This window comes from Parasteatoda tepidariorum, chromosome 1 (assembly GCF_043381705.1).
Source record: "Parasteatoda tepidariorum isolate YZ-2023 chromosome 1, CAS_Ptep_4.0, whole genome shotgun sequence".
In the NCBI taxonomy this organism is placed as follows: Eukaryota; Metazoa; Arthropoda; class Arachnida; order Araneae; family Theridiidae; genus Parasteatoda; species Parasteatoda tepidariorum.
In genome coordinates, this window is record NC_092204.1 from 15,419,351 (window position 1) to 15,491,439 (window position 72,089).

At 29.5% G+C, this 72,089-nt stretch overlaps 1 long non-coding RNA gene across 1 annotated transcript; it reads left to right on the forward strand.

Moving 5' to 3' along the window:
* The first annotated feature begins 16,527 nt into the window (after window positions 1-16,527).
* LOC139424941 (uncharacterized) lies at window positions 16,528-56,417 on the forward strand. The gene is made up of 4 exons (XR_011636083.1): window positions 16,528-16,795; window positions 24,565-24,662; window positions 26,528-26,616; window positions 54,580-56,417. It is a non-coding gene; the product is annotated as an uncharacterized lncRNA (long non-coding RNA).
* Window positions 56,418-72,089: the final 15,672 nt, after the last annotated feature.

Consider the following 72,089-nt stretch of genomic DNA (forward strand, 5'->3'; position numbering starts at 1 on the left):
TCAACTTAAGCATGGTTTAAAAGCTCTGACAAGCTCCTTAACTATCTTGACAAACCTCTTAAGAGGACGATATACCAAGGTAGAAACTTTTTATCGCAAATTCTCTTCAAACCTCATAACTAGTTTAAAAATTAAAAGAAAAAAAAGTTAGTTTTGGCAAACCTAGACTAAGCCATGAATTTTCAATCACTGAAAAAAAATTCAAAAAGTAAACAAATTTCAGGAAGAGAATTTCTCCTAATGCGTAATTCTAAGTGTCATACTTTATTTTCATTTTAATAATTAAAAAATTTCTTTTTAATATTTGAAACTTTACTCTACATTTGTCTGAACCCCCTTTCTCTATACTTTAAATTTAAAATTAGTAATGAAGATGAAAGAGAATTTGTGACAAAAAGTTTGTCCCGTGGAATGACATCCTCTTAACCAATCAACAGGAAAAGACTATGCTACCCCATGCTGTTTGGTTTTCAATAGTTTCAGTTATTGCACCAGAAATCATATTATGGATATTAGCTAACTTTTCTTCTCTGAAGTTGACTGAGAAGTTGACCCATCTTATATCATACTTTTGTGAATGATTTATTAAAATAAAGATAATAACGCATGTATTCTTTTTAAAGTGGTAGAAATCTATGCATTTTAATTCGAATTGTTATTAATATTCAGTTAATTGTTATCATCAACAAAAATCGTGATGAATTTCAACAGATGATTTTTATTTGCATTTTCAAAAAGAAAGAAAACTACTATAGCAACTAACCTAATCTGTACCTTGGTAAATATTAATGAAAATTATTACAATATAATGTATATTCTTTATATCATCATTCACACAGACAATTTTAATAGATTTCAAAACATTATTTTTTGGAACATTGATAAAATCCTAAACCAAACAATAGGTGGACTTAATCATCTCGTTTATTGTCAGCGTTTTGCTGGTTCAGGAACGCATCAGTGTTCCACAAATCACATTTTGAATACTGGCTAAGTTCTCTCCAGTGACAAAATTGTACAGTTTACTTTTGTATAAGCTATGAGGTAAATAATAAAATAATAAATTCAGCAAAAACAATATTGTGCATTATTTATATTCATTTCAATGATTATGGTCATTAATATTTTATAGTATAAATTTAAAATTTATATACCACAATAATTATGTTTAATTTGCACGATGTGTGTTTAGTTTTATACAAAATATGCTCAAAGCACTCAGATAATATGGGAGGAATGTACTTTTTCAGTAATCCCTCAAAAAAATTAGTTAACACAGTTAAACCATATTATGGTGCTGATTTGGGGCAACTTCTCTGAGAAAAAAATTATGGTATTAACTACCAGTGTTTCTGACTTTATTGAAACTCATCGAGGTTAATTAATAAAATTAACTATCTTATTAATAGTTAATTAATACAATTATTATAGTTAATTAATAAAACTAACTATAAAATATGGTTTTATAAAGTTTTGTAAGATGCGATACATTTTGGTAAATGTGGTAAAATTTTGAAATTTTATTATGGTACTTTAGGGCATGGCATAAAAAACCTTTATTGGGTGAAATTTATTTTTTACTTTTGTATTTTTGAGTGGTAATAAGAACTATAATTTTGAGGTGTTAATCTGAACCACGCCTTGGGCTTTCAAGTTGAACTATAGAATCATTTCACTAAGTTTAAAAATTTTTCGTAATTCAAACTCCGTTGTAATCAATTTTAACTGTATTCTATTGGTGTAGGTATAGATGTTGTGTTGAAAGCGATTAAATGTTAAATATAATTCTAATTCCAAACCAATTAAAAATTTCCTTTCTTAATGTGGGTATAAAATTTTTGTTTTTTAAAAAAATAATAGTTTGAATTGAGATTCTTATAACTAGTTATTTGAGAGCAAATTTTATTAGTTTTCATTTAAATCCAGATGCCTCTCTTTAATTTAATTTTAATTGCGAAACCCAGTCTGTCACCTGTTTTGAATTCGTGCAAGTTGCATATCATCATCATCATCAACCACAATTTTCATAAAAATGACAAATTCTGGGCGTCCTTGATGACGAAATTAGGCCGAAACGCTTCGCTGTCCAATGAGATTGACGGGAGTTTGTCAGACAATAGACGCACAAGCGACATCTTCCACGCACAACAGAGTTATTAGCGGTGGCTAAAGAACGTAATGCTTTTTTAATTGCTCTTCCTACTTAAGTACCTTAAATACCTGAACTGACGTGCGGTTGCAGTTAATTGCCGAATAGCCTGCATGCGTTTTACACTACCTTTCGTAATCGGATTCCGAGATGAGTTGTTTTTGAGCTTAGATACTGCGTATTGTTGCGATTGCGCATTACTTGTAACATATAAATTAGAACACGACAAATCTAATTGAGATGAATTTGCCTGGCCGGATACCAATTGTTAATAGTTAATGGAATAAAGATAAACTTGAAAGTTGTCTGCAATTTGGAATAGTTGCCTTTTTATTATTATTAGTTGTAATAAACTTAATTAAATACAAACTCAGTGATAAATAAAGTTTACAATTTGCAATCTAAACTATCTAAAATTTCTAATTTTTCATAAATTAACTATAATTATACAATTTATACTATTTTAGAAAAGATAAGCGATTTTAAGGTTCAACGTGTTGTAAGGTTTCTAAAAAGTGTAATTTAATAATGATAAACTGAGTAATGACTTCGATTTTACTTATATAAAAAACATGAAAACCAAATTATAACTTAATAAATATAATTTTTAAATATTTGTTACCATAATATTCAATTAAATCTACTTTGGAGATATTTGAAAAGGCACACCCTCAGAAAAATTGCATTTCCCTTGAACCACAATATCGATATCTTGAAACTGATTATCATGAAAATTTATTACTACCTAGACAAATAAGTTGCACTTAATAATGCTTCGGTTCAAATTGAACCATTACAGTATAGAGTATCATTTTTAAAATGCATAATAATATGGTTTCAACTTGCCACTATATTAATATTGCAGTCATTTTCAATGTTAATGTGGTTCAGCCTGCTCTAGTTATGAAATTTCAAAAATATTTTCTTTCTTCTAAAAATTAAATAAACATAATTTAGTTTGAAACATTTGTAGGATTGTTATAAGAAACTGGAACATCATCAAAATGTTTTGCTTACGTAAATTATAAAATTAAATCATTTTAATTTTAAAATTGAAATGATCATTTTCCTACACATTCAGAAAAATTGGTTCATGATTGAATCAGAATAAACATATGGTTCACAACTATATAGCAACACGGCGAAAAAAAATTTGATAAAATTACCGTACTGTATGGTTATGATTCTGGTTAACAAAACCAATTTTTTCTGTTTTTAAGCCATTCATTTAATAATATTTCCATTCATAGTGAAACGGTTTACTAGAAAATTCGGTTTTCAAATTTTTAATCGTTTTTTTTTTAAATGTATAGTATTTTTCACTAAATTTTTCCATATATATAGTAAGAAATACAAAACTGAAAAGTAAATTCGACCGAATAACTGGTTTTTATGCCAAGCTCTAAGGTGTCATGATAAAATCACCAAACTATACCATATTTACCAAATTTTATGGCATATCGTCAAACTATGATTTATTATTAATTTGACCAAAATAATTATCAAAGAGATGATGTGAAAATTTCCGAACTTTTTGGTACTTTTTTAATACTTTCGAACATACCTTTTTTTTAATCATCACATAATAAACAATAATAATAAGTTTTAAATGTAATACAGTACGTATCTGATGCAATATTAATAAATTATTACATTTCATTTATTATAACATAATTAGGTATCACGTAATCATGTTTAAAACATATAATATTACGGTTCAACTAAGTACCTATTAGGGTTTCAACAAATTAAAATGTTATTATGGATCAGAGATGTTCTAAGACTGAAATATCTACAGATAATTACTACCATGAGAAAACTGAATTATTTAATCATTTAGACGTACTAATATATGATCTCTAGGGAATTGAAACGCATAGTCAAAATTTTAAAAAACTTTTTTTTAACAAAACAGTAAACATAATATTTTTGTAAATTTGCAAATCAAAAATATTAATATATTTACTTTAAAAACATTTAAAACTTTAAACTGTTCAAGCTGAAATTCATAAACAAACAGCTATTTTACTTGGAATAAACAATCCTTTATTTGTATAACGTAATTAAAACAACTGAAATTTAAAATAAATAGTTCGAATATGTACTTACCTCGTACTAACGAGGACATAGCTGCTACGGAAGAATACGAATTCCATCGGCCTGTTGCGCAAAAAATAAAAAAAAACTGAGTGATTTTTTCTAACTGTGTTTACTTTTCTAAATGCATTTAAATAACTTTCTTCACTAGAAGAAAAATATTTTATTTTCAAATGATAATATTATATATATATAATAACAAACAAGTTTTTTTTTGTTTCCTTTTCGCAATTTGTTAGAGTCTAATATTATTTCATCGCACATTTCATTTATTTAACGGAGGATAATCCTTAGAGATTGATTGAGTTATTCAATAGATATTTTTTTATTACGGCTTGAATACAAATTGAATAAACTTCAATCGAAAACATCTCATGATATTTGTAATTTGCATTTTTTTTTTTGCATAAGCTATATAAAATTTTTAAAAAATAGATTAAATTTAATTAGAACTGATCACCTAAATTATATCGAATTAATTAAGATAAACTCGGAACCATGTATATATATATATATATATATATATGAAAAGTGATTANAACTAATAAAATTTGCTCTCAAATTTTTCAAACAGCTTAAATTTTAGACAAGTTAATATTTTTAGGGTTAAAATAAAAACTGCAAATGATTGGTGATAGGAATCCAGTAATTCAGTAAGTTTAATTTACTATGACTTGAATACAAATTGAAACAATTGAGAACATCTAACAATATTGATATTTGTTTTATTGCACCAAAAATAAGCAACCTTTGATTTGCCATGCTATATCTTTTTTTTAATAGTAGATCATAGTACACTTTGTCTCGCAAATTTCTTAAATAGCTTGATTCTTAAGTCAAATAAATGTTTATAAACGTAAAGTATTTTTGTTTTTTAAGTGCGAATTATAAGCGATAGAAATTCATTTATTCAACAAATATAATTTTAATCTGGCTTGAATACAAATTATATAAACTTCATATGAAAACATCTCCTATTTGCATTTGTTTTACTGCGTGAGCAAGCTTTTTTTACCAATTGCAATATGTTTCCCTTTTTTTTGAAACATAGAATTGTGTACTTTTAATCACAAATTTCTAAAATAGCTCTAATTTTTAATCAAATTAATGTTTTTACCCTAAAATCGAGAATTAGTTTTTGAAAACTGTTTGTTTTCTCGAGATGATTATAATTTTTGCATGAACGCATGTACACTTTATTACTTTCATATGAAAATTTTTCCTAAGAGATGTTTTTTAAAATGTGTTCTAACTATTTTATCCTCTTTGATCCAATTTTTAATTTTCATTTTCCTGATGTTTTTTTCTTGACAAACTTTTGATGATAGAGTATAATTCGGCAAGAGAAAACTAAAATAAATAAAGGTGGAAAATAATGGTACAGCTTTATTAGATTAGAAGAAATAAGGCTTGATAACTTTTAGAGCTCCCATTTTTTTCCTCAAAATATAAAGCAATAAAATTAGTTAAAAATGAAGCAAATAAATATTTAATTAGCAATAAAACAAAAAAGATTAAATTTTAAAAATTTACTTTTATTATCGCTAAAATGAATAAAACCGATTTGATTAATACTTAAAAATTATCTTAGCTTGAATTAAAGATTATATAATAACCTATATAATTTGGCAATATTTATTGGAATATAAAAGTTAAAATCTGTCTTGCGTAATTATAATAAGTTTTTGTAAATAGAGTATCCTATTATAGTGTGCCAGGAAAAGTTATGTGAAAAATGAATCATAACAATGGGCCATTCATTTTTAAATTATAGCAATCATTTAAATTATATACACTGTAAAAAAAATGGACCAGATTACTGTAAAAAGTACCGGCATAGAAGGTGCCGGTGAAAACTTAAAACGAACTTTAGAATATTTTTTCAATATTATCCCATTTTTCAAATTTTAAATTTATTTGAACTGTAACACACGTATAATCAGCTATCGCTTCCAAAACATTAAAAGAAAGAAAAAGAGAGGGATTTTTTTCTTTTTGTGAAAATATTTGGAAGGTTCTTTTTGACGAATTCTCACTAGAAAAGAAGAAGAAGAAAAAATGATGCACTAAGTGCAATTTCAAGAAATAATACAAATCCAGAAAAAAGAAATTATAGCTGATGTTGTCAGCTTAATGCAGTTATGGTTATGATTAATGATTTCCTGAAGACAACTATGCTGTTGTCCCTGTTGGAGGGGGAAAATATCCGGCTAAATGTAGCTTAAAACTCTAAGATATTTCTTTTTTTTCTCCATCCATCCGTTTATTTATCGAGATTATTTATTATGATTTTCTCACCATCTCTCTTCTTAATGTGTAAATGTGATCGTCTGCGAAATATTAGAATTATCATTGTTGCCACTCAGCGTAAGAGAAATGCCGCAGACGAAAATTGTTATTTGCTTATAACTTGATGCTTCGACCATCGATCTCCGGAATGCATTTTTATGAACGTTTTTTATTTAAACGGGATTAAATTGAAGTAACTAAATTTAATATGAAAATAAATAATATTCCACAGCATAACTTCAATATTCATAACTGTAGCAGTTATTTATTTTAAGTTTTCATATTTATAAAGAATAAACAAACCTGAGTTTGTTTGTTTTTTTAAAAATGGATTATATATAATATATAAAGTAAAACTTTGAGAAGACATTTTGGAAAATTATATAAGTTTAAGCTACATTGTTAAAACGATACTACATAAAAACGATAATTACACTGTTACATATGATAAGGGAACCTCAATATTATTAAAATATTTTGCAAATATTATAAAAATTCCAAGCTGAAACACATTATTATGCAAATAAAACAATCTTAATTTTAGTATAATAAATATTTATACTGTGTTATATCATTATAATTCATTTTGGAAAATTTTTATCTATAACAAAGCTCAAATTTTTATATATTTCTAAGTTAAATAATATTTTCGTTTTTCTTAAACTTGATTACACAATAGGGTTCAAATTGATCTGAAAAATGGTTTAATTTAGCACCTTAATAAGATAGCAGCAAATTTGCACCTTAAAATGATTCGAGATATCAATATTATGGTTCAAGTTTAATCGATTTTTCTGAGAGTATACAATTGGTTATGCAATGTTGAGTACTATTTCAGTTGAATGAATGTATTAAGAAACATCATCTTAGGTGCTATTGAAAATAAAATTGTACATTATAGAAGCAAATCAAAGCATCATTTTAGGTAGTTACAAAAGGCGAAATTTAAACAAAAAGCCGTAGAAAGTTTAAATTTTCACTAAATACAAGTAAATAAACACGAAAGTAAGAGCTTTAAAAACTTTTACCAGTTTGAATGAAAATAATACACCTTAGAAGTGACAAAATATTTGAATGGTACAAAGCGATGTGTAACATAACAATATGTATTTATTAAATTAAAAAATTTCCAACAAAAGCTTAAAATAAAACATAAATTTCAATCTCTATGCATCGTCAAATGTATCGCATCCACTATACCGATGGAAAAAAAAGGGCGCTGACAATTAAACAATCGATTAATCGTCTGCGAGTTGTCAAGGGAATCCATAATGTTGCCAAATCACGTTTATTAAAAAACACCCTGAGGTTGAAGATCTGTCTTAAAAAGAGTTTCGTCTAAAAATCTGTTTTCTTGTCACTACAAATGCGGCCTATGAGCTTGGCCTTTTTTCCCAAGTAACAAAAGTGGTTCAAGTCACGTGGGATCGGTATATACATGATAAGAATACTAATTGTTCGAATTTGTGTTATGTTTCTTGTATTCCAAGAGTAGGCCATTAAGTGGGCTTTCTTACATGTTGATTTAGTTTTCTTTTTCTTTCCTTTTTATTTTATTTATTTAATTCAAAAACTGTCATGTGATTCATTAAATCTTTTTTTCAATGGCTAATAAGTGGAAGTTTTATTTTCTAAAGAGGTTATAGAGAGCGAAAACTGATTGTTGTTAACAGTTTACGTTTATTGTTCTAAGATATAATGTGTTGTAATTCGCCATACTATATTACTTGCAGATATTTTCAGTTTCTAAAAATTATGGTATGTTATTTTTAAAGTCATTCTTTATTTTTATTGTCAATGTTTGTTTTTATATTTTAAATTATGTTATGCAGTTGAAAAATGGTAAGTATTATTTTTTCTTCATAGTATGCCTTTTTGTTTTTTTAAAATTTTTCTCTTAATATTTTATTAAAAATCATAATTTCAAGAAGACGTTAAGTATGAAAAACTAGTTTATTTAAGTAACCAATAACTAAATTAAATTAGTGTTTAAAAACAAGCTACATAAATATTTAAAGAACTAATTAAAATACTAAGATTTAAAAAAATATATTATTTATCTAAATGAAAAAGGAATGGATTAAATAAAATTGCAGCGAATGACCATGAATAAATTAAAATAAAATAAAATTAATAATAATAGAATTTTACTTATAATAAATGAACTATACCATCAAGGTATAAATAAAGTAAGTTATGGGATGTCTTAACAGGTTACTAAATGTCTAAAATTAGTTACTAAATGAACTATAAACAAGATAATTAGAAAAAAAAAACAGTTGAACATAAATTAAAAAATGCACGAACATACAGTCTTTGGACAAATTATTAGACGCACTATAAGATTCTATGTAAAATCTTAATTATCAGCTGATACTATACAGCTTTATTGTTTTTATGTGACTGAAACCGGTTTGCGCTTGTTTACGTTAGTGTATCAGTTGGTTAAATTAGACGATATATAATATAAATTTGACGATAGGATAAATTAGACGATGTATTATATAAATATAGAATATTTATTGTATCAGGCATTATATTAGTATATTATGAAAATTAGATCAAATTATTAGACACTTTGTAGTTTTTTAATAATTACATGATTTGAGCGAGTTAATATGAAATACTTTTATATTTAAACATACATGTAATAGGTTTTAAATCAGGAGATTTTTTATATACTTCCAATTCGTATTTATTTTTAACGTATTGAATTACAATGCTAACCAATTGATACAGGAGCGTAAGCAAGTGCAAACCGGTTTCGTCCGAGTGAAAACAATACAGCTGTATAGTATCACCTGATAATTAATTAATATTAATTAATAATATATTATAATTAATTAATATTTGTACATAGAATCTTATAGCGCGTCTAATAATAAGGGCCGGGAACTGTAAATATAAACAATGAATGATTACAAAAAACACTGCATGAACTGAACGAAAAATGAATAAACTAATATAATATCGATTTAAAAACTTAGGGAATGTATTACATTTAGGCAATCTAATCATGATCGAAATTTAAGAGTTAAAAATTACAAAAAACTAAAGTGTAAAATGAAAATTATTTAGTCAGCATAGTACTACAGTTTGCTTGTATTTAATAAAACTAAATCAAGAAAGGATGAATATTTTTTTCATGCATAAATGCATGCACCGAAAAACTAATAATAATAATATTAGCACCATTAATAAAAAGAAAGAAAAAAAAGCACAACAAATATAAACTACACCCAACTTGGTTTACGAAAAGAAAAATTTTCATTTCATTTTCATCTTTCCTAATAAATAGGGCACTTTACAAGATTACTATACACCCACTTAAAAAACTCGGAGAAAATTATTATTCGCCAAAATATTTTTTTTTACTTCATGTTGGAAGCACACATCTTGAAATAGCTTCCCTGCTATCGTAAATTAAAACTCTGTACTTTTTTTTAAAGAAAAAGAAGATGAAGAACTAGAACAAGTTTTCCTCGTCTAGTTGAAAACTGTAAATTAAAGAGTACAACGCGCGCAAGAAACACGCGCTTTCTTGCCAGGGAAAAAGAAAATGAATCAGAAGCAATCTTGTGGTTGAAGGAGCGTTCGAAAACTTCGCTCTTCACCCCTCCCTTCCTCCACCCCACCCCTGGTAAGAAGATCAGCCATCTTAAAAATATTCAATTCCATTTCTTAAACCTCTCCTTCCTTCTTCAAGAGAGATCTCCAACTGTACCTGAATTCCAAAACATTATTATTTACATTACTCTGAACTTAGTCTTCTCTTCACTTTACTTCCTTTTTCCAATTCTCGTCTGCAAAATCCATTTTCCATCACAATCCAATAGGATCTCTTCGTATGTTCTTCTCATCTTCTCAGGTTTTCGGGCACCCCTCAATGAGATGCCGAGAATATTTATAGATTTCCGTGTATAATAATAATAATAAAGATAATAATAATAATAATGCGAAAAGATAGATTTACAAGGCGCTAATCTTTTCCGCGAGTGGAGATATGAATTTTCTTCGCCGAGAAGTTTCGGAGGGGGTAGATGAGTAGGAGAGAGAGAAAAAAGGGTTGGGGAGTAGTTGGAGAATCGAATATTATTCAGATTTTCGGTTGAGGATTTAGAAATCGCTTGGAAAATGAGAAATTTCTGGAAAATCGCTCGGCTCTGCTCTTATCACTTTTCTGTATTCGATAGGCTGGAGTTAGATGGAGTTTTAAATCCTCTTTCTGCGCATTTATTCGCTCCAAGGGAGATCGTCTGACAAGAAAATGAAGAAAAGCACTGACCCTTTTGTTGCTATACTTCTTTTCTCTTTAAAAAGTAGGCTTTAAAAAGTGCAAGCGAACGTATATTTTGCCCATTTTACATTTATTACTATTTTTTTAAAAAAGTATTACGTTGTCATTTATTATTACCTAAAAATAAACAAAAAATTGTTTTTGTCTTATTTAATTTTATGGAACAACAGTAATGAATGATTGTGTCCTCACATTACTAATACTATGTTAGAGGCCTTTTATTAATTCCAGAACATAATTTGAGAAAAAACTGTTTAAATTAATATTCCTATATCAATATTTACTATTATACTTATGTAAAAATTGAAAGCAAAAAAAGGAAAAAATATGCGATAGGGTCAGGAAAAAAAAAAGAAAATTTTTCTAATAGGGTTTTTTCTTATCGCCAGGAAACTAAACCTCTTCATTTAATTTTGATTTATTATACATTTTATGTTTCAAAATGACACTATCTATTTAAGAGATAAAATTACTCTTAAAAGTTAAAATAATAGTTATGAAAAACTCAACTTAGTGAACCAAATTTCAATTTGACTGAAACTAAAATCCATAATAAAATAACTAAATAATAAACTAAACAATGACTAAACTAAATTATAATTACTCAGAGTAAGAAGTTCAGAAAGTGTTACAGTACAGAAACGGCTTTTCTGACTAAAAAAACAGCAATATAATTCTGGTAAATAAAACTGAAACATATGATATATAAAACATTCATGCGATAGTTTGTCTGTTCATATAGTAATGGTTTACCGGAAATTCCTATTTTCATAATTATAGGCCTAAACACCACACATTTAGTAAAAAGTACAAAACTGGAAAGTAAATTTAACCTAAGAAATGGTTTTTTAAGCCATGCTCTAAGATCTTATAAAATCAAAAAAATTTATCACATTTACTAAGTTATATCACACATTATGAAACCATATTTAATTATTTATTTAACCAAAGCGGTTCCATAAAAATTGCCAATCTGTTTGGTGTTCCCATAGAGGACGATAAATTTTACCATGACACACGATAAATTTTACCATGTAGTTTTGACCATACATTTTTTCTCAAAATACTTAATTAAATACAGACAATTACTTACTAGACTGGATTAACAACTATACTAAAACCTTGAAGATATATTTCTAATAAATTTCGATAATTTAACCATTACAGTAGATAAATTATGATAGATAAGCAAGCTATCAAAGTTTTGAGCCTCAAAAATTTCTCGAATTGAATTTGGAAAATAATAAATCTAAGTTAAGCAAGAGACGAAGACGAAAAAGAATTATGTTTCAGAATTCGATCTGCGATACGCCATTTTATTTAATTAACTTCACGTTAATTAGCATTGCAAATTATGTGGTAAAACTTAGCTAAACTTTAACACGCTATTTTGCATATAAACGATCAGCTGACACCGGCGTCATAGGTCACATGTGTGGGTATCCATGATTTTCTTCTTCTTGAAGTGCAAGTGTCAATTACGTGATGATATTATATCATGCTTACGACAAGTTACTATCTACAAGCAAACATCAGCAAGTTGATTCCACAATACTTTGAAATGAACTAATGAACCAATGAGTGAAATGAATAAATGAACTGTAATGAGCAGAATTTACAGAACTATGAATGAAAAGAATTGCCTTCAAGAGCTATATTTACAAAAAACATCGAACATTTTCTGTGTAAAGGACTAATGCTGTTTCATGAACATAGTGAAGCAAGTAAGTTATTTCCTTGAAAATTTATATTTCTTGACTAAAATCGTGCATTTTATCTTTCGTTAAAAATGCTATTAAAAAATAAAGATATTAAAAATATTTCATATATTAGTAAGATTAGAAAAATTCATAAAATACTGATGTAACTTGGTTACATTTAAAATAAAAAGATATAATACACTTAAAGATATATACAATACATATCTTTACATAGACTAGCAATAATATTAGATTTGACAATGATTTAAGATTTAAAAAAATTAAATTTTGTGCTATGATATCTGCATTTTCAAATTTTCTTTTATTTAATTAAAGAAATAAAGATAAAAGTAATAAAATCACTTAACTATAAATTTTAATTTTTTCATGCGTACTTAATATTGCTTCATTTTAAATTTTCTTTAAATGATTCATGTGGAAATTGAATTTTAGAATGTTAAACAAAACGTGATTTAATTAACATAAACAAAATGCGAAGCATGAATTAACGTCACGATTTATTTCTTACTAATATATGATTTCAGTGTTCTTAAAAAAGTCCCATAAAATATTTATAGAAAATTTGGAAATGATTTTGTAAAAATCCTACTTTCTTGTTATATGTTAAACCTCACAAAATTTGTTTATTTCGCCATAAATTAAATTATAATGTAACATTAAATAGTTGTGATTCAAAATTTAAACATCATACAATATCATATTTTGCTTTATGATACATTAAATATGTGTTTACATGATTGCTTCACATTTTATCTTTCAGAATTAAAAATAATAATAATAAAAAAATATAAACTCAAGTAAACCATTTGAATCATGCAATAACAACAACATCCGTTTTAGAAATTTTAAAGTATGCATTTAATTTCTAAGCCTAATTTTAAAATATAGAAATTAATTAAAAATATAATTTTAAATGTTTTTTGGATTTCTTAACCGTTTTTAAAAGATAAAATTTACTTGCAAATCAAATTTTTAATTTGTATTTGATTTTCGATTACTATTAAAAATTATATAAATAAGTAAATTACTTTTGAAAATATAAAAGAGCTCAATTTCTTAATGCATATGTTACTACAGAGGATCATTATTATAATATTAAAAGCTTTTGGCTGTTAATTTTTTTTTTTAATTTTATGGTTTAAAAATCAGTATGGATTATAAATTGTTATTAAATTTGCTTCTATTTCAAATTAATACGTTACAATAATACTTCGAAATCACAAGTAATAAAATTTTCTAGTACTTAACATTTTGCGTTCATTGTAAACTATACATGCTTTTAATTTCAGGAATGTAAATAAATAAACAAATAAATACTAACCAAAAAATAAAACAAATTTTAAGTTGAAAAATCTGAGAGAAGAAAAATCGAGAATTGAAAAAGAAAAAAAAAATTTTTTTTTCAAATTAAAATGTTGCTAAAAAGCTGAATTATTCGCAAAAGTAAATTTTCAATAACCAAAATAAAAAGAGTTATTGTTATTTCTCATAACGTAATTCTTTTGCACAATAGATCTACTCGTTGTGCGCAATAGTGAATGACCTTTAGAATTTAAAAAAAAAAAAAAAAAGAAGAACCAACTAGATTTTGCAGACGATTTCAAACTACTGCTACTTGTTGCCACTTAAAAATAACAAATTAAGCAGTGTGATGACTCTAAACTGCAATCAAAACTGCTGACAATTCAATCTGAGCAAAAACAATCTGTGTGCTTCTCAGACAATTTAATTAGACATTTAAACGTTAAAATGTCAATACCAAAATAATTCTCCTAAGCCTAACTTAATTCACCATAGTTCAAGGATGAAGAAATAAAGTGATAAAAACAAAAATAAAAAGAAATTATAGATAACGTAGATAGAAACGCAGATAAGAATTTGTTGAGGGGAGCTGAAATTTCCGTCATAAGTAAGATTTGTTAATTACAGATGTTTAGAAACAGATTGATTTAGGTATGGACCAATTTTAACTGTCAAATGGCGCATTTGTGCATCAAGTTGGCGACGGTGGAAAATTTTTCCTTGTTATTCTCGTCGAAATGTGGGTAAATATTCACCAAGCTTGTCAAAAACTCTTATTTTTCTGAGAAGTGTATTTTGGAAAGAGGAAAATTTTTTATCACCTGTCAGTAGATATTTTTTTTTTTTGAACCGTTATACGAAAAATATAAAACGTAAGAATAATGCGTTAAATAAAGTAGCAGTATAGAAATGTGGAAATGTCATAGGAAATTGTGAGCGTAAAATTATAAAATGTAATGATAAAGAAAGATGTTGTTGTTTTTTAAAAAAATTCGTTTCTACTGTTTTTATTTTTAGAAAACTGAAATAAAAACACTGCCTGGAAATGCTATTGAGATTAATTAATTAGTTCATTACCAGATTTTCTAATACAGTACGAATTTAATTTACCCTTTAGCTTAATCAAATTAGGAAAAAAATAATAGTTTTTGTAAGAAAAGCATCAAAATATATATTTTAATTTTATAAGAAATTTGAGCCTAATTCTGTGTCGTTATTAATTGATTGAGTTTTTCAGCAAAAAGCGTCACGCAATTCGGTTTCTTTTTTGTTCAAAAAATAAAAAAAAAAATTATGTTCCTTTCGTAATCTTATATTTTTAAACATGCAAAACTTAAAATAAAATTTAGAATTTGTTAGGCAATTTTTGTACTATTTGTTATTTTAACTAAGGTCTTTTATTAATATTTGGTCAAAAATTTGATAATGTTTTTAATTAAATTACAATTCGAAATTGTTTCGAAGTTCTAACTCTTTTTTTAACAAGTGAATTTTTTTTCAATGACGAAATTCGATGTCAATATTCTGTATTACAATTTGGCCCTATATTTCCCCTTAATATTGACCCATAAACTGGTTGATTCATTGTTAAAGTGATTGCAATATTTTTTAACAGTTAAAATTGAATTTCAATTCATTTGTAATAATTTTAGATAAATATTATATATAAAAATATATACATAAAATAAAAACCATGGTTAGTTTAATTAACACAAGCCAAAATTTAAGTAGCAACCAGATAATTTTTACTTTAAGGGAAATAAAATTTTTTTCGCGAACCTAATACTAACTACAACCTGAAATGCAGGACTCTTTCATAACTATATAAGAATATTTAAAATAATAGTAATATTTATTTTATTCTTTATTAAGATTATCTCAAGATTCCTGGTTAGAAAATAATTTTTTTTTTAAATTTGAATTTTATTATAAAATCATATATAATTAATGGACATTTTAAAAGCTTCTTTACAGAATAGATCTAGCCTGGAAAATGTCACAATGGAGGATATCCTGTTTTACAGGACAGTTTGGAAAATTTTGAAGGAAAGGCTCTTGTTGGAATGTGTAGGATCAAGCCAACAATCAGGTAAGATTTTGCGTTATCGGAATGTACTGCATTTTTTGCTTTCGAAATTTGACGAACATTTATCGAGGAAGGCGGAATTAAAAATTTCAGAGCTTATTTGATTGAGATGCGTCTGAAAAATACGAGTTTAAAGGTTATTAGATTTCATTCAGCAATTAAACATATTTTGATATTTTTCATCCTGTCTTCTTAAATAGTAATTCGTCAGATTTTGATGACTTTTTTCTGTCTTAAATATTAATTTGTGATTCCTAATGTGTATTTTTTTGACAGGAATTCTGAAAACATTACGTATTTTTTTATTAAAATATATTTTTCATTAAAAAGAAAAAAAATTGCCGTCAAGAATTATTTTCCAACAAAAGACAAAAAATAATCTTAATAAAGAATATATATATATATTAGCCAAGTTTATCTTAAGCATTCATTCATAAAATAAATGCATAATATATGCATATAAGTGTAATAAACTTAAATTTGCATTAAAAAATATAAATGTTTTATCTTTTTATGAATATGAATTAATTATTTAATAACAAGACGGTGTTAANTTTTGTTAGTTAAAAATAGTTAAGTAAAAAATGTTACAATTGACCCCACTCTCCCCTAATATTTAATTTACTCTTTATTAGGATTATCTGAAGATTCCTGGTTAGAAAAGATTTTTTTTTTTTAAATTTGAATTTTATTATAAAATCATCATTATTTAATGGGCATTTTAAAAGCTTCTTTACAGAATAGATCTAGACTGGAAAATGTCACAGTGGAGGATATCCTGTTTCTTAGAACAGTTTGGAAAATTAAGAATAGAAGACTCTTGTTGGAATGCACAGGATCAAGCAACCTATCTGGTAAGGTTTTGCATGATCAGAGTGTACTGTAATTTTTGCTTTCGAAATCTGACGAACGTTTATGGAGGAAGGCAGAATTAAAAATTTCAGAACTTATTTGATTGAGATGCGCCTGAAAAAGATGAGTTTAAAGGTTATTAGATTTCATCCAGCAATTAAACATGTTTTGATGTTTTTCATCCTGTCTTCTTAAATAGTAATTCGTCAGATTTTGATTACTTTTTTCTGTCTTAAATATTAATTTGTGATTCCTAATCTGTATTTTTTTGACAGGAATTCTGAAAACATTACGTATTTTTTTATTAAAATATATTTAAAAAAATTGCTGTCAAGAATTATTTTCCAACAAAAGACAAAAAATAATCTTAATAAAGAATATGTATATATATATATATATTAGCCAAATTTATCTTAAGTATTCATTCATAAAATAAATGCATAATATATGCATATAAGTGTAATAAACTTAAATTTGCATTAAAAAATATAAATGTTTTATCTTTTTATGAATATGAATTAATTATTTAATAACAAGACGGTGTTAATTAAATTCTTAAATAATATGAAAACTTTTAATTGCTTAAAAAATACAGCAATTAATTTTCTTTCAATAGGAGAAAAAAAATGGTTTTATTCAAATAAAAAAGAGAAATACTTGATTTCTTTTCGCTCAACTATGAAGACTGTTTTCTTCATTATCATTTATTTAATTTTTTTCCCAACTTTAAAGCGGTACATCTGAAAACTTGTTAAACATTACATCATGACGTTTTAAATGTATTTCAATTATTTCAATTCAACTTAACTTCAAACATTTATTGAACACTTATAAATTTTATTTTATACAGTTTTTAAGAGTGATCAATGCACTGTAAGAAATTCCGGATCAAATTACGTCGAAAAGTACTGGCACTCAGGGTCCCAATACTTTATACCGTAAAACCCATTTTTACAGTACAATTTTATGGGACGATAAAATCACAGAAACACTGCATGTAAATAAATATCATAATAAAAATTACTGTATAAAATTTTTCAGCGAAAAGGGATTTTACTATATAATAGATTTCACTGCACATAGTTTGCCTGTTCTTTTGTACTTTGCCTGTACTGTATATGATCCGGAATTTTTTACAGTCTAGGTAATTTCAAATTTAAAAATTTCATCTACTTGAAAGCGAAATTTTATATCAAGCAATGAAGTAAAATCAAAATGTGAATGTTCTCCTTCAAAGCAAACCAAAACATTTTACTATCGAAGAATTATATTTTCAATCTAATCAAAAATGTACTGAAAATTTCTTTTAAAAAATTTAAAAATTTTAAACAATTTTAAATATTTCGAAGAAGATTTATGAAGAAATTTATTTCCATACTAAAGATTACACTGTAGAAAATTTTACTGCATCTCTTCGCCAAAATGATGGCAACACTAAAATGAACACCTTACGCAACTACTCTTGGTACTTGTTTCCCCACACAAAGAACAAGGGATATTTTCTGGTGCAGGGAAACGTTGCACCACTTGGTGTTACACAGCTCCCATTACGTTTGGTATTGTTTAGTAACGCTAACATTTATAGTTAAAATAAGATATGTTACTCAAGAGTCAGTAATTTTTTACTATACGCTATGAAATGAGAAAGATTAATTTTGGATGTATATTTACACTGTAAAAGCTATGAGAGTAATAACTTAAAAAAAATTGTGAATGATTACTTTATTTCTAGTTAATACCGAATCGAACGTTCTTACATATTTCAAAGAGCGTATTTAAATCTTATCACCAATAATTAAAAGCTTACGTGGATCTACAGCTCGTATGGAAAGACTGTTCTGTTATTTGGAGCTCCATAAATTTGGTGAATTATCAGTGTATATTTATACCATTCAACCAAATTCTGACTTGAAGTGATAGTAGAGCATGTTTTAAGAGTATAGCAAATGCTTTTGGATCATTATTCAAAGATTAAAGCGATTAATTGTGCAATTTCCTGATAGTGAGTAATATGTCCTCCAAAATAGCGGTTTGTTAAAATGAAATGTGCTGATGAAATAAAACTTCTTCGAGTTCAATTTAATTGAAAAACTGGTTATAGTCTATTTAATACCAAGTAAAGTTTCAATCCTCTTTACTGACTGATAAAAAATATTGTCAGTGATTGATTATTTACCAAGTAATTTCAATCGTCTTGTCGGACGATAAGCAACTCATAACAACTGTTATCGAATTCATGTATGTTTTTAGTTCTGTAATTAAGATATTTATATTCCTATAAGAAAATCATAAATCTGCCATTTGTATGAAATAATTTTATAATGTTTAACTTATTCTCGTTTTGATTCGTTTTGTCTGAAGTAGTTGCCATCATTTTTGGATTTCAAATACTCTTAATTTTTTTTTACAATGTTTGCACTAATTATTTGAATAACATTTTGTTAATCAAACATACAAACAGCAAAGAGAGAACATCACGGTGAATTTCAACTAGTCTAAACACAGCCAAAACAAGAATATTATTAAATTATTTAATAGAATTGACAGATATAGGTAATCTTCTTATGAGAACATAAATGTTTTTATCATATAACTAAAAACATACTTGTCTCTTATAATAGTAGAAAGTTCGGCAGCATACAAGGCGAAAACAAACTTTCGCATTCTCGTGCTTGATTGTAAGCAATCTAAGGTTGTCATTGGCCGAACACGCTCTTAAATTGGCAGAAATAATTCATAAAAGAAGTCTGAGCTTCGCATAAGCTAAGATTTAAATATGCTCCTTAAAATGCATATTGACACTCGATTCGGTATTAACTTGAAATAAAGTATTCAAATCGCAAAGATAAAGTAGCCGCGTAATTTTGAACCCAATCTGGAAGACAAGGGAGCTCCTGTACCAGCATTTGCTTTGCATGGAGAGGAAAAATACGAACACCTCCCACTATTAGCTTGATGGCAAAGGGACTTTAACCCATGATCCGTCTACCACTGAGGATATTTTACGTCAGCAGTGTGGGTGATGCAAGCCGGATGGGGAATTCCTATCGACAAGAAATCGCTGGGATTCGAACCCGGTTCACCTAATTGAAAGACGAACGCTCTATCCCCTGAAAAATCGCGACTCGAAAGATTTTTTTTTTTTTAAAGTTTCATAACTGTTTCCCTCCTTTCTTTAAAAGTTTCTTAACTCGTTTGTGTGCGATTGTTTCGGCGCTAACATTGTTTTCCTAACATAATCAATTCATAGTGTATTTGCTAATGTTGATGTGCTTCTTTGAAGTAATAAAGTAAACTTAGCTTCGAAATAATATATGACACAGTGCAAGAATAGGTAGTTTTTAATTAATTTTTATATAATAATTAATGATAGTTGCGAATTTTTTTAATAGACCTATCATAATAAATGAACTAAAATATTGAGTGTTTTGTTAGTTAGCACATACTTGTTATTTTTATTTTTTAATTTGTCATATTTTTAATTTATTATATTTTTAATTTATTATATTTTATTATACTTTTAATTTATTATATTTTTAATTTATTATATTTTCATTTAATTTATTTTTCTGAATAGGTTTTTATGTGTTGAAATTATAATGAAATTAAATTTGCTCAGGGCTACTTGTGCAAAAGCTATTTGACTACACTATGTAGATTAGTTAGTTTTTAGTTGATTTTAAGAAATAGTTAGTTTGTAGTTAAAAATTCTATACTATGACATGTCATTATAATTTGAAAACAAATATTAAGTATTTAGATTATAAATGTTTATTTCTTTTCCGATTAAATTAATTATTTTTTTCAAAAAAAATTATTTATGTTCAAATATGATTTTGTCTGTTAAAACGATAGCAAAATTAAATTTACAAAACCTAAAAATAGACAGATATATGATGTAAAATTACTGAGCCAAAATTATTAATCGCGTAACCTTATTGCTTTAACTTGAGGAAATATAGCTCGCTTTTTAAAAGCTTTTTTCCAATCTTTAAAATCGACTCAATTTCTCACGTTTTTAAAAGATTCTGAAACATCTTTCAAAGTGAAAAGTTAATTAAAATGAAGAAGGGTAATGATAAACAGAACAATTATTAATAGAGCTTAACAAGGCTAACCTAAAATCCAAAATGGCGCTGAGAGAAAATTCTTAATCCTAATTATATATAAAAAGCAATATAATTGAAAGAATATAATTTATTATTTCTGAATATAAATGCTTATTATGTAATGCATTTAGAAATAATGACGAATTATAAAATTTTTTGTTTTATCTCTTTATCCTTTTTTTTTAAAAAATTTTTCAACTTGTAAAGATGATTAGTCATTTAAACAAACAAACAAACACTCGCGTTAAGCCAGAACCGAACGACCGACTAACAATTCTGCGGTTTTTATGACCTTGCCATTGAGTTAAGATGATATCAACTTGTGCGGTAAAAGAAAAATACATTTGAGTTGATTGAAAACTCTTTATTTGTTTCTTATTTGCAAAATAATTAATTCGATAAACCATATCTCATGTATTACGCAATCCAGAAAAATATTATCCTTGAAAATAAACAGGAAAGAAGGTCAAATTTTCAAATTATCTTTGACCTTATTCAATTTTTTTCTCTCTCTTAACTTTAAAAACCAGTCCGCTACAAGTCAATGTTTTAAAGTTAATCCTCGCGTTCGTTAACAACCACCACGTATTCGGTGGCTAAGCCCGGAAATATTCTCTAAAACAACAAAAAGTAGGATTTGTCAAGGTAAAATGTTTAATATGTTTTTGAAGCTTGCTTGTGTTTTAATTTCGGTTTTTATTAATATTAAGTGAAAAAAAAAATTTATGGTGTTACGATTTCAAACTGCTGAAGAAAAATAGGTCATTATACTGACCGAGTATTTATTGTAAAAAAAGTTTTTCTCAAGTTTTTTTGCAAATGAAAATAATAAAAAAAAAGTCACAGTTTAAATATTTTAGGTTAGAAGCAAAGCAATATTTTTAAACTAAAGTGCATCAAATTAGAGTTTTACATTTTTAAATTGAAATAAAAAGCAAAACGATATCTTAATAAGATATTAAGGATCTTAAGAAGATATTTTAGAACTTTCAGGTAAGCAGAGCGCAAGTAAATTTTCGTGATTATTTTTAATTATTTATTTTACTTTTTTAGCCTGGCTGGTTAGGCGTTGGGCCTATGCCTAATATGTTGGGAGTTCGCTCCCCACCTACCGAAGACTCACTTACCGTATATGAAATAGAGACGGGCGCACTCTAAATCTGTTTGGGTCACAAAGTCCCATAACAAAACAGAACCTCTGGGGGTACTGGAGCGGAGATTGATAGCCCTCTGGTTCAGGTCAAAATTACGATCTGCGGATGGATGTTGTATGAATGTGTCTTTCCAGTAGAGCGTACTGTTACATATGTATGTGGTAGAAGTTGAATTTTTGGCCATAGATAGCGCCACTGGAAAACAAGACGAAGCACACCTCTCTGCCTTAAAATAGGTATTGACCAGTGGCATAAGACAATAACAACAGAGCGTTTGTTTTCCAATAAGGTGAACCAGGTTTAAATCCCAGCGATGACTGATTGATACGAATTCCACGGCCGGCTCTTAGCAGCGACAGTGCTGACGTAAAATATCTTCTGTGGTAAACGAATCATGGGTTAGAGTGACCTTGCCGTCATGCTGACCATGGGAGGATTTCGTGGTTTTCTTTTCCATGTAACGCAAATGCGGGTTAGTTCCGTCAAGAAGTTCTCCACGAAGGCAAATTTCTCCCAATACTTCATTCAGGAGTTCCCTAGTCTTCTGGATTGGGTTCAAAATTATTAGACTACAGAGTTGAACATTAGTAGTCGTAAACCTAAAATTGAATCGGCTCTTCAGCCTCGGTTATAAAATATCAACAATAAACAATAAAAATTGAATTCGGATGTGCTTGGCTATCCGAAAATTACTAATATTTTTATTTCAGATGGCGGCGTATGGCATTTATTTAAAAATGACTTCGTGCAGAGGGCAGCTTCTGGATTTTTTAAAAAATTTAATTTTTTACCTTCAGTTTTTGACCACTTTTCCACAAAAATCTGCATTTGTTTTGCCAATTACTCGGACTATTTAGGTTTTAAGGTCATTGAGATGTTTGTGGGTTATTGGAATAAATCATTAATTGAATATAACCCTAGAGCAGCGTTTCGCAAAATCTGTTCCGTGGAGCTCCGAGTTTCCTATGAAGGGTAATAAAGGTTTCAGGAATTTTTTAGGCCACTAATGATTTTTAAACCTGTAATGATATTCATATCCAATAAAATTAACTAAGGAACAAATATTGTGGTTGCATTAATGCAAATATTTAATCTTGCCTAATTCTGATATGGGGATTTCAAATCAGAAATTATTTTTGCTCCTAAAGCTAAATAAATGACACTCGAAATGACATTTTTAGTCCATTTATTGTCGAAATGTACAAGTTTAAAAATGTTAAATGTAACAGGACGTCGCATAAATGTTGCAGTAATCTTCTAGGGAAGTTAGCACACATCATCAAGACGAAAACTGTACAAGAACCCCTGCCCGGAAGTATCGTCGTAAGTGGCGCATCCCTACTATGACCTTTCCAGATGAACACAAGGAAACAATTCATAACAGAGAAGCTCCCAAAGCTGCGTGTGATAACATTTGGGGGGGGGGGATCCTTTGCAATTTTAATCCTGATGATGTGTCCTTAATTTGTCACAACATTTATGCAATGTTCTCAATAAAAAGGTCACAAGATGTATAGTTTGCAGCATCCGATTGTTGAGCCAGACTAGAGACATGGACTAGAGAACATGCAATGAGAGCAACGTCACAGTAGATATATGGGATATTTTCTGACGAGTCCAGGCCTAGCTTCCTACCTGATTCACATCAGACTTTCATGTGGTGAATACCAGTTACCAAAACAAGCATCGAAGACATCATTCAACGATACCGTTACTGTTGCCCGTCTGGAGTGAAATTATTCTTGGCTCCAGAACAGATCATGTTCAAATCAGAACCATTGCAAGCCGAATTTATCGGGATGTCATTCTGAAACGATATGTGCTTTTATTTAGGGGTGCCATAGGAGCTAAATTTTTGTTCATGGATGACAACGCCCGTCATCACCGAGAAAATATCGTAAACTAATGCCTTTAATCTGAGGATATCATCCGTATGGAATGGCCAGCAATCTCATCTGACTTGAATCTGATAGAGCATGTGTGAAACTTGCTTGATCGACGAGTTGCAGGGGCCTTTAATCACCTTCGACATGTGTACCGGAATTTCGGACAGCTTTGCTTGCTGATTGGAGTAATCATCTCCTAAGATCAGCTCGATAATTTGATTCTCGGCATGCCTCGGCATTGTATGAACTGTATTTCATCGCATGGGTGATGAATGGTTTTTATGAATGATATCATACATTCACCATATTTTTCTTTTGTTTTCCATCTTTTGGTTAATAAATTATCTTTACGAATATTATTTACACGTCTGTTTTATTTCTGAATCTTTATATGCCAGAGATGGCATTATCCTTAATTTATGAACATGAGTGTATTTATAAATTGAATTTATTTTCCACAATGTAAGACATAATACATAACATAATATTATAGATAATATATAATATGAATTTAATCTGTACCTAAGTTGCATTTTTATCATTTTCGTACTGATAATACATAAATACTCTTAAAATTAGAAAAATGTATTTATGTCATAATTTCACTTTTTCTTTTTTCAAGCTTCAAATTAAGATAGACTTTTTTCTCTTGATCATTTCAAAGAACAATTGCTGTTTTCATCATTTGAAGATACAGAAGAATATCCACAACTGATTTAGGTAAGTAATTATTTTAATTAATTATATTATACAACTAAAATACTTTTATAAGAAACTTAATACTAAAAAATGCACCAGTCTTATGCTTTTGTTTATGATCAATCTCTTGATAGTCATTTAATTTTTTTTTATTTAATTATGTTATTATGTAAATTTCAGCTTTAGATTTTCTAAAAAAATATTTCTGGAATATTTTATGCTTATTTTTTTTATTGGAGGGTACAGTACATACATATACCTTTTTTCTACGATGGTTTCGTTTTTTTCTTTTTTTTTTTCGAGAATAAACTTTTCTAAGTAAGATTTATTTCATTTAAATATGCTGTATGAATTAATAATAACATAATTTTATACTTTTCAGTCTTAGTATGTAAATGTTGTTTAAAATCTAGAAAATATTCTTGATAACTTTATTAAATATTAAAAGTTTTATCTCAGGTATAAATGGAAATTTAGACAAAATCTTAGAAGTGAATTATTTAATGCAAGATTAAGTTGTACAATGATTGTAAGGTACACTGTCGAATTTCTCAAGGCGAATGGTGTAATTTTAAATTTAATGTTTTAAAAAATTTATAGAGTGATTAAAAAATTTATTTTCTATCTTTTATTAAATTTATTAATTATTATTTGTGAGTCGTGATGGATCAAGAGATAGAGGGTGCGCCTTCTAATGATTCGAACCGGATTCGAATTCCAGCAATGACTGGTCGATACGGCTTGCACTGACCACTATGCTGTTGTTAAATATCCTCAGTGGTTGACGAATAGTGTGTTAAAGTCTTCTAGCAGCCAGGCTTACCGTGGGATTTCTTCGTTGTTGAATACCTGATCGACCAACAGAGCAATATACAAGCCACCAAAATACTTGAAAATTGGATAAAATGTGTCACTACATCCACTTTAATAGCCAGGACTAGCCCCTTCAAATTTTTTTTAAACTGCTTGAGTTGCCTGAGATAAAATGTTCTCAAAACAGCCAGTTGTAAGCCATGAGGGTCATGATCATTACATTTCTAAAATTTTGAGACTAATTGCTTACTGTTGAAAATGGGATCAGGTTACTCATTTTTCACAAACTAATTTGTAACATCCATTTGAAACAGAGAGAACTTCAAGCCACCATGGCGGAAAGAACCCTGGTCTTACACAATAGCAGTTTCATACCTTATCCACTTCGATATAGCGGTTTCTACCTTTTTGTTATTCCTAAAGCCTCAGATGATTGAAAATCAGCAATTTATTCAGTTTCTCATAGATAGAGATAGTTCTTTCTCTAAATGAAAAAAAATGCAGTTTGCGGGAACATGGAATGTTTAATAGATTTTAAAAATGGACAATAAATTTTTAACCGAATAGTGTTCTTCGTGCTAATAAAGCAACACAGAAAAACACAGCTGAAATTTATTCCTTGAGGGTAAACTCAAAACATCTATATGGAATATTTATATAAGTTCTCGTTAGTATCATTTTTTTTATATGAGCTAAACTGAATTTTAAAAAAAGTTTCGCTAATTTAATTATTTTTTTTCTTCTTCCTTTTCTTTATTTATTTTTTATTTTTCCTTTATTTGAGGATTTACTCTTTGCAGTAGAATATTTGTGCTTTCAACGCAAATTTAAGGAAAATTGGTAAATTTGACGTAATTGTATGTAGTTAATAAAACCCTGGATATTTTTAGAACTGGTTTGTAAAAAGTGTGAGACAGAAAATTTTTTTTTTAAAAAAAAGATAATAGTAATAAAAATAATTCTAAAAATTTTAGTGACTTTTTTTATCTCCTTATTTAAAGATTTTATGATACATTATTTTTAATATAAAGCAATTAATTTTCATTCGTATTAATTATTATATTTGTTTATAGGTTGATAAAATGGAACTATATTAAAGAAGACAATAAATTATCTTAGAATTCTCAATAGCAGTCGATAAACTGAACTTTCTCTGAATTAGGTATGTAAATTATTTAAAATAAACCCTTTTGATAAATTTAATACATGTATAAAAATTCTGTATTTAATATAAATGTATCAAGCGTATTACTATTATAAGCTTGTACTATCAAGCGTTTTACAAGCTTCATAAATTTCTATGATCCCCCTGATCGCAAACCGTTCCGCTAAACGAAAACAACGAGTTCAAAATAAACATAAAATTAAAAAACATTCAATAAAAGGAACCCAACATTTTTATTGTATAAATACATCATTGGTCCCAACAAAAATATAATCATTTTCCTCGGTTACCTTAGCAATTTCACTTGTATTTAATATTTGATTACCATAAAATCTTGTTAAATATTTTCTCACCGAAGATATTTGGAAAAAAACAGTCTATAAACAGATAAATGTATAATACATAGCTTCTTCTTCTGCTGCTGCTGCTGTAGCTATACAGCCTGTTGCAGGCTAAGGCTGCGACAGGCCTAAAAGCCTACAGGCTTAAAAGCCAGGTCTAAAAGCCTGTAACAGGCTGCCATCCTTCGATTCTCTCAAATACTAATTGAAGAATTGTATTGGTATAATTTCGATAACGAATTTATTTATTTTTTCTAATTAATTATTACATTCTTCGAAACTGAAGGAGCCGGAAGTGTTGCTCATTTGACATTATCTGATGGGCACCTGTAAGCTTGAGTTACGGAGGTGATGCCCAAAACCATACTGCCACAGATACCCGCTAAAAGGGTGATTGCATATACCCATCACAGGACAGAAAAAAAGAGATCCATGTTCCGAGCGAGATTCGAACCCGCACCCATTGGTTTCGCAATAAGGCAAGCTGGCCATTTGGCTATAGGACCGATACAGATGTTAGAGAAAATTCATTGAAATTCAAAAATAAAGCCCGCTACATATCCCTCATTCTAATTAGGTTCAACTTTGCATTGTACAAAACAATTAACAAGCCACCCAGAATAACTTTTGATCTAACGACTGGATTTTCACATTCTAGCACTCAATCTTAATTGTTTGAGTTAATTAATTAGTGCTGACGATGCTTTAATTTACGAAATCAGACGCAATAACGTACTATCTCTGAATAAACATATCTTTCTTTCGACGGAATTAGATTTCTGACCCCCAAAATATAGGGGGAAACCTCCATCTGGGAAATATGGTCACAATAGCTCGGTCAAAAGTTCGGTTCAAAGTTCGGGCCCCTTATTGCCTTATTACCAGGCCAGGTCAAATTCTCTTCAACCTACATTAGTAATTTAAATTTTAAACTATAGAAACAAGTAAGTTCAAATAAACCATAAATTTTTTTTAAAATTATTAAACAAATTATGGCAGGATTACGCAATACGTTAATTCTGTCATTAACGCTTTATCCTCTGAAACACCACAGCTCAACAACAAAGATTAAACGAAATTAGTCATGAAAAGTTTTCCACGCTGTATAGCGATACATTTTCAGGTTTCGTCTGCTTTTTATCGTCGCCACTGCATGATATCGAAAGTATACAACTCATTCTAAAAATTCTAGAGCAATTTTTTGTTTTATAGATTGGCTACTAAAATGTACTAAACATGGCTTTACATCAATCACTGTGATATTTCATAGGATGTAAAAGCGTCAACACGCACCAAAAACAATGAACGCACTTAAACAACCTATATTAAAACACAAAAGATTGATTTCACACTGTTTAATTCGCTAACACGCACCAATTTGCCCAGATGGAGAACTATTAAGACAGAGACAATGGAGGGGGAATCCGATTCAATCCGCCTTTCTAAAGCCTAGTTTTTCAAACAATTACGCAAAATAAATAAATAAACAAACAAAGAAAAGCAGCAGAAAGAAAAAGGAGAGAAGCGAAAAAACGATTTCCGCAAACAACTGGTCTGCGCACAAACAGACATCAAGAACAATTTAGAGGTCACAAAATAACCACCTATTACGCTCGCTATTTCCGATCGTTTACAACACCCCCGCTAAGGTAATCTTTACCGACGGTAAAAAAAAGAACAAAAAAAAAAGAGATCAAAACAAGGGTTTTCCTCCCCCAACACAGTAATAGGGGAGAATACACGGTTGGCCGGCCCCGGCGCGGGTGACATTGGGACAGGAAACTATTAGGGGCCGTATAGCCGGACGTCCTGTCCGTCCGATCGTCCTGACCGTACCTCGTTTTCCATCTGCAGAAGTATCCAGGAGACACGGTCTGTAGCTATCACCTGCTTCGATATAAGTTAGGAATATCTCGTTGTTTTTTGGGGACCCTTTAATTTCAGCTTTTCAATTGCAACCTGTTCTTATATGCCTGTTGTAGTTGCAGAAAAATTGTGGGTTTGTCGAAAGGGGCCCACGTAACGGGGATTCTGTTACAAGTGGATATAAATTGCTTTTTTGTCTTTTTAATCTCGATTTTTGTGTTTGCTTGTCTATCAGTCTATAGCGAATTACTGTGAGAAAGTACTATTTGGTGGATGCATTAATATATGCTCTTATTACATGCTGGAAGTACGATATAATAAAAAAAGCTGTGTAATCTTGCGTTTATTCGATTTTCTGTGCGCGAAATATTAGAATGGCATACTTTTCGAGATTTATTTCGATTTTTTTTAAACTAAGAAAAAATAGTTTTGCTGCGGTTTAAACCATATAGGTATATAGATTCGGTAGGAATATAGGTAAGTATATAGGAGGGAATATAGGTTCGAATCCAACTCTGTTTTTAGAGTACTATTAGTTGAAAACGTTTACATTTTACATTACAATTCAACTTGTTAGTTCACGCAATTGCAATTCTCTGGATAACATAATATTTCTAATGATAACGGTAACAGAGGTCAATAGTTCTCAAAAAAGCTGAACACAACAAATCACAACCATACCACAGAAATCAATAGATTACGCAAAAGCGAAATGCAATACGCAGAACATAACATTGAACTCAATAGTTTATACGCAATACAATAGTTCATACGATTATATTGAACCGAAACCATTCTCAGAATAATTGGCAAAGTAAATAAATCAGCCGCGATGGCTCAGGGGATAGAGCGTTTGCTTTCCAATGAGGTGAACCGGGTTCGAATCCCAACGATAGATGGTTGATACGCCAATTCCGCACTCAGCTTGCACTGACTACAGTGCTGACTTAAAATATCCTCAGCGGTAGGCGGATTATAGGTTAGAGTACCCTTGCCGTCAGGCTGACCGTTGAAGGTACTCGTGGTTTTCCTCTCCATGTAACACAAATGTGGATTAGTTCCTTCAAAAAAGTCCTCCACGAGTGCACAGTTACACCCAATACTTGATTCAGGAGTTCCCTTGTCTTCTGGATTGGGTTCAAAATTACAAGGCTACGGAGTCGAACATTAGTTGTCGTAAATTCAAAAAATTGGATCTACTGTTTAACAACGGTTGTAAAAAAATTAACTAAAATTAAAATAAATAAATGAAATAAAAATGATTGTCCTATTTTTCGCATCATCCTTAGTCTTAAAAATCAGAAAACACTTACCTGACAATCAGATGAACACTTACCGGATAATCAAGATAACACTTACCGGATAATCAAGAGAACTCTTATCGGATAATCAAGAGGAAATTTTCAATGTAAATAGTTTATACTCCTTGATTAACGAGAAAGTTATGCTTTGCATTATTATACTTATTACATTAAACTTTGGCCTAGTGGTTAAATTAGGCATTCAGGTTTTACATAANTAACATAATATTTCTAATGATAACGGTAACAGGGGGTAATAGTTTTCAACAAAGCTGAACACAACAGATTACAACCATACAACAGAAATCAATAGATTACGCAAAAGCGAAAGGCAATACGCAGACCATAACATTGAACTCAATAGTTTATACGCAATACAATAGTTCATACGATTATATTGAACCGAAACCATTCTCAGAATAATTGGCAAAGTAAATAAATCAGCCGCGATGGCTCAGGGGATAGAGCGTTTGCTTTCCTAGTGAGGTGAACCGGGTTCGAATCCCAACGATAGATGGTTGATACGACAATTCCGCACTCAGCTTGCACTGACTACAGTGCTGACTTAAAATATCCTCAGCGATAGGCGGATTATAGGTTAGAGTACCCTTGACGTCAGGCTTACCGTGGAAGGTATTCGTGGTTTTCCTCTCCATGTAACGCAAATGTGGATTAGTTCCTTCAAAAAAGTCTTCCACGAGGGCACAGTTACACCCAATACTTGATTCGGGAGTTCCCTTGTCTTCAGGATTGGGTGCAAAATTGCAAATCTACGGAGTATTACATTAGTAGACGTAAACCTAAAAAATTGGGTCAACTCTTCAACGACGGTTATAAAAAAATTCAATAAAAAATGAAATAATTAAGTAAAAGAGACATGATTGTCCGATTTTTCGTATCATCCTTAACCTTAATGATCAGGAGAGCATTTACCTGACAATCAAATGAACACTTACCGGATAATCAAGAGGAAACTTTCAATGTAAATAGTTTATACTGTTTGATTAACGAGAAAGTTATGCTTTGAATTATTATGCTTGTTATATTAAACTTAGGCCTTATGGTTAAATTAGGCATTCAGGCTTTGCATAAAAAAATTTATAAATATTGTTTATTGTTATCTTTACAAGCAAACTAGATCAGTATTTAATTACTGATAAGGAAAGTCATCCACGCTTAAACTTTCATTTTTAGCTCTTTGTCCTGACCATCAGACATTTCTAGCAGTATTTCGTTTTAGATCATCTCAGATAAAATAATGTGAAATCCGGTACAAGTTATGAAAAAAAAAAAAGCAATAAATGAAATTAGTACAGAAAACAACAACAACATAAGTTACACCCAAAATCAAGCAAAACTCATTTCCACCTTGAGTTTATTCACCCTAATGAAAAAAAATAAAATCTTAATTTTACTTATCTTTTAAACGAACCAACTGTTTTCATGGGAAAAAGTGCAAAAAGAAAGAGAGACAGAAACAATACAACTTTTTCGAGATCTCAAATCAGAGATAAGTAATGTGCATTGATAAATGTGGCCTTTTATAACCTCTTTTGGCTAAATCATCCAGCACTTAGCACCTTTCCATCTGTGTATCGCCGATCGGAGATAAATCTGTATCTTCAATTCGGAGTTTAGATGATCCCGATGACCTCTCGCGAGGCGTCAAACTAGGGAGGAGTCTTATCCATAAATCCTTTAACTTCAACCGTGATGCCATATGCTCCTTTTGAGATATTTGTTATTAATATTGACTTCTGACGCTTTTTTTTCCGCTTCCTTTTTTTTTGAGATATTCTTCCGTTTAGGTTTTTATTATTATTTATTTTTCTACGAATGTAATTTTTCTCTAGTTTCAAATTTTTTTCTTCTCAATTTTGTTTGAGTATCTGACGCTTGTAGTGTTCATTTATGCTTAGAAGTTATTAAGAAAGATTTTTTTTAAATTATATGAAAGAATTTGACGAAAGAATTGAGGAAAAAGGGAGGTATTTTATAGAGAAATAATTTTGAATGTGCCGGTCAAATATTTACGTTATCGCCTAAAAGTGGGAGAAAGTTTGTCATTTGCTTATTTTTACATGCAAAAGGTTGGAAGGGAATGTGTAATGTTTTCGTGAGATTCTCAAATCCACTTTCTTTTAATTTTTATTTATTTAATTATTTATTTTTTATTTTTGAAACTCAAAAAAATTGTAACAAATTTTTTTTTGCAAAAGTAAGGTTGGAAATAAATTTAAATTTGGGTAAAGGAAAAATAGAAAAATTTTTTCTCGAAGGCTTTCAAAATTTTATGAAATTAATTAAAACGCAAGTTTTGCTTTCTACAAATTTGAATTTTTTTTATTTGAATTTAATCTTTAAACTCTTAAAATTAGATTGCGAAAGTGAAAAAATTATTTCGATTGCTTCTTAAATTATGTATTTTTAATTTTGCAGTTTTAAGTTCAAAACTATGGTTAAAAAGATTTTTTAAAAATTTTGAGTCGAGATTAAAGTTATTATTTTGAAACTTACTTCTACCTTCAGTTTTGTTTGCTTTTTTTATTATTATTGTCAGAATTTTCAGAATAATTTTTTTTTCTCATTTTTTTTATGCTAAAATTCTGGTTTTCAAAATTACAGATCATTATAGAAATTATAGAAATTTTAAATGTGTGATAATAATATTACACATTTAGTGAAAAATACGAAACGAAAAAGTGAATGCCCTGCTCTAAGGTATCAAAATAAAATTTACAAATTTTACCACATTTATCAAATTTATCACACATATTCAAAATTATAGTTCTTATTACAACACATTTAGTAAAAAAATGCAAGAAGGAAAAACAAATGCCATGCTTAAAATTTCCAAACTGTTCGACCTTTATCAAGTTTTATCACACATTATAATACCATATTTGCCAACCGGCCTGTGTATGGGTTAGGAAACTGACCTTGCATCAGAAAGGTTCTGAGTTCGAATCCCGGGCAAGGAATGGATGTTCTTTCCTTCTCTGTACTATCTGTCATAACTGTGGGAGCAACGCTGGCCCACCTAATATGGTGCCTTGAATGTTAACACAGGTGGGCATTGGGAAAAAAATAATAATACTATATTTTAACGGTAATTTCCAAAAGTTACTACCAAAGCGCATCGGTAAAAATTACCTACCTTTTTTTTTTTTTTTTTTTTTTTTTTTTTTTTTTTTGCTATTTACATTAGAACCAGAAATACTGTAAATTGTACCATGTTCTGTTAGTTTTGAACATATATTTTTTCTCAGTGTGGGATTTTTTTGCTCTTCTAGATTTTGCGTACGACACAGTAGTTAAATGTTAGATTAGATATGGTTTTTGGAAGTAAGGTTCAGTAAATAGATTCACTGACAATTCAAAAAATTTCTCACTTTAAGGTTCAGATGGTAATAAGGTTCAGTAAATTAAGTTGCATGTATTCATTAACAATTTAATAAATTTCCCACTTTAAGGTTCAGATTGTAGTAAGGTCGAGTAAATTAAGTTTCATAAATTCGCTGACAATTTAATAAATGTCACTCTTTAAAAAAAAGAAATGTTCAGTTTTATCTATTTTTAAAACTTACAGAGTCAAAAAATAAACTCAAACAGATCTTCGAGCTTTCCAAAAGTCCGATCGTAATATTTTTTAAACCAACCCTAATACTTTCTTGTCGTAATCAAAAAAGTTTGTAAAACGCAGCACGTTATAACTAAATAATGCCATTTCAATAAATTTCCTGTATTGAATAGTAAAAATTTTACGTTTNCGTCAAACTAGGGAGGAGTCTTATCCATAAATCCTTTAACTTCAACCGTGATGCCATATGCTTCTTTTGAGATATTTGTTATTAATATTGACTTCTGACGCAGTTTTTTTTTCTGCTTCCCTTTTTTTGAGATATTCTTCCGTTTAGGTTTTTATTATTATTTATTTTTCTACGAATGTAATTTTTCTCTAGTTTCAAAATTTTTTTTCTCAATTTTGTTTGAGTATCTAACGCTTGTAGTGTTCATTTATGCTTAGAAGTTATTAAGGAAGATTTTTTAAAGTTATATGAAAGAATTTGACGAAAGAATTGATGAAAAAGGAGGGTGTTTTATAGAGAAAGAATTTTGAAGGTGTCGTTTAAATATGTACGTTAGCACCTAAAAGTGGGAGAAACTTTGTCATTTGCTTATTTTTGCATACGAAAGGTGGAAAGGGAATAAGTAATGTTAACGTAAGATTCCAAAATCCACTTTTTTTTTATTTAAATTTTATTTTTTCATTTTTAAAACGCAAAAAAAAAAACTTACAGCCAAAAAATTGGAAAAGTAATGTTAGATTTAGGTAATGTAATGTAAATTTGGGTAAAGGAAAAATAGAAAAAAAATTTCTCCAAGGCTTTCAAAATTTTACGAAATCAATTAAAACGTAAGTTTTGCTTCCTACAAGTTTGCATTTTTATTTGAATTTAATCCTTAAACTCTTAAAATTATATTGAGACAGTAAAAAACTTAGCGTTCTTTGTTATTTCGATAGTTTCCTAAATTATATATTTTTACTTTTGCAGTTTTAAGTTCAAAACTGTGGTTAAAGAATTTAAAAGAATTTTTGAACTGAGGTTAAAGTTATTATTATAAAACTTACTTCTACCTTCAGTTTTATTTGCTTTTTTTTAAAAATTATTATCAGAGTTTTCAAAAAAAAAAAATTTTTTTTTTTCATTTTCTTATGTTAAAAAAGTTAATAATTCAATACTTACATTACTTGATACCCTGAATATCAATTTCCAAAATTAATGGGGGAAAAAAGAAATAACGAAATACGGGGCCGAAACTTCCAGCAGTTGCATTTCGTAATTTATCGTAATTCAGGTGATATTGGTATTAACATGGACGGAGAAAAAAATTCTGGTTAAATTACCGTTCTGTATTAAAATTGTCGTTAATTTATGGTAATGACATTTCTGAGAAAAAAAATAATTCAGTTTAATAAAACCAAAATATACGGTATTTAAATCATTCATTTGATTGCGTTTTACCGAAAATTCTGTTTTTCAAAATTATAAATCATATTACCACACATTTAGTAAACAATACGAAACGTAAAAGTGAATGCCATGCTCTTAGGTATCAAAATAAAATTTCCAAATTTTATCACATTTATCACATTTTATCACATATATTCAAAATTATAGTTCTTATTACAACACATTTAGTAAAAAAATACAAAACTGTAAAGCAATTGACATATTCTAAAGTATCATGATAAAATTTCCAAATTGTTCTACCTTTATCAAATTTTATCACATATTATAATACCATGCTTTAATGTTAATTTTTCCAAAGTTATTACCAAAGTGCATTGGTAAAAATTACCTACCTTTTTTTTTGCTATTTCCATAAGAGCCACAAACGCTGTAAATTGTACCATGTTCTGTTAGTTTCGATTATATTTTTTTTTCTCAGTGTGAGATTTTTCTGCTTTTCCAGATTTCACGTATGACACAGTAATTGAATGCTAGATTAGATATGGTTTTTGGTAGTAAGGTTCAGTAACTAGATTCACTGACAATTTAAAAAATTTCCTACTTTGAGGTTCAGATGTTAGTAAGGTTCAGTAAATTACATTGCATAGATTCACTGACAATTTAATAAATTTCACACCTTGAAAAAATGAAATGTTCAGTTTTGTCTATTTTTAAAACTAACAGTGTCAAAAAATAAACTCAAACAATCTTCGAGCTTTCCAAAAGTCTGATCTTAAATTTTTTAAACCAATCCTAATACTTTTTATTCGTAATCAAAACAATTTGCAAAATATAACACATTATAACTAAATAATGCCATTCAATAAATTTCATATATTGAATAGTTGAAATATTATGTCTTGCCAATTTTTATAACTCTCCTTGTCACAAATTGAACCAAAAAACCAATCCACGAAAATTCGGAAAAATTGAATTGTCATATTCTGTAACGCAAATATACTTAATCAAAATTAATTATAAAATATAGTTCGAAGATTGACAATGCAAATTCCAAAAATTTCATAGATTGAAAAGGGAAATGTTAAGCTCTGACAATTTTTATGATTTTCTATGTCATATAATTCAATAGCAAAATAATCTACAGGAATTCAGAAAAAAAAAATTAAACTTTTTTTTTTAGTGGAATTATACTTTAATTAAAACTATTTGTTAAGTATAATTCAGTAAATTATCAATGCTAATATTGTCTATTCAATAAGTTTCATACATTAGGAAATGAAATGTTAAGTTTTTCCAATTTTTATGATTTTCAATTACATTAAACTCAACTGCAAAATAATCTACTGGAAATCGAAAAAAAAAATCAATTTGTTTTATTCCTTAGTGGAATTATATCTTAATCAAAACAATCTATTAAGTATAATTCAGTAAATTAACTATTGTCTATTCAATGAGCTTCATACATTAGGAACTGAAATGTTTTGTCAATTTTTATGATTTTCTATGATATAAAATTCAACCGCAAAATAATCAACGGAAATTCGGAAAAAATCAATTTGTTCCACTCCTCAGTGGAATTATACCTTAATTAAAACAATCTGTTAGGTATAATTCAGTAAATTAACTACGCCAATATTGTGGATTCAATGAGTCTCCTACATTAAGAAATGTTAAGTTCTGCCTGGTTTTTTTTAAGCTTTCAATAATCACAGAATCAGCAGCAAAAACAATTCGCCGTTTCACAATCATAACAAAAATTCCCTGTTGTCAAAGTTCCAAACCTCTCTGATAACCCATCTTTGACGGATGATAAAAATCGAGCAGCTGCTATACGCCAACAAGTTGGGAAAACGTGTTCAATTTCCTCAAAAATCTTAACAAATGGCAACATTCTGTTGTTTCAGCTGAACTGTTTTTCGTGCACCAGGGGGGAACGAAACTGCGCATTGCATATCTTCTCCCACTTGACGCAACCATTACCGAGATCATTGTTGTCCACCATGTATTTTTCCGCCTTGTATTTTTTATCGAATTCAAAAATTTTTCTTCAACAAACAACAGGTGATGGGGCTATATTGTGAGTGGATATTGAGCTCGTTATATGATTGAAAAGAATTATTTTATGTTTTCCTTATTGGCTTTTCGGTAGCAAGAGTGCGTCATAAGTTTTTCAGCCATTGTTGGCGAGTGTTTGCAGAAGAACAGTTGATTACATTTGTCTTAAATCATTCTATTGCGATGATAGCTTTACTGCTCAAAAAAACATGTTCAAAGCAGTAAAGCTTGTTTATTAATGTGGCTTAATTTGCAACCACTGTGCAAACATGCATCGTTCTATGGGATAAATAATTATCCTCCTTTTCGAATGTAATTACATTTTCTGTAAAAATGCTATTCAATCTACGTCAATTATGCCTTTATATTGAGCTTATAGAGCACTTAGTTTATGAAAGAGATTTGAAAAAAAAATAGGAAAATTCACTGTTCAAAAAAATACTATGTGATTAGATTGTGCTGGATTTCCTTAGCTATGGCACTTACTCACAAGCTGCGATTTTATGTACAATTTGCGGCTGAAAACGTTTCGAAGTCAACATTTTTTAAAGCAAAAAATAAACAAAAAATTAGGTTCGTTTTTTTTTTCTTCGTTAATTCTGAATTTCGTTCAAAACATGATTTAAAATTGTTCCAAAAATATTTTTTAGAAATATGACAATTTTTTTAGTTTTAGGAGTGATTTGTTTTAGAATACAGCTTGAATTTAATATCATTGTTAGTAAATGTCTTATTTTTATATACAATTAACTGAATTCTCATTCATAAGTCTTTTTTTACGTGTTTATCACTTATACATTTTTTCGTTAATAAGTTTACCATTTATACGTTTTTTTCGTCTATGCGTCTCTCATTCATACGTCTTTTTTTCTTTAAAAGCCATTTTATCGCAATCCCAGTTCATTCTTAATCGATGCTATGATAAAATAGTCCTTTTACTTAACGGAAAAATTATCGGTTATCAGTCGTTAAATTATCGTCTTCTTTTTTTCTTCCTCTTTTTCAAAAATATTCTGTCTGAATTCCAGCAATTTCAAGTGAGCAGCTCTAAAACAGAATTTTTCTTTTCTCTCAATTCCAGATGAGTAAAAAATCTCAAGAAAAGGATAGAGAGTTAAGATTAGAGGGTGGTCTTTTCAGGATCAGCATACCGATTACTGAAAATGACTTATACGTCCATTTACATTGGTCCCCTGAAAGACGTATAATCCGTGCTTTTATTCAAAATGTGAGTTTTAGAAAATGGCCGCAGATTAAAATGTACATTTGAAAAAATATTACTGCGCAAAAGGTGAGTTTAAAAATGAACAATAGCGTTTAAAAAAATAGACATTGCTTGAAATGTGTGTTTGAAAATGGACTTACGAAACACATAATTAAGGTAATGAACATAGTTCGAAATGAGCTTTCGTGAAACAGTAAATTCTCATATTCCCATTTTAAGCAACGTTAATTTTTTCTGAATCTCTAAACTTGCTATTTTAGTTGTATTCACTTTTTTCATAATCTCATTTATTCTGGATCCCTGTCATTAAAAATGTAAGTTGCGTCTTTTTCAAAAATTATAAGTTCACCAATGATTAATTAGAAAAAAAAATTAAAATAAAGCTCTCTCTATAAAATAATTTTAGATGTGTAATTTCACTTTTTTTTTCAAACTCGCATTTATCATATGTCTATTTCCTTAAATGCACAATTAGTGATTTGTCCAAAAATTATAAGTTCACCAATAATTATTCAAAAAAAAAATTAAACACTTTCTTCACAAAATTAAATATATTTGTCAAAATAATTTATCGTGTATATTATATATATCAATTGAATATTATTGTACCGTTATAGGAACCACTTATATTAAAACTTTTATTTCTGTTTTCGATAAAAAAAAAACAATCGAAAAACAATGTCTCCCACTGAAATCCAAGAAGTTAAAAGCATTCGTTAAGTAAAATATGCATTTTAAATCCTTTTTTATTGCCAGCATATATCCGCCCATCATTTAAAAATATTCTGCTCAAAATGTTTCCGTTTAAGAAAGGGCTTTAAAAAACAAAAACTCTTAAAAAAACGTTGCAACTTTTCAAGGATAGTATTTTAATGAGTTCTCATTTAAAAACCAAAACTGAAGCTACAAGATTAAAACACGCAAATAACCGAAGAAAATCATTTTGCAGAAAAGTATTTATTTTCGCTATATTAGCAGCAATAATAACTCCCCTAAGATTTTTTTTTTTAAAGAAAAAGAGGAAAATATAATAAATCTAGAGTTCATTAGTTTCAAGCTTAATTGTGCGTTTTTTCTATCATTATTTCTTAACTGTGACTGAACCGTATTTTTATTTTCTACAATATGCGAAACAAATGATCAAAACGTAACCGCGTTCCAATCTTTCCGTTTTCTTAACTCCAAAAAAATTTTTTTTAAAAGAAAATAATAAAAAAAAAATATTGTTCCGTTTTGCCAAATCACTTTCTTTTTCAAGTACACAATAAAGAAAAGACATAGATGTTAAGATTTTTAAATCTTTGTTAACATTTTTCGTTCATTTATTACTTATTCATATTATTCTTCCATCGTTGTTTTAGGCGAATTTTTTAAAGACAACTTTGATTATAATCGTGCTTTGCACTGAATTACTTTAAATAAATTGTTTGAAAAAAAGAACAACGTTATTTATATTCCGTAGAATAAGGCCTATTAAACATGATGTGCTTTTTAACATCGTAGAGATAATAATTATATTTTTGTATATATTCACTATTATTAGAGCAGATTAAACCACATTCTCATAAATAAAATTCTCATTTTCGGCATTTTAGCAATCCTTCAATTATGGTTGGCTATTTTTGACAATTGGGAACTTTGAACTCGCAGTAATGAATGAAGTGATTATGCATAACCATGTGATTTAAATCAGTTTTAATTTGATATTTATATGCGACGTCACGCCTGTGTGTCGAATCTGATTGATTTCTTCATCGACAAATGCTACGATTTACGTGCGATGACGTCACTTGCAGGTATTCAATTATTCCGTCAACAGATCACGTTTTTTCTTTTTCTTTTTTTTCCATTTATTTATTTATTTATTTTTTAAAAAAAATGCAACTTTTTTAAAATTTGATTTCTTGGAACTATTGAACCAATTTCGTTCAAGAAGTTCGTTCTTTGAAATAATGTAAGAAATTATACCTTACTATTCTATTTTTTTTCCAACTATTATTAAGTAAAATAATAAAAAAATTATTAAAAAAAGTAATAAATATTTACTAAAAGTTATATTTCGTATAGAATTATCTTTGGATAAACGAATTTTACAATTGTGTGCAACGATTTCTTAATTTGCTTAAAAAGTTCTTGCGATATGGCGATATACGCAAAAGTAAAATTAACATTAAGTAATCCAAACTTTGGACTGCTTTCCGAACCAAACTATTGGGGCCATATTTCACTGATTACGACTATCCCCTATATTTTGGAGGCTCAGAAATCCAAATCCATCTAAAAAAAAGACATGTTAATTCAGAATTAAACCCTTACCCTTATTAAATCAAATGCGAGATAAAGAAATTTTACTTTTGTTTCGCTGTAGAAGAAAATCGTCTGCATGAAACAATATTTATTATTCTTTCCCAGAGATGGCTGATCGATATGAATTCCGCACCCGGTTCGCACCGACCTCAGTGCTGAAGTAAAACATCCTCAGTAGAAGACGGATCATGGGTTAGAGTCCCCCTGCCGTCTGGCTAACCGTGGGAGGTTCTCGTGGTCTTCCTCTTCATGTGACGCAAATAAGGGCTAGTTCCATCAAACAGATCTCCACGAAGGCAAATTGATCCAAATTCTTGATCCAGGAGTTCCCTTGTCTTCTGGATTGGGTCCAAAATTACAAGGCTAAGGAGTTGAACATTAGTTGCCGTAAACCCAAAATTGGGTCGGCTGATAAACGATGGTTTTAAAATATAAGACAAAAACTAAACTATATCTACATTACACGGTTTTATTACATAACTCACGCAATATTTTTAAGGTTTTATTGGAAAAAACGCTGGAAGGAATTGTTTGTTTAATTTTGCTACATTAAATGAATTGCTTGTTAATTTTGCTACGTTTTCGACGTTAACTTTGTTACGATAATCAGGTTTTTTAATATCCATTAAAAAATAAGGCGTATTTCTCTCCCCCCCCCCTCCTCTAAAAAATTATCATTTATCAAGTAGACAGCTAGACTCTTTATTTATCAAATAAAACATATTAACAGTACCAGTACGACTTCAAAAACTAACATAACACTCTAACTAGATTTAAGTAGTGTGGTAGATAAAATAATAAAATATCCTCTTAATTTAAATATATATTTACATAAAAATTTTTCATTGCTGTGAAATGCGAAGTTATAAATGGGGGTGAATAAAATATGTTGCATGAAGCTTCTGCAACTTAGTAACAAAAATAATCTCAAATAGACACTTATTTAACAATTAACTACTATTTTCTTGTCTTTTACAAGTAATCTTAATCCCACAAATAATAGACGAATTTAGATTTCAATGAAAAAAAGTACCCCGCATTACGAAATTCCTTTCTTTTTTTTTTCTTTTTTGTTTTTTCTTTTCTCAAAATATCACTTCATTCCTCATCCATCTTAACGAGGTAATTTACGAAGTTTTATTTTGACTGAAAATAATTTTTTTTTATCACTCAAAAAACAATTCCTTTTCAGTAATTAAGTGTAAATTATCCTCTACTTCATAGCGGGTGAGAATTCGGGAGGTGAAAAAGGCTAAAGAGTCGAGTTGAGAAGTTATTCTCCTGCTGAGAAGGAATTTAATGCAAATGATATAATTTTTTTCTTTTTCCGCACCCGTTTCTCATTTTTGTGTCATTTCTTCAACTCCCATTAAAAAGATTTTCTCGTGAAAATAATTTCTTTTTTTCCCCCTTATGATTTGTGGAATTCCTTGCATTTTTCTTAGCTCGTTCTTAGTGTCATTTTAGGCAATCATATGTTTAAATCCAAAAACGCTACTATTTAAGCTATAATTTGAATGGTTTAATAAATACACGAAGAGCACTGTAGATTTATGATTATTTCATTATTTTAATATTTATTAGTACAATGAGAATGTTCAAAACTACCAGAAAATGGCAAAATCTACAGTGTTTCCGGCTCTATAGGAGCTCGGTAATTTTCACCGAAACGGTAAAGTGGTAATTTTTTTATTTTTTTAAAAAATTAACAAGAAAATATGGTTGCATAATTTGCGATTAAATTTGGTAAATGTGGTTACGTTTGATAATTTTATCGGGACATCTCAGAACATGGAATAAAAACCATTTATTCGAAAAATTTACTTTTCAGTTTCGCATTTTTTTACCAAATAAGTGGTTCGATAATTTTATTCTAGTAATACAGTTCTATAATAAGTTAGTTCTATAATTTTGAAAATCAGAATTTCCGGTAAACCGTTATCAAAAATTACCAAATTAATGGTTTAAATATTATATATTGTTTTTATTAACCGGAATTATGACTTTTTATTTTAAAACCAGAAACGTCATTACTGTACAGTACGGTAATTTTACAGAAATTTTTTTCCATTGACAGGTTACACATACACTGTGCTGCATAAATAAAAAATGGTTTGATTAAAAATAATTGAAAAAAAAAAACGTTGTAGAGAAAAAATGCTTGACCCCCTTACAGAGTCCTATAGAAAAAAGCCTCCTTAATCCGAATATGAAATTTGCCTCCGCCACGAACCTTAGCCCCCGTTATTATCACTTTTCCAAAATTTCATGATCATTTATTTATAAGGAGGAAGATATAGGAATTTTCAACCTATTTTTTGAACAGGTGATAACATTTTACATTGATAAGCTTCTTGAGAAAGACGTCTCGCAACTAAAATTCCTTACAAATGTTGTGTGCTTGTTGCATATTTCTGTCGCAACCTATCACTGAATATTATTTCATAATATTTTTCAATGACCTGACCAAAAATATTTTTAATGACCTTACTCTTTTCGTAATCGTTTAAATGATTTTTTTTCCCCATCAGCATATGTGGTTTGTTGAATTGTTGACAGATCACAAAACCATGGTAAATATTGCCCCTATGCAAATAATAGCATTTAATCTATCTCATAGAATCATGGATAGTTCTTTCAAAATCTAAAATGCTATGAGGCAACGGATAAACTTTGTGTCGGGAAAAATAAATATTTCAAAGCAAGTGCCAAAATGGAATAATTCCAAAAAACTATTTTTTTTTTAAGAATATTACACGATAATTATATTAAGATTATTTTATAACTGTCGTCGAACAGCGACCCAATTTTGGGTTTGCGACTACTATTGTTCAACTTCGTTGCCTAGCAATTTTGAGCCCAATCCAGAAGACAAGGAAACTCCCGGATCAGTACCCCCAGAGGTATGGATTGTTATGGGAACATGGAGGACCTTACGACCCGACAGATTTAACGTGCATCAGACCCAATTTACTACATGGGGAGTCCTCGGTCTGTGGGGATCGGACCCACGACCTCTTAGACCCAGTGCCCTACAAACCAGGCTATCCCGGTCAACACGAATATATTTGCTATATCATCATATTAGCCGCGATGGCTCAGGGAATAGAGCTTTCGCCTTCCAATGCCGCGAACCGGGTTCGAATCCCAGTCGATACGATACGAGTCCCCTTGCCGTTAGGCTAACCTTAGGAGGTTCTCATGGTCTTCCTCTCTATCTAACGCAAATGCGGGTTAGATCCATCAAAAAGTCCTCCACGAAGGCAAATTTCTCAAAATACTCTATCCAGGAGTTCCCTTGTCTTCTGGATTGGGTTCAAAATTACAAGGCTATGGAGTTGAACATTAGAAGTCGTAAACCCATAAAATTGGGTCGATTGTTCAACGACAGTTGTAAAATATAAAATAAATATCACCATATCAAGTTATTGCATTAATATTATCAGAGTAATATTTTTCAAGTTAATAATTATCAGAAAAGAATTTAAAAGGCGCTTTATACTATTTCATAATCTATGCCAATAAACGCTTGATTCTATTTTTCGGTTGATTGATTCTTCGGAAAGGACAGGATAGTTTTTTATCAAAATTAAGATTCGAAAAAATATAAATAAAACAAAGGCATTCCGTTGTTCAAATTAAAAAGGAGGGGGAATGCAGAATTTTTTTGATGATGATGGAGCAGATGATTTCTTTAAGCAGCTGGTTGCTTCTAAACCGTTTGCTGTAATTTTGTATAGGCCACCATGAAAGAAGGAACAGATTTTCTAATAACTGAAATTTTTTTTTATAGTTATAATAACCAGAACTTATTAGATAAGTAATCAGAATTGCTGCTCAGATGACATCCTTCGTTAAGAAATAATTTTTAACAACTTACCTCACTTTAAATAGTTCCTTATTAAATTGGGGGGAAACATAAGGTCTATACTTTTTACCTTAGGAAATTTTTGACAGTCAGCTTACGTTAGATTGTAATTTCTTTGTTAAAGATATACTAATTAATAACTGAGGGAAAGATAATTATTCCTAATTAAATTAAAGGAAAACTAAAGATCTATACTTTTCCATCTTTTGTACTTTCCAATAGTCAACCTACATGAGATAATAATTTCGTGGTTGAAGATATACTAATTAATAATTGAGGGAAAGATAATTATTCCTAATTAAATTAAAGGAAAACTAAAGATCTATACTTTTCCATATTTTGTACTTTCCAATAGTCAACCTACATGAGATAATAATTTCGCGGTTGAAGATATACTAATTAATAAGTGAGGGAAGGATAATTATTCCTAATTAAATTAAACGAAAACTAAAGATCTATACTTTTCCATCTTTTGTACTTTCCAATTGTCAACCTACATGAGATAATAATTTCGTGGTTGAAGATATACTAACTAATAATTGAGGGAAAATTAAATGGTTCTAATTAAAATGAGGGGTAACTGAAGATCTGTACTTTTCCATCTCTGGAAATTTTCATCAGTCAGCTTTAGCAAGATAATAATTCCGTTGGCGAAAATACACTAATAATTGAGGGAAAATCTATTGTTTCAAATTAAATTAAGGAGAAATTCAAGATCAGTACTTTTCCATCTTCGGAAACTTTTAGCTTTTAGAACAGTCAGCTTACGTAGGACAGAAATCTCTTTGTTGAAGATGTACTAATTAATAATGGAGTGAAATTTAATTGTTCCTAATTAAGTTAAGGGTAAAACAGAGATCTATACTTATCCAATTTTGGAAATTTTCAATAGTCAGCTTACATAAGCTAGTAATTTCATTGCTGAAGATGTTAGTCGAAAAAAAATTTCAATTTGAATATAGGGAAATCGAGAAAATCAGCAAACTGAATAGAAAACATCTTTTTCCGCTTGGAAACTAGCTTATTTAAAAATTTTGGAGGAATGAATTATTTAATTCCTTCATACAACCACAAATATTTTTTTTTAGTGTTTTCTAAACGTAAACTTAACATGTACATCCAAATTTTTTCAAAATGTTACTGAACATGTTGATTTAAATATTTTTCAGAGCGTGGTCATTTCAGTAATTTCCAGTTTCATGTTATTTTAAAAGCTGGATACTCTAAAAGTATGTACTTATACATCAAGTTTAATTTTTAAGGAAATTTCAATTCAATTTATATCAATTTGTAACTATTACATCACATATAAATGTAGCAGAAACTTAAATANTATAACGCTGAAAGATCTTTGTCTATTAAAAATTGCTCAATTTATAAACTTGGGGAAAAAAAATTTCTTTAACTTATATAGCCGGAGTTCCTTAATACAAAATTGTGAGCATTCTTTTACTAATCTTTATAATATTCTAATTCAAATGGAAATGAACTTTTTATATCAAATCTGGTTCGAGATTTATTTCCTCACAAACTTTGGGTGAACCCTGGAAGTTTCACGCAATTCTCTGGAGCGAAGGAAAGACTGGCACCCCCTTTTCATTAAATTTTCTGTTCAATTAATTGCGCACCCATAACCACCCCTTCACAATTATCCCATATTCAAATGAGAAGTCCTCTAGCACGATCCCTTCGACCAAAACCTTCTAGAACACATTTGCATCATACAAAGGGATTATATTGCCTCTTCTGTGCGCCGCCGAACAAGATTGGTTGTGCGTCTGCAGTGTCTCCGGAAACCTAGCAAAATTCATCTCTGGGGACCATTCCTTTCCAATCGAATGAAAATGGTGCCTCCACCATATTGGGCACCTTCTCTGGTCTCTCCTGAGCCTTTGACACCTACTCACAAATCAGCTTTAGATTGTGTATAGAGGGGTTACGCAGATGTTCGAATGATTTATGGTAGACTGACCCAAGATTCGAGTCTGTTTTCGAATATGACGAATGAAGTTCGTTGCTGAATTGCGCCATTTGGTGGGTACTGAAGCTATTCGAACAATATGATAATTTGCGTTTAATAGGGACGATGCTTCAATTTCGAATGACGTAGCAGTGTGCGGATGTTTAGTTAACTCAATTTGGAAGTCTTAGTGCAAAAATAAATAAAGCTAGCCTTCAAATGTAAGTCTCTGGTCTTTTGAGAAATGCCAATAGGTCTGCAGCATCTGTTTTAAATCTGCATTCGAATTAATTCATCTTGTATGTATTTTCTCATGGTGTTTAGAATGAACTCGAATGTTTAATGTAAATGCAAGTGTTTTATATTAAGCAACACCAATGCGCTGAAACTATAATATACAATATGAACTGAACTTAGACATCTTTATAATGTGATATAATAATGCTACATGATTACTAATTGCGTTATTGTACTTCTTAAAAATTGCTACTAAACATTTTACGATTATATTATAATGTACTGTGGATTAATACTTCCATACATGCTATTACAATATTTATAGTGGCATATGCCACTACAGGAATATGAATAGTATATAGGTGGCATATACCAGTATATATACTATTCATATTCTATGCCATGCACGAATTGCATAACTTATGTCTGATAAACTAAGCCCAAGTCAAAATCTTTGATGGTCTCATCAAAACATTTTCATGGTTAATGTTGGTTTCAGTGTAATACATGATGATCCAACATCATTTGATGGTCTAACATTTTCCATTATGCGTTCATGGTTTTTGATATGCCAACAAATTTCCATCACTCCATGATGGAAAATGCTACTTTCATACTACGATGGTTAACCATCAAGATCACTTTGGTTCTCATGGTGATCCATGATGGTTCCAACTATACATTTCTATGATGGTTTAATAATAATTATTGTTGGTTCAGCAGGAATATGCATTCAAAACAATTTCTTTATGTTATCCCATCATGAATTAGTCCGAATTCCTATATTGGAATGATGGTTGTTCATGATGGTTCCAACGTTTGATTTCAAGAAACTATAAAGGAAATTTCTGATGGTTGAATATGAACAAACCACCAAAATAAGTTTCTTTTCCTATGTCGGACCATCATAAATTAGTACGAATTCCGATATTTGGGGTGATGGTTACTTATGTTGGTTACCATCAGAAATATAATGGTTCATGATGGAATTGTTGATGGTTGCCATCAAGGTTATGATGGTCTATCAATGGAAAACCATCAAAAATTTTGACTTTGAGAACTATAATTTAAAAGTTAAAATTAAATTCAAATTCTTCTTTGTGACACAATATCCATATTATTTTACTGCAATGCTCAAGTTGTAAACTGAACGCGTGAATAAAATAATACGGGCACTCCCTGAGTTCAGTTTATTTTATCCACCCATTTCGCAGGAAATTTTTTAAATTCCCATACTCTCAGTGCACTTGAATGATTAACAATATTGAAATAATAATGCTTGCTTCCATGTGAGCCATTTTTTCTAACTATATAAAGAAATTAAAGCTTTATTTTTAATTTCAAAAGCGTTAGCTAAATTTACAATTTAATCGCTCTTATTACGATAGGTGTTTCTTCACGGAGTTAATTCAGCAAATTTTTTCCACGCGATAGAAAATACATTCTGAGTGATTTGCGACAATTAAGTTATAGAATACTATTGAATATTCTATATAAATGCAAATATAGAATATTAAAGACGATTGATGAGTAGGAAAATACATAAGTAGTAGATACACAACCATATCATAAATCAACCATAAATCAGAAAAATACATGGGTAGTAATTATCGACGATTAAGTTATTGCCTCAAATTTTCCAAATATTCTTTGCCGCTTATGGCATACACTGTTAGAAATTTCTCAATAAATACGGTTAAATAGCAATTTATTTACTTGTTATTTCACCATATTCAACCAAAACAGTCAAATAACCGTAAAAAGATTATATTCAGACGTTAATTGTGAGGAAAAAGGTTTATTGATTGTTTGTAGACCTTATGAAGCCATTTTGTCCTACCAGTTGAGTATATACTGTAGCTGAGAGCGCTAATCGGTCAGTCTTATGATCGGTTAAACAGGAGTTCGAATCCCAGCTTTAACACCACAATATATCTTCCATTCCATCAGTTCACGAAGAGTTTTTATTGTCCTGCACTCTTTAATCAGTGACTCTAAACTATTACGAAACACGAAACTATCTAGACTCTATCCAGAAAGTAAAATACGAAACTATCATTCGTGCATCAATGGAGCATTACCCACATAGCTCCAATGGCCGTTAAAATTTTATTTTTATGGTTTAGAAGCTAAGCTCGTCGAAAATGGTTACTAAACAGTTTAGCTTTGTATTCACGGTTTTTTTTAACCGTACCAGTTGTAAATTGTAATAAAACCGTAAAGGTAATGTTCCAAACCATAAACTCTACGATTAATCAGAAGGACAGACTCTGGCAAGTTATATCACCATAATTTTAAAAATTCTGACAGTGCAGTTATGAATTTACTACCAAAGTTTAGGTATAGAATAATAAATCCTTTTTGGAAAGAATTTTCATTTACACTTCAATATTAATCTGAAGGAAAAATCATTTTATTCGGTTGTTCATCATTTTTAATCTTTCATGCTTCAATTTTTTTTTTAAAATCATTCGAATCGAATATAATTCATTAATCAAACAACGTTTGATTTTCAGGAAGAAAAAAAAAGTACTAAATTTCTAATTCGGCAAAAAAAAAAAAAAAAAAAAAACTNCGAAAAAAAAAAAAAAAAAAGCAAACTAACATTTATGATGTTCGAAATCCGAAAAGAAAAACCTCAACTGATTGACGAACTGTCTCTCGAGTTATTAACTTCCAAACATAACCTCCGTTTTCGCACACCCCCGCACGTTTCAGACGATTGAACTCGCCGACAGACCAAAAAACGTTCTCAAAAAGGTGAGAAGTAAAACAGAAACGAAAAAAAAAGCGAAACTTGCGAGTTAAGGTTGATGCAGTGGTTTGTAGCAATCGCGGTGTGGGGCCCCCGCGGACACCTGGTCGACCGGCGGGGGGCTGATTGCGGCAGTGCTTGCCGCGAAAGGTAAAGCCTGTCTTCGCGCCTCCTCAGCACATTTCTATCGGCGGTTAACAGTGATTCGCGTCAATTTATTGTCGAGTTGCATACCTGGGTACCAAGAAAACAAGCCCAATGACAGAATTGTCACATTTTTGCACGTGTGGTGTGAACTAAGGCATGTTGTTGGTATTAAATGCGAATCTTTTTGTTTTTGCTTTTATTCTGCGTTGATAAGTCTGGTATACTTTCCTTTCCCATTGGCTTATAGGTAATGTATTTTTGTGAGTCATTAGATCCAGCTATGAAGTTTTTATTTTTACTGCGTTTTTGCACATTCTTATCTGTTTATTTATTTCTTAATTCAGAAATCTCAAGAGGCCATTCGGTTGACCGGAAAAAAAAACACTGGTAAAAAGCATTGAAGGAAATCGCTAGAAAAAAAGCCCCTCGTTATTAATTATATCAATTTAAAACCGATTCAATTCGAGCCGTTGAGTCAAAATTTAATTTAATTAAGTATTTACCCGAATGAAATTAGATATTTTTAAAAAATTTATATTAATTAGGGATGAAAGAATTTTTCCTACTTTATACTATTTATCAGAATGATTAGTACTATTTGGTAGTTTTTAAACTCCGTTTTAAATTTCAATAATTGCACTAATTGTAATAGGATGTAATAATGACGTACAAACAATGTTTTTCTAAACTAGTTATTTTTTTAGAAATACACAAAATGTTTGTTAATATTTTTAACTTATCTGAGAGATTATTATTTGATTTAATTGATACATTATTTATTGTAATACTATTATACATAATATAATTGAATTGAAAACATGTAAGTATCAAAAGGTCTTTTAATTCAATTTCAAATAAACTTGATCTAAGTCATTAAATCCATCTAATTATGTACGAAAAATTATTAAATGTCAGTTTAGGTTTAAAGGTCCGAATGAGATGGAACGTTTAATTTAAATAATAGTACTGGGGGAGGGATTCTTTTTTCTGTTGTATAAGACTTTCATACGGACCTTGGCTATTTTCGTGAAGCTAATTTCAAATTCTCTCACCAAGCTACAGTTTTTTTCTTCTTTTTTTTTTAAAGGACATTTTAGATCTATTATAACAGCGATATATATGACAGGAGGCCACGTAAATGTTGCCATAAGCCTTTTAAGGAAATTAAAACATCAGGATTAAAACAGCTTAGAAACCCATATCCGAAAATGCCGTTATGTATCACAAAGAGTGATTCTCCATTATTCTTCTGGTGGTTTTGAACAGGCCATAACATGGATGCACTCCTAGTGGCGTATGACGACTTTTCCCGGCATGGGTTCCCATGCAATATTAATTCTGATGACGTGCTTCGATTCCACTAGAAATTGTTCGCAACATTTAAACGACCCCCTAGTATATTTAATGATTTTAAATGTGAACATTTCGGAAAAAAAAAACAGGCTAAAAGAGTTATTTTTATAGAAAAAATTTTTGCAGCTTTAGGTGCAAAACTAGCTTCAGATTTTAAATCCTCATACCTTAACAAGGCAAGATCAAATATTAGTATAAATGCAGCAAAAATTTGTTCCCAAAAGTAATTTGTCTGGAACTTTTTTTTCCTGTGCTCTTTTTCTCGGTGCTTTTTGCCGTGCTTTTTCATCCGGTGTTTATTTTTACCGGTGCTTTTAACCATGATTATTTCAATTTTTAACCAAACTCAACTGTTGAAAGGGTGAAGATGCGGAGGGAAGAATCCTAAACATGTTTTTATTCTTTTTTTTTTCCACAAATAAACTGATGGAGGATATGTGCTCTAATTTGCAGGAACTTTTAATACATGTAAAATACTAAGTTATCATCCAATAAAAATTTGCGATATAAGGTGTGCAGTTGTTTCAGATTATTTATTCAGCTTTTTCTGATAAAATCTTATCAATACAATTCAGAAATCAGCATTTTTTGAAAGGTAATTTAGTACTCTACATTTGTCTGTTTTTAGATTTTTGATGAAAACCTACGTAATTGCGCTATCTAAATTGTTTTTCATAAATTTCAACTTAATTCGAAATTAAATTTTAAAAATTCCAAAAAGCCTCAAAAGGAGTCAAATCTCAAATGATTTACTCCGAGCCTCGATGGTTCAAAGGATAGAGCGTTCGCCTTCCAATGAGGTGAACAGGGTTCGAATCCCACCGATGGCTGGTCGATACGAAATCGACCGCATCCGGCTTTCACCGACCACAGTGATGACGCAAAATATCCTCAGTGGTATACGAATCACGAGTTCGAGTCCCTTGCCGTGAGACTAAACTTGGAAGATTTTTATGGTTTTCCTCTCCATGTGACACAAATGCAGGTTAGTTCCATCTAAAAAGTATTCCACGAAGGCAAATTTCTCCCAATATTTGATTCAGGAGTTCTCTTGTCTTCTGGATTGGGTTCAAAATTGCAAGGCTGGGAGGTGGGACATTAGTAACCCTAAATTGGGTTGGCTTTTCAACGACGGTTATCAAAGTAAAATGACTTACTTAAATTCTTAAATCGCATGATTTGAGAAAGTATCTATACAAGTCCTAAAAATTATCTAGCATCATTTCTCTTCGTCTAATAAAGCAACCCTTTAATCGTCTTTGAACGATATTGTGCTGTCAAATAATGCTAGATTAGATTATCAAAAGTTTGTTAAACACACGCACACGCGAAAAAAAAAGACGCAAATTAAAAATTTAACCAAAAATTCAAGATAGCATGGCTAGAGGCGTCATAAAACTTTTAACGGGACTAGGCATAAAAGAATATTGGTTTCGTTCTCTAATTTGTTTTGTTACTTATTTTCCTATTAGAACTTAATAATAATTTCCCTACATTCGGTTGAAAAGTTCGTTTAATACATTCATTAAAGAAGATTACTAAAAAAAAAAATCAACAGAAACTAATAACACAAATGGGATGAGGGTTTTCCTTTATAAAATGATGTTCCCAGAGAATTTTCTTTTGTCGTTTATATGTAAATCTGGCCCTGACCAGAACTATCAATTAGACACTTTGCAGGAAACCATGAATTGCTTTCTTTTTTATAGGGTTATATAAGGAATAGGTGCAAACTACGGAGCGTAAGAAATAAATAACCTGCTACGATCTTTCACTCAACTTCTTTTTGTACTACTTAAGAATATATTTAAGACAATAGTATCTGAAATTAGTTTATGTAAAAGTCTAGAGCTGTTGGTACAACATGGTTGCTTACCTAATAAAGTGCATTTTACTTGGCCCTAATGTACAGCTGGTATATAGTTTGCCCCCAAAAAGAACTCCCCTAGTCAAGATGTTTAAGATCGTCTGCTGCTGTGGAAACAAGAAATAGTGTATTTTAAAGAGAAGAGCTTCTTTCTTTTCTTCCTCGATTCCCTTTCTTTCGCTGACCAAACCTGTCTTAATGACTCTATACCCCTACTAGAAATAGTTGATCCTCGTAACCATAGTCACCGCCACCACTCCAGATGAATAACTAGGGGAGTTCTTTACATAAATATACATTTCAACGTATCACTATTGTTAAATGTACGAGGAGATTGCGAAATACAGGTAATTAATAAATTGGCACGTTTCGAGGTGTTTTTGGTCAGTGAATGCTATACATATAGATAAGTTAAGAAATTATGAAACAAATATAACTCAGGTAGTCGGTTTCATGAGAAAAAGTTGTAATGAAACCGATGCAAAATCGAAAGAACGTGGTCGAAAATCGACAGGTATGCGCGATTCGAGATTCATGAGTTGTTATCGTTCCGGATTAAAAATATCGAAATTTAAAAAATTATGTAGGAATTCTATGTTATAACCACCGAATAAATTGATCGAAAAACTTCGCGAATTCACGACGAAATCGTACCAATCGAAAGCATTCGTCGAAAAGTTATCATTCTTGTGTGAGGCTCGTAATTTCGAAATTTTTCTTTCGCGGATTTCCGAATTTTTACCAAAGTCGCAACTCAATTTATAAAAAAGTTAAAAAAAATATGATATAGTAAATCTTATCATCTGTTAGAGCAAATTCTTATATAATATACATATGTAATTGTAAAAACATAATAGTATTTTATATATATATTTAAATTGTGTAACAGATGAACTTTGTCGGGCACCAGTTTTCTAATAAATAATTGAGGAAAGCGGAGTAATTTTGCTGTTTAATTAGATCACGAATTACACTATTGTTAAAAATTTACATTTAACACAAAGCATTAACCATTAAGAAAAGTTTAGAGCAGGGTATCACGGTATGTTTATACTGTCTTACAACTCTTTTCGAACTATCTTTTTCGGCTCACCAGGGGGAGTTCTAGGTGTGATCCAAGGTTACAATTGTATTCATCTGTTACCGTTGTAAGAAAATCAAGAGGAAACTGATCAGAGAAACAAGTTAAACCAAAATGATTGTTCTAGTTGTATACACAAAATGTTGTTTGTTTATTTAATTAAAAAAATATATGAAGAAATTGGGACCAGTTGTTTTTAAACAGAAAGTAAGCTATAGAAAAATATTTTGAAACAAGCGTTTCATTTATTGAATCTGCTTCGTCATACTAAATTTATGACTTCAACTTTCGAAATTCAAACTCTAACTCAAAGATTTTCCTCTAAAGTTTATCATCATCTAACGTAAAATCTGCATACTTAAAAAAAACTTTATGATGGGAAATGTCATTTAAAATATTAATTGTATTTTTTCTCTTTTTTTCAGAAAAAATATATCTACATTAAATACAACTTAGTTTTCTACACCATGATCCACTATAACCTTTATACTCCTTATACTTTATACTGATCTTTATACTGATCATACTATATGTCTTACAATAATCTTTATCGTAAAATAAGATAGTATTTTAGTAAAATTTTATCATACATGCAGTAATTACAGTAATTTATATTTTCAGAATCCTTGCCAAAAATGATGCAAAAAAGTGTACACATTTGAAGATTTGAATTGGCTTTTACGCGAAGAAATAAAAATGCTATCAAAATTGTTACTGAGAAAGGTGATTTATAAAAACCAGTTTGATTGCCAGATGAAACGTGGAGGCGTTTCCAATCATTGCAGTTCAGCTGACTTTTGTTTCCATAATGTTTTCAGACCTGCCTTCCTCAGTAGTCATTCAATAGATTTGATTTCCTTGTTAAAAGATTAATTTATGACCATTCATGTGATTTTTTTTACTTCATTCTTAAAAAAAAGGTTTTGAAACTATATGTTAAGGGTGGCTATTACCAAATACCTTGTTTTTCCTGTTTTACAACGAAATTAGCTGTAAATATTTATATCGAATAATGAAAAAAGGCAAAAATGGGGTGAACAACAAGGAATACAGTTACTCATTAAAAAAAGAAGTATTATTTATTTTTTGATTTTTATTTTAAATAGCACATATTTTATGACAATAGCATATATTAAATGACATTATTTTTTATGACAATAGCATATATTTAATGATATTATATTATGACAATAGCATATATTTTATGAGTTAGTTAAAGACATTGTACATTTAAACAATTAACATAATTTTCACAATTATTCTACGTATCAACGCCCATTTTTCGAAATTTATCTTCTCATTATCTTCGAAAAGGCTTGGACATAACGAAGCAATGAATAAATTTAACAACAATTATAAATTTTTTGATTTCATCATAAACTTTAAAAAATCCGGAAATATTACAAAATGACTTAACAGTGTTGTCTTTTGAGTGGTTCATCTATTTAAAAAATTATTTTCATCACTATTTTAATTATAAGTTGATAATATATTTTTCTCTTATTTATTATCTTTTCACAATAAATGGAAGCTTTTTTTTTTTCAAAATAGATTGAAAAAGATTTTTTTTAAATTGATATTAAAATGTTTTTCTCTATTTTTTTTAAATGACATAAGTAGGACATTTTTAAAAAATACAGTTTCTGCTGTTTTAATACTTTTGGATTTTTCAATCCTATTTTTATTTGCTTATTTTTTCCCCTCAAAGTTTTTGCTTACATGGAGCTTATAAAATGAATAATTAAAAATTAATCCCTTAGACTTCACTTTTCTAATTTTTTTTATATTCTTCAAAAATTGTTGGGGTTTAATTTCGATTCAAGTAAATCTGAGATATGAGAATGAAATCTTGATTTTCGATTTTTTTTCCAAGCATTAAATTCATTCTTAAAAATTAATACAAAATGTACTTTCATTTCTACTTCCTAAATTTAATAACGAATGTATCAAGTATCGATGTCATATATTGTGTTTCAAATGAGTTAAAGCAATAAAACTATTACAACGCACGTGAATTCAGTTAAAAATACATTTTTTATTCCTTTTCCAAGATATTTAAACTTCTTATTTATTTCTTTTACGTAGAGATCAATTCAAATATATATATATGATTATGATTATCTTTTACATTTTCAAATTATAAAATTACTATTACAAATTTCCAATATGTCTATGTACTCTGAGAAAACCATAATTTCCGTTAAACCTTTACCATATAAACGGAAAAATTACCAAATGAATGGTTCAAATAACATATGTACACTGCTCAAAAAAATTAGGGGAGCCATGTGCTCCCCTAATTTTTTTCAGCAGTGTATATTGGTTTTATTAACCAGAATTAAGGGTTTTTTTTTTTTTTTACCAGAAATGCCATTACCATACAGTACCAGAATTTATTTCTCCATGTAAGTACTTTATTTAATAACTGTGTCTTTCTTTGTTAACATAATATGGAATAAAAATTTTGCTTATGTAGTCTGTTTGCTTTATTCTTCTTTAAGGGAAATTTTTAACTCGTAAAAATAACGGCATAACAATTCATTGTAGGTCATAGATCTTTTTAAATTCAGAAGGAAAAAAATAAGCAAGTAAAACCTTTTTGTTTTATTTTGGAAAATTTTCTTACTTAGAAGTAAAACTGCCGTAGAGGTACTTCAAACTGAAATATAATTCAAACTGTCAGTAAAATTTAGCTAAAAATATATTAAAATGAAACAACCCAGTTTAAAATATTTATATCCTTGTGTTTCAAGTATTTGCAAAAGTTACTTTTGTAATTGTAGTAATGTAGTTAAATTTTCAAGATTTAACGAAAATATATCTCAACAAAGTTAACGGAGCAAATGTTAATGAAAGAAAGTGATCAACTTCTCGCTGGAATTCAATATTTGCTCTTTGAGCGGTGATTATTTTTACTGTACAAAATTTATTATTAATAAATGGCATTGAGAGTGCCTTAAACACAAAGTAAAACTGTGAAATCTCATGTTCAACTCTTTTATCAAAAAATGAGCTAGATTTTAGGGTGGTTAAATACTTTAAAAATGCGAAAAATTATTATACAATATTTGTTTTCCAATTCAGTTCCTCTTTATTTTTATAAGCACAGATGAAAGAGTATTTAAAATTTCGTACTTTTCATTCATATTTTAAAATAAAAAAATAATTTTAATTTATGTATAATATTTTCTTTTCAATTTAAAAGTATGGAAAACTGAATTTCAATTATGAAAATTATAGAAATTTAAAAAGTATGTAAAAGGTTCAACATAGAAATGAGACCAACATTCGAGCATTAATAATCAGAAGCTACTATGCAATAATATCATACCCATAGGATGCTAAAGAATAATTTAAAAAATAGATGAGGAAAATGACAGAAACTTCTTCGAATACTATTTTTATACTATGCTTTAATCATTGTTGATCATTTCAATAATTTAGGCAGAAAACTTCAGTAATTTGGATTATTGTTTGTTTTATATTATTGTTTTATATTATTGTTTGTTTTAGATTATTGGTTGCTTTCATAATTTGGTTGAATAAAATGTAAAAAGAAAGAAAGAAAAATTAAGACCTAAAAAGACAAGACTACAAACATGTGAAATACGCGCGAAGTTACCTACCTGAATATTAAAGTGGGGCAATTTTTTTTTATTCATAGCATTTAATATCCAATGGAGAGCTAATAAAAATTTTAGTACAGTGTACCGAAAAAAAAAACTAAATAACTTTTGATCTAATTATCGTATCTTCACACTCTGGGACTATTTCAATAGTTCGAGGGGGGGGACTTTAAATATGCTAATTAATAAGTGCAGACGATATTTTAAGTTACGAAATTCAGTCGGAGAGAGAGGCAACACTTTTAATTTAACTTCTGAAATGTGATGTCATTGATAACATCTCAAAGAATTATTACATTTAAAAGCATTTTTCGTAAAATTCATTGCAAAAAATTATATCAGGTTATTGGGTATTTTTTGGAATATCCCTGAAACGGGGCAGGATTCACATATGAATTTTAAAAAATAAACATTATTAATTGAAGATTTGATGCATGCTAGTGTTGATAATGTTTGAAGGAAAAGTTTACTTAAAATATTTTACGCAGAATTTACATTGAAAAAAATAACTTATTATGAGATTATGAAACATTCTTAGAGCTTTCCTTAAAAAAGAACTCGAGGGTGCAGTATTTTAAGAAACATGAATTCAACACTTGGTAAGTGCTGTCATGAAAAATATAAAAGAAATGAATATTTCAAAACATTCTCTCTCAAATTCAAGTCGAAAAAATAAATGGACTATATCAACTACTTTTAAAAACTGTTCGTAAAACAGAAAAGAATAAAACAAAATGACCAAATTTATAAGAAGTGTAAACTTAAAAACAATTTATGTCAAAAATTTAGTATGATAAATAATATTTGGTTATAAGAGACATTAGAACCGTCCCTAAAAGAAGACTGCGGATACAAATGGATTTTAAAAAAAATACTAGTATCTGAACACTTGATACGTGTTGTCATTGATAAAGTATTAAAGAAAGGGGCACTTGCTGAAAAAAATAATCATTTTGGTGAAGTTATGATGTAGTTTTAAGAGTCACCCCTAAAAAGGGACAGTAATAACAGATTGTTAAAATAAAAAACATTATTATTAACTGGACACTTGACAGCTGCTGACATTGATAAAGCTTAAAAGAAATGAACTTTTAATTACGTTGAAAAATTAATTTATATTAAGCTAAGATAAAACTTGATACAATTTTTTTTTTAAATGAACAGTATCAACTGACCACATGATACGTGCTAGTATTTTAAAAAAAAACAAACTCTAAAAGCAATGAATACTTAGAAACAGTTTCAGTCAAATGTATGTTAAAAAAATAATGTGAGGTTATCAAGCACTTTTTCAATCTCTAACAAAAAGGCACTAATTATTAAAAAGTATTGAAAAATTTAAAAGAAATGAACACTTAGAAAAATTATGTATCAAATATATTTCGAAAAAAAATTATATGCTATTATAGGACACTTTTAGAAACAAATATAAAGAGGGACCATGCTTACAAATATGCACAAAAAAATCTAATTATAATATTAAATGTTATGCAATATATTAAAAGCTGTGAACATTTTATCAACTTTTTGCCTGAAACTTTTTTTTTCTATTTCTCATGGAAAAGAAGAAAAAAATTCGGTGATGTGTAAAATGTGGTTTAAAACAATGGAAGATAAAAAGTAACAAATAACATCTGTAAAGCCTTTAACATTAAAAAGAGTACAAACATATAATATACAAGTTAATGAGATAGGGGGGGGGATAACAATAAAAAAAAATTTTTTTTAACGCTTTTGTAGTAATTATCCGCGGAAGCTTCGCCGATAAGGAGCTGTATCAACGGCGAAATCTTGTCTAATCTACAACTTGTCAAAAAAAAGGAAGAAAAAAAAAGTTGGCGGTTTTTTTTCAAATTACAGGTTCCTCTACATATCAAGAGCTGCTGTTGGACTAGATCACTATCAATTTGAAAACTTCTAATATATATTACAGATTGGCTGTTGGGAAAAAAATCTTTAAAAAAAAAAGTATTTCAACGTTTGGTGTTAAAACCATTGGCACACATTAGCTTGTATTTTTTAACCCTTATTATTTTTTTTTCTCTCAATACTATTAGGCTTAGCAGCATGGTATTTGACAAGTGGTAGACATTAAAGAAAATATTAATGTCTGAGCATCGAATTTTATTGACAGGTTTGGCGAGGAATACAGTAGCCAAATTGATAACTGTGCAGGTAAAAATTTCGGCAGTGATTATTATGCCGGTGTCTTTTTATTTTTCTTCGGTATGTTAACTTAGCAGCTTTAGAGACAATGTTCTAGGTTAATATACCCCATTGGCGTGATATTATTACACGGATAATGGTAATTTAGTTTCGTATTTTATTTTATTTATTTTTTTAAAGCTTGATCAATTTTTTTTCTTCTCTTCGTTGAAGTCCTGTCTATTTGAAAAAAGTAATTATTGTACTGAAAGGTTCGTTAATAGCTTCAAAGTTTTTTATTGCTTTGAAAAAGAGTAAAAAATTATAACTCATGGTATTAAGTTCATTATTTATTTTTTTTGTTTTGTTTCGAATGTGGAGAAAGCCTAGAAACATATGTTTTTCAAATAAATAATTATAATATTATCGATACCTAAACAAGATTGAACAACTGTTATTATATAACACTCCTTGTTATAACATCGCAAATTAAAGAGCGCAGAATATTTTACTACATCATTTTTCAGCATTCCATTTATTTTTATGTAGTTTTTTATTATTATTTGCACTTGCAATACATCGCTTCAAACTATACAACATGTAGGTTGAGGATTTTTGTTTCTTCTCAATTCAAAACTCATTTATAAAAAATAAAAAAATTTGACATTTTTTTTTTAAAAAAAAAGAAGAAAAAAGCACTCGCGCAACGAACTGGTTTTTGTACAACTTTGAAGGAAGTAATATTATACTTTTGAGAGAAAGTGCTGAAATAATTCTGGGTAATTTGAATATTTTCAACAAAACAAACAACAACATGCATTTAAAATAAAAATTATTAATCACTGCAGTTTTTGAAAAATCCGAAAGTAAATGCTAAATATTTTTTAACCCTTTGACGTAGAATTTTTATTAAATAAATTTTTCATGCTTTCTTCATTATTTTGTATTAATCTATGTCAAAATAAGTGAAAAATATTATATTTGAATAATTTATGGTTATGAAATACAACATGAAACACATGTGTCTTTTTCTGCCTAAAAGTTAAATTATTCCAAACACGGCTAACTTCCAAACCATATTTTTTCAAATTTTTACTTATTTACGGTTATTTGGATCTGAGAGAAACGATTATTAATCATTGAAACTTCCTTAATTCACAAAATTAATCATTGATAAATATTTGAATATGAATGTGAAACAAAAAATTCGAACTACTTTTTTTGGATTTTATATTTTACTACAAATATAATTTAGATAATCTAATAGAATTTTTTAGTAACTATAAGACTGTTTTTATAATTAAAAAATACCCAAATTTACTTTTCCTTGTAACTATAACGTCAGAAAAAAAATATATAAAGGAAACCCCGTTGTACCATAGTCCCATTTGCGACAAAGGGTTAAATGTAGAATTTAACTTACATTCATCAGCACATTATACGTGCCTTCATTTAAATAACAATTTTTTTTTCTGTAAATCAAATTAAAAGATATGAATGATACAAAACATATAAATAAATAATTAAACTCAAATGAATAAATTAAATCTGGATGAATAAATTTTTTTATATTTCTTACTTTCAATGCATATCGTTTACCTTTCACCACTTCCTTTTTATCTGAAAATTAATAATTAAAAATACAATAATGACTCAATGTAAAAATTATGTTAAATTTTATTATATTCTCATTACAAAAATAGCCTAATTTGAAAAGAAAAAAAAAGTTCTATTCTAAAGAGAACGAAGAAAAATTTTAAGATTGTCTCTGGGCATTTTTTATGAGTTCCACTTTTTAAAAATTCCCGGTTGTTTTCTGTAGTTTAAGTAATCTACACTGTGTGTAATTATATTTTACTCACGTTTTCCGAGTTGTCCTACTTTTCTACCTTGTTTCAAAGTGTTAACCAACTTACCTTGCTTTGAAATTAGCACTTCTTTATCAGTCCCATCACATTAATGCTACATCTTTCTCTCTCATGCGTATTTTTTCTTCTTCTTTTTATCACCATTTAACACTGTTATACATTAACACGTATCTTATCTCACTTTTTGAAAGAGTAATAAATACCTGTTATCACATAGCTGTTACAAAATAACTGCTAGAAAACGATTGTCGTACGTATATTAAATTTTGTTTCTCCGTTTTTTTTCTTCTTTATGCCAAAATTATTCCTTACCCTTTTTATACTAAATTATGACAATATAAAAAGATTTTAATATCAAATTATGAGTTGATACTTGATAGATTTTGATATTAAATGATTTTAATTTTAAATGATTTTAACATTAAATGATTTTAATATTAAATTTTTTTAATATTAAATGAATTCAATATTAAATGATTTAATATTGAATGATTTTAATATTGAATGATTTTAATATTGAATGATTTTAATATTAAATGATTTTAGTATTGAAAGATTTTAATATTAAATGATTAAATAGTAAATGATTTTAATATTAAATTATTTTAATGTTAAATGATTAAATAGTAAATGATTTTAATATTAAAGGATTTTAATATTAAATGATTTTAATATTAAATGATTTCAATGTTAAATGATTTTAATATTAAAGGATTTCAATATTAAGTGATTTTAATATTAAATGATTTTAACATTATATGATTTTAATATTAAATGATTTTAATATTAAATTATGAAAAAAAATCATCATTAATGTATTTCTTAAAAATTTAATTGCGAAGTTCAAATAAAGTTATTATTCGTACGACTAACAAACAATTTCTGCAAAATAAATTTTTTTTATAAAGATTGTAGTGTTTTCAAAAATAGTCTTAAAATTTCTTTTTTTAAGCTGAATTATTTAGCTTAAAAGAAAAAAGAAGAATGTACTTTTCTGAAGCTTTTATTATTATTAAATTAGCAGGACCCGCTCTAAGCATTTGTCACCTTGATAAATGCGATAAAATCATAAATATGGTGATTACAATAGTGTTTTGAGGAATGAAATTAAATTTGCGTCAAAATGAATTTTTCTAAACAAATCAGTATTTTTTATTCGCTTACAGTAATTTACGGTAGATGCGCCACATAACCAATTAGAATTGCGTCCAAATAATATAAGCCTGAAACAAACTACCATAAAATAGTTTTCTATGGAAAAAAATTATTCATAAGAAATTGTTAAGATTTGCATTTGGCGAAGACTTTCGAACGAATGCTAATACATTTGATATTTGGCTAATTTATTGGCTAATAATTTGAAATTCTTAATGCGAGCCCTGAATAAGAATATACATTTTTATAACCATTTTTTTATGAGTAGAAGTTTTTTTTTCCATAACCCATAATCATTTTCTAATAAAGAAAAAAATTTTTTTTAGAAACTTCAGTTCCTTTTTAAACTTTTTTAACATTATTTGTCTGAGGAAATAATAATGGAATAAAATTTTTCAGAATCGATTTTTAGTACTTTTATTTTATACTTTTAATTTAAGCTATATGTGACATAAAAATACAATTTATTATTTTTTTAAATTAAACTTTAGAAATTAAAAGAAAAATTGCAGAAATGCGCACTTGGAGAATTAAAGCATTTTTTGGAGTACGGTACATTTCCAGTCATATGCATATTTAATAAACTTTTTTGGCAATTTTTTTTTTCATTTTTTGATAAAATTTTGCTGTAATACTTTTTTTTTATTTTAATTTTTTTGGTTCTTTTAGTATATTTTAAAAGATTAAAAACAATTTTGACAACAAAAAGAGCTTAAAATCAAATGCAATTTTTTTTCCTTTTTCGATAAAATTTTGCCACAATGGTTTTTTTTATTTTCATTTTTTTTGGTTCTTTTTAGCATATTTTAAAAGATTAAGAACAATTTTGACAACAAAAAGAGCTTAAAATCGTTAGATATTGCTATTACTAAAGGTCACTTTTTTGACGAAAAATCAATAAAAATTCCTTTTGTATATAAAACATATTTTTTTCTGGTAGTTCTTGATTTCTAAGTCTCCTGATAATAAGGCAAACATTTTCTCGAAAACTTTGCTTCTTTCCCATATTTACAATTGAAACATAATTGTGTTAAAATGCGCATATTAATAAGGGAATCTCTGAGAAGCTACTTTCTTTAAAATTTGTTCTAAATAATAGATGTCAAATTTGTATTGAAATAAAAAGATGTAAATAAAAAGTAAAAAATGATGTAAATAAAAAGAGTAAAACAAAAATATTTAAAATTCATTAAAAGAAAAATGACCCTGAGGTGAGAAATTTCTAAAATGTAGAATTAAAATTAAAAAAATTCTCGAAAGAAAATAATGCCTTTAAAATTTCAAAAAGAGTTCTAAACAGAAAAAAAAATTTAAAAGTACGAAAAAGATTAAACAAAATCCAGGAGCAAATACAAAAATGTAAAAACATTTGGATTAGGTACTTTTTCTGTATTAAAAATTTCAGAACTTATTTGATTTCTGGAGCACTTGGATTAGGAACCTTCCTTAAGAAGGTACAAAAAAAAAGTTAACTCTTGAGAATTGTGAAAGACATTAAATTTTTCGATTGCAAGAAAAAAAAAGTTACTTTGTCAGATAATAAAAAATAAAAAAATACTCAGTATTTACATTTAAAAGGAAAAATAACAATAATAATATAACAAAATTCTAAATGAATAAATATATTTACAAAAAAATAACAATAATAAAATAATGACATAAAAATATTAGTTGAAAAGAGTATTCTTTTTTTCAATTTACATTTATAAATTTTTTTTAAACAATAAACGTCTAGTAAATGCATTTGAATCTAACGTCTTAGTTTAAATGCCAGAAAGATAATCTTTATAATGTTGGAATCTCAATTATCAAATGTAAACAAATTTTAAGTTTTTTTTTTTCCAATCAATTAAGTCATTTTTATCGAAGAAAATATTCAGAATAAAGATACTGTTCTTTCGAATTATTCAAAAAAATATGTCTCCAAACGAATACATTTTTCTTTTCCCAAAATTATGAAAATGATTTTTGTTTTTATTACGCATTTAAAATTAAAACGCAACGCATTGGGAACGCACGCAAATATAGAAACTCATTACTGCACTAATTCCAGCTTAACAATTAGAATTTTTTTATATTTATTTTCAAATTTATTTTAATACGTTTTGATATTTGAGAAGGTTTGAAAGTAACGAAATTTTTACGAAAATACTTTAATGAGTACTAAAAAAAACTTCTTACATTACTTTGATCATAAAAATTACAGACACAGCTCGTAATTTAAAAGATTAACAACAAAATAAATGACTTTAGCATTTTGATAAGGTCAGGAAAAAAAAAGTCTCTTCTATTAATTTAAAGTAAAAAAGAAATGAAACAAATTAAAAAAGATTGTATTTTCGTTTTAATTAAAAGTCGCTAAAAACGCGCTTCAGCCCAAAAAAAAAATGTTTTTCAGTAATTAAAAACGATCAGGACTCTAGATCTGTAACATCATTTCCATTTAAAAACAAAAATATAATTTAGAAATACTTTATACTTTTCCATCGTAGTATTCCAGTTTTAAATGAAATCTTTTTCCCTTTTTAGAATTTTTTTTTCCCTGTTGAACCGGGAATAAAAATTAATAACGATGATAATAAAGTTCAGAAGAGGATGAAAAAAAAAGGGAAAAAATTTACTCTGTAGAAATGTGTTTCAATGCTGTTTGACCCTACCCACTTTTAAATATCATTGTACGAGATTCTTTTTCAAAAATGTTTCTGATTAAAACTTTAAACCTCGAGGTTAAAAAATGTTACGGTTTACAAACACACGGTAAAAAAAATTTGTTTCTCTTTTAGCACATTTTTCATTTCTACTTCCGCAAATTTTGTTTTTATCTCTCGCTTTCGAAACAAAACAAAAAAGAATACGAAATGAAGTCGTCTGCATAAAAAAAATCGTTTGCTTTTTTTTTTTTTTACCTCCGGTATCGAGAGTAATGCGTGCAAATATTCAAGCAGACGACAAAATGTAGAAATTTCTCTTTACGTTAAGCATTTTACGCTAAAGGTATTCGGATAAATTATCAAATAAGCATATTTCCCACATTTTGCTGATACAGGTGAACGAGGGGGCACCAGGGTAGACTAGCATTTCCCACCCCATCATATCCCCCCCTCCATCTTTCCAAATCTTTTGCGGAAACCAGCAAAGCATCCACAGTATTTCCGTAAGATAAATACTAAAATCATTATAACAGCACGCAAAAGTGCACGTAACTGTAACGAATAGGGAGTTTAAAATTTATTATGACTTCAGCCAAGCATACTGAGTGATAAGGGGTGTAAGGGGGTGTTTGAAGGGGTGCTTTGTGAAGAGTTGATTTCATTACGGTGATATGGAAAGAGAAAAGGGTTTAAATTTATCATAAGCATTCATTAGGATCAATTATTATAAAGAGTATAAGGACGACAAATAATAAAGAATCTTGGAGTTGAATGCACAATGTTCTGAAATATGTACAACAAAATAAACACTGAAGGTTTGTACAATAAAGGTACAAACCTTTAAAAGTTTGTATAGCTTTAAAGGTTTGTACAATATGTACTTACATACAGAAAAATACGATTTTCGCTATTAAGTTGATGCGAAAGTAATTTCGTTTTTTCACAGAAAACTTCACACTTTAGCCTCTTAATCATTATATATTTTGACAGCTGATTTAGCAAGGTTTGCTTGAAGAAAAGTTCGATTGATTCTATGCAGTATTTTTTGATTGGGGCCATTTCAAATATGGGAAATAAAAAAGAATTTTCGACTTATTTTACTTCTTTCCTATCGGAAGGGTAAAAATGCTGATCTAGCAGAAAAAAATAATATCTGATGTGCATGGAGAAAATATATTCCCAGTACGTCAGTGCCAAAACTGATTCGCCAAATTTCGAGCCGACAATCTTGATGTTGAAGATGCGCCATCTGAAAGGCCAGTTGAAGCTGATGAAGACACACTAGTGACAATAATTGATGCAAACTCGTGAGATCGTTAAAAGAATAAGTTAATCGAATTCGACAACTCATAATCGTTTGAAACGCCTATGTTTAATCTCAAGGCATATGGGATTCTCATGTTCTTATGGAACGAAATTTATGCAGTCGAGTTGATGTCTATAATTTGTTTCTCAAACGTTAAGAAAATGATCCATTTCTAAAGAGCATAACCTGACACAGGGGATAGAGAGTTCTCCTTCCAAAGAGGTGAACCGGGTTCGAATCCCAGCGCTGGCTGGTTGAAACGAATTCCACACCCGAGACACAATGGCCATAGTGCAGATGTAAAATATCCTCAGTGATAGACGGATCATGGGTTAGAGTCCCCTTGCCGCCTGGCTAACCATGGGAGGCTTTCGTGGTTTTACTGCACAAGTAACGCGAATGTAGGTTGATTCCATCAAAAAGTCCTCCTCGAAGGCAAATTTCTCCCAATACTTAATCCAGGAGTTCACTTGTCTTCTGAATTGGGTTCAGAATTACAAGGTTACCGAGTTTAACATTAGTTGTTGACATTTAGAAAAATTGGGTCAGGTGATCAACGACGGTTATAAAATAAAATAAAACGCAATGAGATCATAGAGTTAAAAGGATGAACTGGAGTAAAGCAAAGACGGGCAAAGATCACCTGGATCAGAAGAACAAAACTTTTTTTGAGCGTGGAATCATGCTAGTGCAAGAAGGATGACAAAAGGTTTTGGATCAAAATGGAAAGTATATAATTCAAGTAAAAATTAATCCCACGATAAAAATTTCTTATTTTCATTAAAAAAAAAAACTAAATTATTTTTCAAACAGCTCATTATAAGACTACTCATCATATGTGAACATCAATCAGCTCATCATATGTGAAAATATACTCAAAATTTCTAGAAAAATGTTTTAAATTACTTGAAGCATCTGTGTCTGCAAGCTCGTGGGGATGGTCTGCAAGCGGTGTTTTTCAAAGGAGCTTCATAGGAAACAGATCGTGGGATTCTGAAGAAAAAAAATTTTGCAACTAATTTTAAGGGTAAGTAAGGTTTATCTTAAAAATCAACAAACGCATGATCACAATTATCGATGGTAAGTGTAAGTAATCAAAGATAAAAAAAATCTGAAAAGACTCAAGCGTGGAATAAATAAATAAAAAAAAACAATTATTGAACATCATGTGTATAAATGGCGTACTGCATGAATACTGTACATAATGTTACGAGAGATGTTTTATCCTCAGACGCTATTCATGCTCAACACAGATGGAGCATTGATAGCCAGACACGGCCACACTGCGGAAACTGCAGAGAGATCCATTCTAGACTCGACAGGCTTCTGGTTTATGATAGCTTTGAGAGCCTTTCACAGAAAGATATCAAGGCTCAATAAATCAGGTGGATGTGAGGGCACCTAGAAGCACTCACGCCCTGCTGATTGATGGAGTGTAGTTTCCACTAAGGAATCAAAGCACCACCTAGCGGCGTCCATCGATATTTCCGGTTTAGAAGTGACGCAACATGACTCATTCTACCTACTCTAAACGATTTTTGCAACAGTGTTTACTACAATCTCTGAGCCACGATGGTTCAGAGTATAGAGCGTTTGCCTTCCAATGAGGTGAACCGGGTTCGATTCCCAGAGATGGCTGGTGGATACGAATTCCGCATCCGGCTTGCTCCGACCACAGTGCTGACGTGAAATATCCTCAGTGGTAGACGGATTATGGGTTAGAGTCCTTTTGCAGTCGGGCTAACCGTGGAATGTTCTCGTCGTCTTCCTCTCCATGTAACGGAAAGGCCGGTCAGTTTCATCAAAACGTCCTCCACGAAGGCAAATTTCTTCCAATACTTGATTCAGGAGTTCACTTGTCTTCTGGATTGGATTCAGAATGACAAAGCTACGTAGTTGAACATTAGTAGTCGTAAAACCAAATTTGGGTCGGCTGTTCAACGACTGTTATAAAATAAACAAAATCTCTGTATATAGAGACGGCGAGGACATATTCTTAAAACTGTCGATCATCACAACAGTACGTCGTGTTTCTCAGCTAAAGGTGATCACCCGACCTCGATAGTCAGCTTGTTTTAAGAAGTGTTGGATCACTACTCTCACCCTCTGGACTGAAAGAAGTGCTTCAGTTAGAGGTCATCTGCTGTGTTATGTGCTGCTATCTCTGATGTCGTCCATATACAGATATGGAGACTTGGGTACATAATACAGATATACTGGTCCGAACGAAATATAAAGAAAAGCATTAATCAAAAGGGAAAAAATGGAGAGGACGAAAAGGAAGAAAACGGGCCTTGCACAAGATACCAGGACAATATAGAAAAAATTCTAAACGAGGATGAGGTAATTTGTTCTGGTACCATTTTGATTGATATATCCCGATAGATGAAACCAAGTGAGACAGACTAGTCCGTAACTCATTTCACTGCTAAGAGTTAGGCTTTTTTTGAACTCCTCAGACATGTTTTTTTGACTAATCATTTTAATTATCCAAAAGATATGCTGGAAGAAGATGTTTTTAGAGTCAAGGCACTCTCATTGTCCAGTGAATCGGCAATCTCATTGGCTATGATTCCACTACATCCCGGGACCCATTGTAAATCGATGTCTTTTTCAAACACAGATAAGCTTTGTAGCAGTCTCCGACATTAAAGGACAAAGGTCTGGAGGTTGACATTAGAGATTGCAATGCAGTCCTGGAGTAACTAAGTATGAGAGCTCGGGATAATTTACTTAAGTGACAGGTCTGCTGAGAAAGAGCCCTTTTTTCAAAGGTAAACCATGTGTTTTAATGTCCATGTGTTAAGACCATGTGTACCATAATAATCATTACGTATGTTTTTATTTTGATAAAAGAAATCTATTAAGTATTAAAAAATAATTACAAAAGTATTTAATTTACTGGCTTGAAATGCATTTATTTTAAACAAAATGTATAATGTCACACTTCCACCATTCCCTCCCCTTAGTCAGAAACTGTCACACTTTCAAGGCTACCCTCCCTCTGCCATAAGCGTGATATCAGTTATGGATGGCCCTGAAACAATTTTATCTTATTTTGAAAACGACGTTGATCACCCCAATCAACTCTGGGCTTATGACTATCAATGTTCAACTCCATTACTTTGTAAATTTGAACCCAATCCAGCAATTTCAGGAGCAAGCACTAGGACAAGTTAGCCTTCGAGGATGACTTTCTGAGTGAACTAAATCGAATTTGCGTTACATGAAGAAGAAAACCTCCCATGGTTATCCTGACGGCAAGGGGACTGTAACTCATGATCCACCTACTACTGAGGATAGTTTAAGATACTGTGATCGTTGCTAGTCGGATGTGGAATTTGCATGAATTATCCACCACTGGGATTCGGACCCGGTTTACCTCATTTATGTGGCGAGAGCTCTACTACCTAAGATACCACTGCTCTACCAATACAATTATAAATTTTAGATTAAACGCTAAGGTTTACCCCTATAAGGAAAACATTAAAAATTTGAAATATTTCATTTCAATGAAATATCGCCGTCGTATATTTAATTTTCCACGGAATTTAAATTAGAAATTTTGCATATCTAGTAAACAATTCCAAGGCTTACCCCAAGAATTGCAAACGGACATAAGTGTCTGTGAAAACTTAATTCATTGAAGCGCATTTTATGCAGTGGATATTTGATATCAAATAATAACTATCACTCTCTATCGTGATTTATATTTAATCAGAATTTTGAAACAAGTGTGATCTCTAATAGAAATAATTTAACTATAATTTTACACCAGCTGAAAGTTTCACTCGAAAATATTTCATTCTATGCAGACGGCATTTCAATTTATAACTCGAATATCGCTCAGAAGATTTTTTTTCCATTTGATACATTTACATTGAGACTCCATTTTTTTCGTCTTCTCCCGAATAAAATGACACGTTCCAAATGGGAATAAGACCGTTCAGAGAATAGCCCCTCCCAGATCTCATTTCCAGAAGATGGTTTTCATGGGAATCAAATCTTCCAAGTGGAGAAAATGGAGCGGTCATCCCTCTGGAGCAGATATTCCATCTCTGAAGCCCGGGGTGAGCTGAGGCGTTAACGGCCCATAGGCGGACTTCCTTTCCGTGGAAGGCGCTTCCGCGGGATGACCCCGGTCTCTCTCTCGCACGGATGCGTCACCCCATTGTCCTCACGACAGACCGACCCCCTACACTCACGCACGCTGACCATCCATTCCCCCCCCTCACCACCCACTCTGTCGTTGCACATTTAGAACCTTGTTGTCGTAATGATGAAGTAATAATGCTACTTCTGCGACTTGTTGACAGTGGAGTGTGAACTGGTTAAGCAAATTTCGAAGATTGTAGAGGACAAAGCGTTTCATCGATAAAAGTTGGATTGAAATTTTAGAAAGAACCCTAGGGACAACACTACTTGGACCCTTATTGGACCATTATTCACGAATCTTGGTCCACTATGGGTTCAAAAGACCGTTATTATTTTCCAATCTTGGTACAATAAGGGTTCAAAAGACCGTTATTTTCCAATCTTGGTCCAATAAGGGTTCAAAAGACCGTTATTTTCCAATCTTGGCCCAATAAGGGTTCAAAAGACAGTAATTTTCCGATCTTGGCCCAATTAGGGTTCAAAAGACCGTTATTTTCCGATCTTGGCCCAATAAGGGTTCAAAAGACTGTTATTTTCCGATCTTGACCCTATATAGAATTAGCCAATTCCCTCGATATTTTACAGCCACTTTACAACTAATATCGGCCCTATATAGAATTGTCAGATTCACTCGATATTTTATATTCATTATTCCGCCAATATGAGCCCTACATTGGTCTCATAAAGGTCGATATCGGCGTTATATAGGACCAATATTAAAAAATCAAGGCATCCCGATATTGGTCATTCGGTGTAAGTTCATATAGGACCTATGTTGAGCCAATTTTGAGCCCAACTAGGGAAAAAGGTAAAATTATTGCTAGGAATTTTGAAAAACGGATAAGTTTTGTTAAAGACAATGTCGACAAAGACAACACTCATGTTAATCATAGTTTGATAATCATAGTTTCTGTTTCAGAAATATCCAGAGTGAAACGAAGATTTTTTAAAATATCCGAATCTCAATCTTCATAAACCTTCCCTTAATCAAAGTCACTTTCACCGAGATGTGTGTTTGTTTCTCCAATTATTCCTTATGTTGTATATCATATCAATTGATTGTTGTTATAAAGTAAGAAGATATTGAACTCCAGTTGTAACATATAAACTAAAATCAGTTTTTTTTTAATCTAATTATCTATAAATTTGATTTGCATCCATTGCATCTAATTTAGAAAATATCGAATTTTAAATTGCTAGGAAGGGACCATCAGCATTGCCTCAC